The 72,089-nt window shown below is 47.0% G+C and overlaps 1 protein-coding gene across 1 annotated transcript; it reads left to right on the top strand.

The window, feature by feature from the left end:
• Positions 1-28,861: 28,861 nt before the first annotated feature.
• On the top strand, positions 28,862-60,660 carry RPS16 (ribosomal protein S16). Its single transcript, XM_085652985.1, has 6 exons — positions 28,862-28,988; positions 29,089-29,141; positions 31,381-31,482; positions 48,264-48,360; positions 59,487-59,534; positions 60,474-60,660. Exons 2-6 carry the CDS (start codon positions 29,094-29,096, stop codon positions 60,617-60,619), a joined length of 441 nt encoding a protein of 146 aa, XP_085509111.1. The 5' UTR covers positions 28,862-28,988; positions 29,089-29,093; the 3' UTR covers positions 60,620-60,660.
• The last annotated feature ends 11,429 nt before the right edge of the window (positions 60,661-72,089 follow it).

The following is a 72,089-nucleotide window of genomic DNA, read 5'->3' as shown; positions in this document are numbered from 1 at the left end:
CCTCAATTCAGGTACCATGCTGGCTGCAGCACCGTCCGCAATGGTAAAAGGGCATGGATAGCATTTCCCTGCACCAGGTGGCAGGCACCATGCGGTGCCTGCCACCTGGTGCAGGGAACTGCAAGGGGGTAAAATAGGTACCAGCAAGAGCACCCCCCAATCCACCTGGGGGTCCGCAACGGGCCCCCAAATCCAATATCCGTCAGCCTTTCTATGGCGGCATCGCCGTCATGGAAAGGCCTTGAAACCACCCACATCATAATATGGCTGACAGTGCCTGCTAGGCACTGCCATCATATTACTGGCCCAGCTCCACCCGGCCGGCAATCATAACGATTGCTGGCTGGCAGGAAGGCTGCGGACGGACTTTGCGTCTGCCGCGATACCCAATGCCATCATAATATGGCGGGGGTGTTTCTCGTTACAATGGCGTAACGGTCGCCACCACCGGCTCGGCGGTGGCGATCGTTACGCCATCGTAATGAGCCCCTATTTTCCTGGTCTATCCAATCATGGATATACACAGGACAGAGCTTTGATACCGGATCCTTTAGTCAAAGAAGCTTATATGGACTAACTCCAGAAGTAGAATGTGGCATTATGTGGTAATTCCAAAATTGATCTCTCAACGCAATTCTGACTTTGATTTTAGCACTGAGAGCTTATTGTATGGTATCCTTAACAATTCTGTTAACTTTCTCCAATAATCCATTACTTTGTGAACCATATAATGCCACAATGATGTGTTGAATACCTTTAACCGCAAGGTACTCTTTCAGTTCTCTAAAGACAAACTGCACTCCATTATTTGATACCAAAAACTTGGGATACCCTTCAATTACAAACATACTTTCAAGAAAGTCAATAACAGATTTAGGTGCTGATACCGGTCCAGGTCGGAAAGCACTCCGACCGAGCCGGATCTGGAGTGTTTTCCGACCGAGCCGGAGTCCTCCAGTCCGACCAAGCAAGTACGATGCAACCGTATGCTGCCGGACTCGGTTCGGTCGGACTCCAATAGAGTCAATGGGAGCCGGCCGTACGATGCGTACATGGGCTCCCATTGACTGAATGGGTACGTCTCGCACAAGGGTGCTCCCTACAGTGGGTACGCGTCAGTGCCATCCGCACCGCACATGCCTGTGTTATGGGGGACACTTGGGTCTCCGCCTGTGTCCGAGTCGTAGGGCTGTGGGTGACAGGGGGTCCGATGCAGACCCCCAAAGGCAACCACCCGGACTTTTTGCGAGCTGGACACTCCGGCTCGCACTGGCTGTCCGACGCGTGCATCGTACTGGCTCTGTCGTAAATCGCATCCATTGCACGCCATGGTTAGCTTACGACCGAGACGTACGGAGCGGTTCGGACCCAGAAACAACTTGGTCGGTGAATTTCACGTAGCTCGCATCGTACTTGCTCGCTCGTACAGCTGTACGAGTCGGGTGGAAAACACGCGTACGGCTCGCAGTTTTTCCAGCCGGATCGCGTTCGGTGCCCTTCCGACCCGGATCGGAATCGGCCCCTTAGTGTTAGACTGTTAGATCCATGAACAAAATACCCATTTTGAATGATAATACACAAAGACATAATTCTTACCTCCTTGCACACCAGTGATAGACCCGACAAAAAAGGAATGAGCGGAGAGTCTTGTACCACAACACTTTTGTCAGCTTTCCTACATACACTACAAGAACCAATGAATATTTCAACTTAAGAGTCCATGGACGGCCACCAATAATGTTCTCTTAATCTTTTTTTTGTAGATGTTATACCTTGATGCCCTTCATATGCCAATGCAATAATCTTTTTACGCAAACTATATGGAGGTACTAATTTTTCACCTCTCATCACTAAAGCACCTTCAACACTCGACTCACCTTCCACTTTCCAAAAACTTTGCAAATTATTGCACAGAACTTTTTCTCTTGCCCATCCATTGATCTCATGCTTTCTTACCTCAATTAAACCATGTCAGTTTTAGAATCCTGTAACTAATTGTCATCAGAAATCTCCCCACTTGTGATTAAAACTCCACCAATACAATCAACAACACATTCGATATTTTCCTTAATTGGAGCAACACACTCTACATTCCTGCTTTGAAATCGAGATATGAAATCTGCTCTATCATTCTCTTTGCCAGAAATAAGTATTATTTTAACATTAAACTGTTGCAATCTTAACAACAGGCGTACCAATTTGAGAGAAGGTTTTCCCAAGCCTTTATCACTTAACAAATATTGCAAACATTTGTGATCCATGCAAAGCAAAAACTTGCAACCCCAAACATATGTTGAAAAATGTTCAGTAGCCCATACACAAGCTAATGCTTCACATTCAATTATGTTATACTTTAATTCAGCATCTCTTAAACATCTAGACGTAAAAACAATAGTGTTTTCCTTGCCTCTTGCCTTCTGACTTAAAACTGCCCCAATTCCAACTGAACTGGCATCCTCAGTAAATAAACATGACAAACCTTCTTGGAAATGTATAGGTGAAGGTGCATCTATAATCATTTCTTTTCTTTTCAAGAGATTTATTCTGTTCCTCACCCCATTCAAACTTAACCCCTTTTCAAAGCACATTTTTCAGAGGCTCAATCACCACGGAAAATCTTTCCACAAACCTTGAATAATATTTACATAATCACAAAAAGGATTTTATTCATTCCACATTCTCTAGCATGTGTGTCTCACTTATAGCTAATGAAAGTTCACCCGTGGGTTTGATACCTTTAGATGTCAAATAATGCCCTAAGTATTCCACATGTTCATTGATAAGTTTGTACTTTTCTAGTTTCATAGTCATACCATGCTCTCTAAAAACATTTAAAACGTAATCAAGAATTCTATTACGTTCTTCTTTAGTACTAGCACGAATGAGGATATCATCTTGAAAGGCATGAACCCTTTGCATCCCATGAAACATGTTGAACATAAGCTTTTGAAACGCTGATGCGCCAAAGCTAAACCAATGGCATCCTTAAAAATCTGTATGCACCAAATGGTGTAATATATGTGGAAATTTACCTGCAATCCTCTGTTAATTCAATTTGATGATATGCTGATGTTAAGTGGATTGCTGAGAAACAATTTGCATCACCCAACTGAGAAAACATCTCTAGAATCTTGGGAAGGGGATGACAATTAATAATGATATTCTTATTTAGCGACCAGAGATTAGTACATAATCTAATTTCACCATTTTTTGTTTAGCCACTGCGATCAAAGAAACCCACTCTGATGAATCAACAGTTTCAATAACACCATCTCCTTCCAGCTGCTTCAAATAATCATACACCTGTGATCTAATTCTTAATGGACTATTTTGAACTTAGATGTCCATTAGGATGTAGGGCGGAAAAACACCCTGACCGCCATGGAAGCGGAACACAACCGCCCGCCGGCCCCGTGGGAAAACCGGCGGACAAATTAGCATTAACCGCCCAAAAAATACAACCACGGCGGTACTTGTCCCAGAATAACCGCCCATAGTGGGCGGAGATGGCCAAAATCCGTCCGCGGCGGTCGGAATCGCGGCGGAAAAACAACAACCCGCCACAAGTATAGTGGAGACACCGCCCCGGAAATTAGTATATCCCCGACGGTCCCGCGGTACATACCGCCGTCTCTGACCGCCGCGGTCGCACAATGGGATGACTGGGAGAGCCAGCGGAAGAGCTGAAGCACAGCCTCCACGGCGGACGAACCGTCAAAAATATGGAGGACGAAGCCAAAACCCCACAAGAAGGCCAAAAAGTGCACACAGAAAACTAGACATTACTCCCAAATACACAAAACACACCCCAATGACACAACCACATGGCAAAATGAAAAATAAAAATCCCAGGACAACTCACCTGTCAGTAACACCCACATAGCTGTGAATAAAACCAGCCCCTTCACTGACCACAATCCCTTGCAAAACTCCAGGAGAGAAGGGACACATACCCCAGCTGACAGGAGAGGTAAAGGACACAACATCACCAGCCACACTACACACAGCACCACCATCCCCTCCAAACAAGCACAACTAATCCCCCTGCACAACACACACCATACACAGCACAACCACAACAACCACTCACACCCCTGCACCCACAATCACTTTGCACACCACACACCATGGCCACACAGAAAATGCCCAAATTCACTGAGAGTGAGTTAAAGGTCATGGTAGATGAGATAGTCAGAGTGAAACCACAGCTTTTTGGTACCCTGGGCCAACAGACACCATTAGCCACAAGGACACATATGTGGGCTAGGATAGTCCAAAGGGCCAATGCAGTAGTGACCACCCCAAGATCAAAAAAGGAGATCGTGAAGCGGTGGCATAACCTGAAGAGGGTGGTCAAGGAGAGGAGGAGCAATAACCGTGAGCTGGCTCAGAGGACTGGTGGTGGCCCTCCCATTCCACTAAAAACATTCACACAATGGGAGGAGAAGGTGCTTGCCATACTGCATCCAGAGATTCTCACAGGAGTAGCCGGGGGAGTGGAGGCTGGTAAGTACAAACAAATGACTACCGCCACTCTGCTATGTACTGCCTTGCACAACTACAAAGCTACACCACCTAGGACACACACCATCTATCTGCACCCCACACTCACAAAAACATGGCTCACAGATCTAACATTCATCCACTCCGATTCACCACAAACATAGCTAACAAGATAACCATGGGGACATGTGTACAGGCAGACAGCACTACAACAACCACCAGGCCCCCTGGCCCACATCTGAGCAGGATGGATCCCTCCCCCACCCCACCCAGAAGCATTTGTCAGCCATTACACAACCCTCATCAAACTTACAGGTAGGTAGCCATCTTTACAATGAGGGTGTTTGTGTCAGGGAGGGCTGCACTACTACTCCCACCATGCCCCCTGTCCCACAGCCTAACAAGATGGATCCCTCCCCCACCCCACCCAGGAGCAGTTGGAAGCCATTGCAGTATAACAAACAAACTTACAGGTAGGTAGCCATCTTCACAATGAGGGTATCTGGGGGTGAGGGGCCTGCACTACTACTCCCACCATGTCCACTGTCCTACACCTGAGCAGGATGGATCACTTCCCCACCCCACCCCACCCAGAAGCATGTGTCAGCCATTACACAACCCTCATCAAACTTAGAGGTAGGTAGCCATCTTCACAATGAGGGTGTTTGTGTCAGGGAGGGCTGCACTACTACTCCCACCATGCCACCTGTCCCACAGCCTAGCAAGATGGATCCCTCCCCCACCCCACCCAGGAGCAGTTGGAAGCCATTGCAGTACAACAAACAAACTTACAGGTAGGTAGCCATCTTCCCAACGAGGGTGTCTGGGGGTGGGGGACCTGCACTTCTACTCCCAACATTCCCTGTGTCCCACACCTGAGCAGGATGGATCCCTCCCCCACCCCACCCAGGAGCAGTTGGAAGCCATTGCAGTACAACAAACAAACTCACAGGTAGGTAGCCAGTACGTGCACCCACACATTCTCCCCAAATTAAATGGTGCCATATGACAACACCAGCCCTCACATTGCACAAAGAGGCATACCTACCCAATTGCCAAGCACAGTGTGCACACAGGTAAGCCAAGGAAACTGTCACAACCACCAAAGTGTGACACACCAATGCACAAGTAGAAGAAAGCCTGGGCACATTCATGTACAGCAACTACTTACATGTGCATCACCATGGGGCAAGTGCAACAAGGACCATTCTCAAAATATGAAAGCATGTGTGGTGGCACAAATCAAGATATGCACATGACAGGACAAAGGGATGCAGGAGATGACAATTGCCAGTCCATGGCCAGATGTGACGTCTGCTAGGTCAGACAACTAAACCAGGAGTCCACAATTAAACACATGTTGTGCCAGGCCCTAGATGGCAACAAGTCCCAGTAAACCTCAATTGGACATGGTTCGCATGGTATACCCTGACACCTCGAACCATGGACAAGTAATGCTTGTACCACTGTATCATGTCAGGGAGCACAGTAGTGCACACAGTCAACAATGTGATGATATGTCAATTGTGCATTGTACAAAATGTGAATGACACACAGCTAACCCAAAGCTTGCCGGGTGCACTGCAATGATCATTTCCCATCTAACCCACAGGTGACCAAGAACTCACTGCAGAGGACAACACCAGCAACCTGCAGAGCCAGTCTCCACCCCCGGTACAATGACTCTCGGATGTTGACTCCCTGGATTCCGTGGACAATGAGCTCGAGGCCGGCCCATTTGGTTGGCCAGGGAGCAACAGGTCCCAGGACCCCAGTGTCCCCCCACCACATCTGCGACAACAACAACTACACAGCAGACCCCTGCTGTCACGGCCTGTGCAGCCACAGCCACCACCACCACCACTACCAGTGCTGCCGGCAACACCCTCCCTGTCCCAGAGGATGCCCCGCACACACCACCCACGGAGGAGGGCAGGGAGAGGATGCGGGTGCGCACAGTGGTGAGACAACAGGTCCATGGCAGCAGGGCAGGTAGGAGGGGCAGGGTCACTCAGGGACACCAGGAGGCTGGGACCCAGTTCCTGGAACACATCACCAGAGTCCTGGGCGCATACGAACAGGCCCCAGGGACGAACGGGCCGGTAGGACGATCTGTTGCACGAGCTCATCCTGCTGATGAGGTCCATCGACAGACGCATGGGACAAATCGTGGACCTCTTGGGCCAGCAAATGGCGGTACTGAGGGACAGGCATGCGCCCCAGACAACACCTCCGCCTCCCTCTGGTGGGCTGCACACTGACAGTTCACCATCCTCCCCTGCGCCCACAGACAGGGGTGAGTCCTCAGACCCCACTGCCCCTGCAGCAGGGCCCCCCCCTGCCAAATGACAAAGGGGCCGTCCCAAGAAGACCCTGGGAGTATCTGGAGGCAAAGCACCTGCCAGACGCAAGTTACGGAGCCAGCCATGATGGCAACCCTCTCCACCACTACATTGACTCTTTGGACTGTCCTACCCCACACTGCCTCGTTGTGGCATCTGCCTATTGGACTGGGTCACCACAGCAATGTGGTGACTACTCGACCATCTCATCTACCACGAATGTCAACTCACTCTCCCCCAATGGAAATGTACACCCCCCTTTCATCTCACCATAGTAAATAAAATATCCTCACACACATGTTGTGTCTGCCCCGTCTTTATTGCAGGGTGTACAGTCTTCAACATGATCACAATGTACCCGGACCATGGGCTGTATGTAGGCAAGGAGAAGTCGAAGGCACCTAGGGAAACACAACAGAACAACTGTCACTGGTCTGGGTGTGGCATCACAGACATCACACAAACCGTAACACCAGGATAACCCAACATGCACATGTCACAATGGCCCCCAAGTGTCAGCATACACGTCCCGTTGATGTTCCCAAATGACATGCCCTAGAAACATTTCCAACCACCTCTGAGTCTACAGCTGGCTGATGCTACAATTCTCACACGTCTCTTCACGACAACAGCAATCACATTATTATTTTTATTATTATTAATTAATTCTTGATAGAGTGCATGGCTACCCTTAGGCATCCCAGCGCTGGTTGCGCTGTCAGACAATGGGTATGTTGCATATTGTCACCCACCGTCAAGTGAAGTAGCGGGTGATGAGCTGTACACGCAGGTCAACACCTTTCTCCTCTCCACTGTCCTCATCACTGGACACGGCTTGGTTTGCAGGCTGGGGCCTTGGGTCCTCACCATCATCCAGGAGCAGGGGAATCTCCCTGCGAATGTCTAGGTTGTCGAGCATGCAGCATGCAACAACAATCTGACACACCTTCCCGGGCGAGTATGCCAGTGCACCTCCGGTCTTGTCCAGGCACCGGAAACGTGACTTGAGCAGGCCAAAAGTGCGCTCCACCACACGACGTGTCCTCCCATGGGCCTCATTGTAGCGGACTTTAGCCGGGGACCTGGGATTCCGCAGTGGGCTCAGCAACCAGGGATGGTTGGAATATGCAGAGTCACCTATGTATGACAAACACAAATAGACATTGCAATGTCTCAGAGTCTCAGAGGAGCAGGTCACACACACAGCACGCCACATGACTAGGCATACCCACCCGCAATCCATGCACGCTCTGGAAGAAGATTAGCCATCAGCTGGGGCACTATGCTGTTCCTCAGGATGTAGGAGTCGTGGGCCGAGCCTGGGAATTTGGCACACACCTGCGAGATGGTCATATCTGCCAGGCACACCACCTGCACACTGATGGAGTGGTAATGCTTGTGATTGCGGTAAATGTGCTCACTTGCCTGTGGTGGCACAAGAGCGACATGGGTGCAATCAATGGCCCCAACAACATTGGGGATGTGTCCAAGGGGATAGAAGTCTCCCTTCACAGCTGACAATTCAGCACCCCTGGGGAAATGGATGTATCTGTCCTTGTATAGCATGATGGCGGACAGTACATCACGCAGCACCATGCTGAACATCGGTTGTGACATCCCACCAGCTCTGGCCACAGTCTCCTGGAACGATCCTGTTGCAAAAAAATGCAGGACTGCCATCACCTTATAAGTAGGGGTGAAAGCTGTTGGATATGTCCTGCGTGGCTGCAGGTGGGGCTCCAACAGATCACAAAGGGTTTTCAGGGTGGCTCTGTCCAGGGGGCATTTGCGTATTATCGCAACATCCTCCATGTCTTCCAGCACCGTCAAGTGACAAATCAAATTTGGCCTCCTCCTATTGGAGTTGAGAGTGGACACATATCAATACAATACACCAAGAGATGTGCACAGTATATCACATTCAGGATGACATAACAACAACAATGACTGACATCTAGAGTGACTAACAGACCAGCTTACATGGAGGGACACCTTCAGCTACACAAAGGGCACACGTGTCAACTTACACAAGACAAGTACCTCAAACACCTCCTTTGGCTATGTGAATGCACATAGGGATATGGCCACAGTACACATGTGCACGCCTGGGAGTCTAGCATCCAGCATATGTGTAACTAATCAAAACCACTGTCTCTTACCTACCTGCTGTACTGGTCACACCTTGATGCGTCATTACAACCTGGCACACATCCACCACACAATGACCACAGTCGGCGCTGGAATGATGAGTGTGTTCATGAGCAGACATGAGAGGCAATGCTAATTAGATCAACATTCATCGAAACGAGCATTGCTGTGATTGTCACTGGACCTCAACACATTGACATGTGTACACATTGTACAGTCCAGGACTACACTGTCCTGCCTACACCAACATCAAATCCTCAAGTGACATGTGAGTGGGTACAGACAAATGTATGTTACACACACACAAACATGGCATGTGTTGACATCAGTGGAGTAAATTGAACATTGGTATTGTGTGCACAATGATGTGCCATTGAACATGTTGGCACAATGCACTGTTGATGTGTGACAGATGGACATCGCCATTGCATGGCACCCATGTCGCAGTAGCTACCGCCTGGCACCGGCGGTGTGTCACCAGCACCCCCAATCACACCAGTGCAGTAGACATAGGCATGGAGACATGTGGAAATGGCGGGTGGCATGCTCCGCCACTCAAATTGCGGTAGCGCACCCCGGGCCCCAGCGGTGTTACACCGCCATGGAGCTCACCCTAGAGCCAATGGGAAGCCCGATAGCGGTGGCATGATGCAATTTTGAAGATCACGGTAGGCGTGCTCCGCCACCGCGGAGGCAGTCATTGGCTGCATTTGAAAGATGCACCATCGCGGTAGCGCACCCCGGGCACCAGCAGTGTTACACCGCCATGGAGCTCGCCCTACAGCCAATGGGAAGCTCGATAGCGGTGGCATGATGCAATTTTGAAGATCACGGTAGGCGTGCTCCGCCACTGCGGAGGCGGTCATTGGCTGCATTTGAAAGATGCACCATTGTGGTAGCGCACCCCGGGCCCCAGCGGTGTTACACCACCATGGAGCTCGCCCTAGAGCCAATGGGAATCTCGATAGGGGTGGCATGATGCAATTTTGGAGGTCGCGGTAGGCGTGCTCCGCCACCGCGGTGGCGGTCATTGGATGCATTTGAAAGAGGTAGACATGGACCACCAATTGCTGCAGCTTGGCACCTTTGAAACGACCCCAGGGGGCTATATATGTGGGAGTGAGCCTCACATTGCCACTGTTCACAGAGCCTGCTGCCTGAGACCCATCACCGCCTTCTACCTCCAGAGACTGCTGCCTGAGACCCCTCACCTGCTGCTGCCTCCAGGGACTGCTGCCTGAGCCCTATACCTGCTGCTGCCTCCAGGGACTGCTGCCTGACACCCCTCACCTGCTGGGCTTCCAGGGACTGCTGCCTGAGGCCCATCACCTGCTGCTGCCTCCAGGGACTGCTGCCTGAGACCCCTCACCTGCTGCTGCCTCCTGGGACTGCTGCCTGGGGACCCTCGCCACCAAAATCCCCTGCTGTTGTCTCACGTCCACAGTGATGGCAAGGACAGAGAAGATCCGTGCCAGTCCCTTCACGAGCGAGGAGCTGGAGGTCCTGGTGGACGAGGTGCTCACACAGTACCCAAGGCTATATGGTGCCCAAATGCCGTGGTGAGTCTTAAACAGTGTTGTGGTAGGTCAGGGGGGCCACACATGTAGGGGACTGATGCAGTATGTGCTTGGGAGTGTGGGGTAGTGTAATGTACTGCTTGACATGCTCTCTCCAGTGGGAGGGTGTGTGTGCCCAATGCCACAGCTTTCCTTCCCTGTACATGTAAGTATGAGTGACCTGTGTTGTGTTGTCAGCCATACAGTGACACAGAAGGTTGTTCATGCTGTAGTTAGGACAGTGATTGCTTGGCTGGATGGCTGTGTCTGCCCCTGTAGTCCATCTCAGTGTGAGCCCAGCTGGCCTGCACAGTCCCCGTCTACTAAGACAAGGACACATCACTTCACTTACAGAGCATGACATCAGTCTTTTCACATTGCATTCCAGCTGTGGCCCATCTCAGCACTGTAGATTGCACACAACCACCCTTGTGAAGGCCATTTTGTATTTGTGACATCATGTCCCTCAATGTGACATCCATAACACAGTTATCTATTCACAGGGCAGGGACAATGAGGGCAGCACAGTCTTGGACACAGTGGGTCACCCCCCCAACTCAGGTTGATATGTGATGTATGTGTTGCTCAACCCAACAATTGACTGGAGATGTGGGCAGGCAGGTTTCAGTGCTGGCATCCTGCATGTGTGTGAGATGTGCAGGGACTGAGTTCCCCCTCACACCTGCATGCTTTAACATCAGCTTTTCCCATGCAGGGGTCACATGTGGGCTGTACTATAGTCTCTGATTAATCTATCGTTGGATATGTGATTTGGTTGTATCTTGCTGCTATACTGATAGATGTCGTTACATGGCACTGTATACCTGATAATTTCTCCCTCTTGTCTCCCATGCCTGCAGCTCAAGGTACACCAGCGTAAGGTCGTGTGTAGGGCCATTGCAGCAAAGGTGCGAGCCCTGGGGGTCTCAAACCGACGGCGCAACCACTGCCACAGGAGATGGGATGACATCAGCCGGCTGGCAAAGAATGTGGCAGATATGACCCTGGGGCTGCTTCCTCGCACTGGGCGTCTGGCACGGCGCAGTTTGACACCACTAATGGGGCGCATCTTGGCGGTGACACAGCCTGAGCTGGATGCTCGTTTGAAGGAGCATCAGCAGCAAGCCAGGGGTGAGCATTTGGGGAGTCTGACTTCGGATGGGAGTGGCTGCATGTCTACAGAGCCTGTGCCAGCACTGGCCTCTGTGATGTTGGTAGTGTGATGCTGTGGCATGGAAGTGGCTGCTGGCCTGGGTGCCTGTGGCATGCATTTGCCCTACCTGTACTTACAAAGTTGATTTGGAAGCTGTGCCTTCACATTACATTCTGTGTTGTGCTCTTCAGGTTTCTTCTGCAATAGTGTAGTCTTGGGAATCCCATGGGAGGGAACAGCAGTGTGCCCAATCTGACTGTGCGTACATCAATGTGTCCATTGCATGCACCCATATTGGGGAGGGCTAGATATCATACAGCAATGTGCAGAATTCTATTGTCCCCAAGGTACAACATGCTGGGTGGCATGGGCTAATGTCCATTGTGGGCTGTCATGTTGTAGTCTGGGTCTGTGTTGTCCCCTCCTGTTACATCCAGTTCTGTCATCGGCAACAAGTTGTGTGCGCCCATCATGTCCCTAGGTGTGCTCAGAACTAGTTGTGTGTCTGTTTGAACAGAGCCACAAGCAGGGTGTTGTGCTGTGTGGTCATCACATGGCTCACTCATGCCTGAGTTTCCAGTTTCCATGCACTGCTTGATAGACTCAAGCAGTGCATGGAAACTGGAAACTGCACAGGGTGGTGGGTGTGCAACATGTAGATTTGCTCAACTTTTGTCATGCATTGCTTGCATATGTTTGTTCTGTTTTTGCCACTGACCTGACAGCATCCCCTGTAGTTACGCAGGGACAGGAGACGGACACCAGTGGGGCTGAAACTAGCACCACAGCTGCCCAGGAGCCCAGTGACACAGATGTCACCAGCGCATTAGAGGGGGAAAGGAGTCTGCTGGAGGAGTCCCAGCCTGAGACGCAAAGCACCACATCATCCGATGCCAGCGGGGATGCATCCATGTTGGAAGGCACAGGTAACAGGGACTCTGCATCGACTTCCACCACACAGCGGCCATTGCCCACCCTCCCAGCCACTTCCTCTGGTGCTGCCCGTGTCTGCCTCAGTAAGAGGGGAAGAGTGTCCTTCACCCCTGGCACTGCTGCCCCTGCCCCTGTCCCCCCTGCTACCATCAGTGCTGAGTCTGAGGACCTTTTGCGCCAGCTGTGTGTAGGCTAGACAGCTCTCTTAAATGCCTTCATAGACCACGACAAGAAATTGGCCCAGGTGGTTGCCTTCATGGAGGGCATACATTCCAACGTGGGTGGGCTTCACCGGACAGTCCAGGCTTTGTCATCAACAGTGACGTCTGCCCTGTAACAGGCACATTCTCACAGTCCAGCTCCAGTCCCTTTGTCCACCCCCCTGGCAGTTGCCACGTCTGACGATAGTGACCACGGTCCACATACATTAAAGTCACGATATAGCACACGGAGCACACAGCAGCAACAACCCAAGCGGTCCCGTGCGCAGACACCATCCCCAAAGAAGACCAAAGGCACCCCAGAGCGCAGGGAGGAAAGCCCGTCAGGCAACACCAGGGGACAATTAGCAAAGCAGCAGACCTCAGGCACACATGCCTCAGTGGTATCCCCATCCAAGGACTCTCCTGCCCCTAAGGCATCGCGCAAACACAATCGTACAGTGTCTGTGCCCACCAAGGAGGTGGTGCATGCCAAGGGTACACCTGGGAAGGGCTCAAAGGCAGTATCACCAAAAACCTCGACTCCCATTCCAAGCCCAGTGAAGCAGGGGACTGTAGGGGTGACACCTAGTAAACAGGGGAAGGGGGGGCAGAGGCGAAGCAAGGCAAAGCGTTCCGCTGAGTCCAGCACATCACCAGAGGGGCTGCCAGTGCCTGCACCTGCTGCAGCAGTGGTGGTGACTGTGCATGTTGTGCCCACACCACTTCCCATTGATCCAAAGTCAGGCAAGCCATTTAGGATCCCCAAGAAGTGGAAGGGCACCTCTCCACAATCTCCCAGCCACACCGTGACTCCTGTCTGCATGACTCCACCTCCACGTGCCACTACACCACCTGGTCCAAGCAGCCCTCCAGCCTGCCAAGACAATGATCGCTCTACCTCAGCTGTTCTGCTCTCTCTCCCCCATTAAGTGCCCCGACAGTCCCCGAGGCACAGCCAGCTCCCAGTCCACCTGACACCCAAGTCTGAGTGGTAGTCACCCTCACACACCTGTGTCTCACACAGGTGGGCCTGTACTGCACATTGTTGCCCCCGACTGTGTTTCTGACCATGGAAAGGTACAGTCGCAGACATTCCCTGTGCAGCTTCTCATGGACATGCTCTGCACTCTGCCCTGGCCACTGGCCTTGCTGTTATGCCCTTGCCTGTGCAGCTTCTCATGGACATGCTCTGCACTCTGCCCTGGCCACTGGCCTTGCTGTTATGCCCTTGCCTGTGCAGCTTCTCATGGACATACTGTGCACTCTGCCCTGTCCACTGGCCTTGTTGTTCACTGCTGTTTTGCCCTTGCCTGTGCAGCTTATCATGGACATGCTCTGCATTTTGTGCCTTACTCTTCTCATCTCATAGTGCCTATCTGTGCAATTTGTGAATAAAAACAGTTGCTACAGTTGTCTATTTTGTCAGTGTCCTTACTGAATAAAGTTATTTTGCTGTGTGTAAATGGTTTACTGTGCCTCGTGGTCTGTGTGGCCCTTCAACATGGTCAATGTTTGGGCTCACTTGCTCTCTTTTTTCAGGGGTGACAGGGGCTTCAGTTCTTCTTGGCCCAGATACTTGTGGTGGCAATGGTATCAATTTTGATTGTTTAGCAGTAGTCATTTACTTGATTAGTTCATGTTGGCTCTATTGTACACGTCAGGTTGGGGTGCCCTGCCAGCACAGGGTTGGCTTCTGCACAGTATTTCAGGCAGGCTGTCCAGGGTTATCATGTGTGTGTTCTTCCTATATGTGTACCTAGTGGTGTATGTGTGTGGTCATCTTGTGATGGCCAGTCATCCTAGTCCCATGGCTTACTTTACATGTGTGCTGTGGCTGTGTTGTTCTGTGATGGTGCACTTCTTGTGTGTGTTGTGGAATGTTGTCTGTGCATTGTTCTTGAGTGATGAGGTTGTGCACTCCTGTTGTGTTTGTGCTCCCATTGCCTTTCCCCAGTTTAGCTGCACAGGGCATGTTTGTTTTTGTTGTTGTGGCTCTGTGTATGTTTCAGTTGGGTTATGTGTTTGTCTGTTGTATTTGTTTCCACATTTATGGTGACATCCCTGTGTGTGTTGGTGATGTTTGTGGCTGAGCCCAGGGTGTGTGGTTGTTTGTGTGTGTATTGCCTGACAAGTATTGGCAGCCTTCAGTGTGTTTGGCACTGGTATTGTGTGCTGCTGGTGTGAGGGGGTATGTGTGTAGATTCTTACTGGTGTTTGTCAGTCCTGAGGTGTGTAGTGCTGCTGGTGTACTCCTGTGAAGTAGTTGTATGTATGTGTGGCTGGTCCCAGTTTGAGTTCAGGGCCTTGCATTCATCCTTTCATCCTTATTCCTATACACGGTTTGCCTTGCTGTCTCCCTGTGTGGTTGCACTGAGCTGTCTGTGGTTTGATTTCACTGACTGTGCCAGCCATGTGTGCTTTGATGGTGTGAGAGTGTTGTGCTCTGTTCCTTGTGTTGATGTGATGTACACATGCTTGTTGTGTGTCTCCATAGCCTTCCATTTGTGTGCAGCCCACTTTGGTTTCCCTATTTGTTGGGCTCCTTTGCTGTTGACATGTGGGGTGTGTATGTGTGTGTGTGTATCAGTCTGTGATATGTATGTGTGACTGTGCAGGCTGTGTGTCCATTTGGATGTTGCTTCCTTGCATGTATTCATTTGTTGCTTGTTCTCATTGCTTTTTCCCCGATTGTGGTGTAGTGTGTGTTTCCCTGGCCCAGTGCTACTGTGCTGGGTGTTGTGTGTTCATGTGCAGCCACTCCTGCATTGTGTCTCCATGATTGTTGGTTGTGTGGTGCAGGGTATGAATTGCCCTGGCTTGTTGTTGTGCATGGGGTGCACAGGGGGGGCACATGGCATGTGTCTTCATGGGGTGTGCTAGTGTGTGGGTGTGGCCCTGTGGTCTTTGTGCCCTGCGCATGCCTGGCACTGGCCCTGCCTTCTTCATTGTGCATGTATTTGCTTGTGTTCGCCGCTGCGGTGACGTGACCGGGACATTGCTGCATGGTGACAGTAGATGTGTGTCCAGGATGCAGCGGGGTGAATGTGTGACAGGTGGGTGATGTGTGGGTGCCCTTGGGGATGTGTCCCTATCCCCCCTAGAGTGTCTGATGTGGATTTGGAGCCTGTGTCAGGCCGTAGGTTGTGTGTTGTGTTATTGCGTACCTGCGGCGGCTTTCGCGGTGGTCCATGAGTTCCTGGTGATGTAGCAGGTACAGCACTGGAAAGACGTGTAGAGCTGGGTCCAATCAATCGTGTCCGGGTGGTGTGGACCGGGACTCTGGTTTTGCGCTATGCTGTTGAGTGTCCGCCGTCTCTGGTTGGGTGGTGTCTCCGCTGCAGTGCGTCTGCTTGCTTGAGCCATCCTAATTTGTGGATGTCATTCCGCATGGCGGAGGGTCTCCATTGGCTCCCACTGCCGCGGTGGTGGGCGCACTTTGATGGCGGTGCGCGTCGCACCGCGGTGGTCGGGAATTGGCCTATGTTTGACCATACTAATATGGCGGACATGATGTCTGCTGCTAGCGGGCGCAAAAAGGCATTTTTCCGCACCGCCAGAGGAGCGGTGGTCCCACCGCCCTACATCCTAATGGACCCCTTAGTGTCTAACAGGAAAATGATTTTATTCATTTAAAATAATTTTGTGTGTAAATCTTTTAACACCTAACCTAAGCTTTCTTCAAACACATTCATATAAGCATCTAAAATATCCTGCAACTCTTTGTTGTCCCAAGATACTAACAATGTGGGACACAAACGTCTCAACACCATTCTAAAACAACCTTCGTCCTTCCATCTCAAGATATTGTATCCTTTCTTTGCAACATAAACTTGTGTGTGAATTGTTCTCTCCTCATATCCATCATTTTCCCCAAAATATCCAAGCATGTCAATTTTTGTTCCCCCGTATTCCACATGGACTAATATAATTTGGAATTAACATCACATTTGGCCATTCTTCTATAAATTAAATGTCTGAAAAAATAGTAACAGGGAAACTGAATCAGCAGTAAAGCTAATACCTGTTTTCCCTGCAGTGATGTCGCAAACAGGATCACTTTTTTTAGAAATACCCTCTTGCACTGTTAACACACGGCTCAATTTCTCACAACTCTCTTGCCTCTGATCTGACTGAAATTTGCACCCAATTTACTTGTGCATTTCTAGCACCAGTTTTATACATTTTTGCAAAATGTCAAAGCTTTTTACAATTGTTGCAATTTTTATTCCTAGTACAACAATTGCTAGCATTTGGAAGATGGCTGCGAGAGCCACAACTAAAGCAAGTTTTCTATTTAAGTACTACATTCCCACATCCAACATTACTACTTCTAGTTGAAGAAGGCTTTGAAGATTTTATAACAAGAGCAACCACACTCGAAGAAGAATCCATTTCACTTTTATTCAGTTCCTTGGAGGCCACTGTAGAGAGTTCAATCCCTTTTGCAATCTCAATAGTTTCACACAATGTGGGATTCCGGAAACATAAAAGTTGTTCCTGTGTTTTCTTATTTAAATATCTAACAATTATTTGAACCCTGAGATACTGAGCAATAGATCCTTCAAATCCACATGACGAAGATAAAATGCATAGCTCAGTCACATAACTATCGATAGTTTCTTTGCATTGTTGTTTCCGTGTGAAAAATGTTTGCCTTTCCACAACGATAGACTCTTGATTAAAATGATTTCTATTGGGCTCATTAAATGGCAGTGAACCCGCCACCTTGCCGGTGGGTGTTTTTACCGCCATCATGCGGCCATTCTCTGCCCGCCAGATAAGGATGGCGGGTGGACGGAAAGCCTGTCTGCCACGGGTCCGACACAGGAAATCGTTATGATTACCTGTCGGACCCAGAAAGCATATCTACAATGGTGGTGGTGCCTAGCAGGCACCATCTGCCACATTAGGATGCTTCATCCCTGCCAGCCTCGAACCGCCATTCAAATGCTGGCAGAGATTGACTTTGGGGGCCTGTAGCGGGAGTTCTCCAGTTTTGCAATTGGGGGGCACCTGTGGTGCCCCCCAACATTTCCCTGCACCATGTGGCAGGCACCTCGTGGTGCCTGCCACGTAGTGCAGGGAAATGCAAAACTTGCAGTTTTACTATTGCGGCAGATGCTGTAGCCTGCAGCAACCTCCGCAATGGTACACATGCTCAATGCGACCGCCACCATGGCCGTCGCATTGTAATTCCATGTGCGGGACCGCCACCATATAGGTGGCAAGTCCCAATTCCTGTGACGACGGCGGACGATTGTAATGAACCCCTAAGTCTATGAATTGCCTCTGAATATTCATCTAAAGTACCGAATTGACTAATACCAACTTCAGTCTCAGTAAGGTGATCAGAAATATGTAATTCTTCTGCTCCTAGACAACTGTATAGTAGAGCAAACTTTTCATGCTCAAATTTCCTCCCATCAATAGTAATGAGATATCTCTGAAAGCTTCTGTACCACTGCTTACACCCTACATTTGGGTTAGGTCATAAAGACCTAGGCAGCTATGGACCAATGTATTGCACTACCAGTAAGTTCCGTTAAGCATATACAAACGTTGCCCACCTCTATAGATTGGCCACCAAACAATCTAACAATGGAAATTGTACATCAAAGCAGGGAGGCAACACATATATTAAACCTTTTTCAAAAACTTCTTTTTAACAATCAGTCCAATTATAGTTTGGAAGTTCACTCCAGCCAAATTCATTTGGATATTTTCTTTAAACATTTTCTTTATTTACAAGCAACCGACGCGTTTTGCTAACAATCGAACAACAAAAGTGCAACAATGCCACGTTTTCCTTGGCGTGTCCCTGCTGTGTGCTGGCAGCTCACCCAATTCAGTTCAGTGCTGGCTCATTCAGCTGGATCCCAGGTCCCCTCCAATGCCCGGTGGAGTGATGCTGGAAAGCGTTTGTGCTAGGATGCTCAGAGCCTGCATGGCGTCCTCTGCACACACATAAACCAATGTACTGTATCCTTCTCGCTTCAAGTCAGGCTGAATATGAGCTTCCAGCACACAGCAGGGACGCACTGTGGAAAAGCTGGCATTGTTGCAGTTTTGGTGTTCGACTGCAGGAATGTGAAGAGAGGCAAGCAGTACACACAGAAGACACCGGACCCAGGATAAGGAGCAGCATGGCAACAAGCTGGGTGCACTGTCTTGGGGTGCTGGGGGTCTTCATCGGGCAGGTTCTCAGAGCAAGTCCTGATGAAGCTCGATTGTGAGCGAAACGCGCTGGCTACTCGTAAATTAATGTAAATGTTGTACAATCTACATTTGGGTTACCTGGAGTCTACAAAAAACATGGAGGAGTACTAATTCCTTGCATCTTTACTTATACTTCCTTCTTTTGCCAACTTATATACATCTGTCAATAGCAATTAGTACATAAGCTGGCTGTGGTTTCTGTAATATTAATAAAGTAGAAGGTTACCTTAATACTTCTGGCCTCACATCCAGCAATACGTCAAATAACCTTGATACATACATTGTATACCACATTAACATTCCACAACATCACTGTACTGACCTCATCTGCATTATATAACCTTCCATCAGCCTGACAGCTTACTCTTTCTTTGCTGCTTCACAGACAGGTAAGTGACTATCCTTTCCCCTTATCTTTGAGATTGAGTAATTACAATTGCCTTTTTGATGTTCTTTTGTGTATTCTATTGTTTGATGTATAGCGCTGTTTATACTTGTGTTTGCACTTTGCTGTGACATTGTTCCACTATTAATTGTACAGGAGCCGGAAGCCGACTTCGGATTTCTGCGCTCGCTCTGATTCATATGCCCATTGGCCCGTGTTCTGCACTTGATTTTAGGAACGTTAATCCACCGAGTGTGGCGACATGCTGCCCTGCTTCATTCAAGTGGGGAGGGAGAAGGGGAGCAAGGACACGTGGCCATTCACCGCGTTATCCTCTATTTCTACTCAAAGGCCTTCCACACGATGACAGTTTTTTCCAATTCTGGTGCTGGTGACTTGATTGCAATCTGATGAGGCGTGTTTACGCTATCTCGTCTCAGCCCTTTGACTGAGCAGCTCACATTTGACGCCCTGGTCGGTAAAAACTCATCCTGCTGAGTTAGGTTGGTTCACGATATTGCCTGTACCGCTTGTTCTTGTTGTGCCCGTAACTGCTCTTTCTCTGCCCTCCCCCCGCCTCCTGTACTTGCTTTGTGCCCGCTTATTGCCTCTGTTCCCCTCGCTGCCCCCGCGTCTCTGTGCCCGCTTATTGCCTGTTCCCCTCGCTGCCCCGCGTATCTGTGCCCGTTTATTGCCTCTGTTCCCCTCGCTGCCCCGCATCTGTGCCCGGTTTTGCCTCTGTTCCCCTCGCTGCCCCGTATTTCCTTAACCTCCTTGCCTTCTGAATCTTTCGTTGCCCCCTTACTTGTGCCTTTTTGCCTTCTGTACCCTTCGTCGTCGCTCCGCTCCTGCCGCTGCCTCCACTGCGGCCCCGCCCCCTGACTGCCCATCTGCTTCCCCCACCTCCCAGCTGCTCCTCCCTCCCACCTCCCCATATATGCCGGCCGCAGTGCGGCCGTGCCGCTGGCGCGCCTAAAGCAAGACCGTCTGCGCCCGTCCGCGCCTGGACTGCGCCCAGCACCAGAACCCCTGGTCACCGCACCTGCCACAAGGAACGCCGCCACTACGATGCTGGCACCCTGCACGCTCTCAACCCCGGACGGACCCACACCTGCTTCAAGGTCGCCCCGAAACGCACACACGGCCCCTTCACCTGCCGGAACTGCAGCTACACCTGCCTCAGAACCAACCAACCACCGACCAAACAAGACCCCAACCACCTCCAATGCGTACTTCTGAACACCCGCTCCGCATGCAAACACGCCGTCGAGCTCTGGGACCTGCTCGACACAACATCCCCGGACGTCGCCTTCCTGACAGAGACCTGGATGAACGACTCCTCTGCACCCGACATCGCCATAGCCATCCCAAACGGCTACAAGATCACCCGCAGAGACCGCACCAACGGAATCGGAGGAGGAATCGCCATCGTCCACAAGAATAGCATCAGGGTCTCGACTAGCACCGATAACACTCTCAGCACCCCCGAACACATGCATTTCCAGATCCATACAGACCCCAACTCCACGCTTAGAGGCACCCTCGTCTACCGACCCCCCGGACCCCGCCCCCAGTTCAGCGACTCCATCGCCGACTTCATCAGCACGCACGCCCTGATCTCCACCGACTACATCCTCCTCGGAGACCTGAACTGTCACCTTGAGAACAACAACGACAGCAACTCGACAACCCTGATCGATAACCTCGCCAACCTTGGACTGAGGCAAATCTTCACCACGCCCACCCACTCCGCCGGTCACAAGCTCGACCCCATCTTCTCCTCAAGCCCGAACGTCTCCTTCAACCACACCACCGAAGTCCCCTGGACCGACCACCGCTGCATCCACTTCACCTTCCAGAAACCCACCACACACCACCGCACCCAACAGATCCCCCGCTGCTGCTGGAGCAAAATCACCGAAGATCAACTTCACGCAAACCTCGCTCTCAGCCCACCCACCGAACCCTCCAACGCCGACGACGCTGCCCTCAGCCTCAGACGCTGGATCGAGGACTGCACCAACACCCTCGCCCCGCTGAAGATACCCCCCCCACAGAGACACCAGCAAGAGGGCCAGCTGGTTCACCCCAGAACTCCTAGCCTCCAAGCAAGCCTGCCGGAAGCTAGAGAAGAAACAGCACAGCGAGCAGACCCTGGACAGCCTCGCAGCACACAAGGACACCATCCGCAACCACCACCACCTCATCAAGGCTGCCAAGAGGACCTCCTTCAAAGACCGCCTCGACAACAACGCACACGACAGCAAGGAGCTCTTCAACAACGTGAAGGAACTCTCTAACCCCAGCTCCAACACCAACGACATCCCACCATCGCAAGCCCTGTGCGACTCCCTCACCACTTTCTTCCACTGCAAGATAGCAGACATCCACGACAGCTTCAACACCCAGACAGCCCCAACATACAGCAACACAACAGACTCTCCTCACATCATCGACTACGACCCACTGCTAGCCTGGGCCAGCGTGAGCATCGATGGCACCATCAAGACCATGGGCACAATCCACTCCGGCTCTCCGTTAGACCTATTTCCGCACCACGTCTTCAACAAAGCAAGCAGCTCCATCGCACCCCACCTGCGCAACGTCATCAACCTCTCCCTCGAGACCGCGACCTTCCCAGAGAGCTGGAAACATGCCTAGATCAACGCTCTTCTCAAAAAACCCACGGCAGACCCAAGAGACCTCAAGAACTTCCGGCCCATCTCTCTGCTCCCGTTCCCGCCAAGGTCATCGAGAAGATCATCAACAGACAGCTAACCCAATACCTCGAAGAAAACAGAATCCTGGACCCTTCTCAGTCAGGGTTCCACAGCAACCACAGCACTGAGACCGCCCTCATCGCCGCCACCGACGACATCAGGACCCTATTGGACAACGGTGAGACTGCAGATCTCATCTCCTAGACCTCTTCGCCGCCTTCGACACCATCTGCCACCGCACACTACGCGCACGACTCCACGTCACAGGGATCCGAGACAAGGCTCTGGAATGGACCACATCCTTCCTCTCAGGCAGAACCCAGAGCGTCCTCCTCCCCCCATTCCGATCCGAAGCCTCCGACATCATCTGCGGCGTACCCCAGGGCTCCTTCCTCAGCCCGACATTGTTCAACATCTACATGGCCCCGCTTGCACACGTCGCCCGACAGCACGACCTCAACATAATCTCTGCCGACGACACTCAGCTGATCCTCTCCCTCACCAAGGACCCCATCACCGCCAAAACCAACCTCCACGAAGGAATAAAGGCCGTCGTCGACTGGATGAGGGCCAGCCGCCTGAAGCTGAACTCGGACAAGACGGAGGTCCTCATCCTCAGCTCCAACCCCTCAGCCTGGGACGACTCCTGGTGGCCGACGGCACTGGGGACAGCCCCGACACCCACAGAGCACACACGTAACCTGGGAATCATCCTAGACTCAACGCTCTCAATGACCAAGCAAGTCAACGCCATCTCCTCCTCCTGCTTCAACACCCTCCGCATGCTCCGCAAAATCTACAAATGGATCCCAACAGACACAAGAAAGACAGTCACCCAGGCCCTCGTCAGCAGCAGACTCGACTACGGAAACGCCCTCTGCGCGGGAGCCCCGACCAAGCTCATCAAACGACTACAACGCATCCAAAACACCTCGGCACGACTGATCCTCGACATACCACGCCACAGCCACATCAACCCCACCTGAGAAACCTGCACTGGCTCCCCGTCAACAAGAGGATATCCTTCAAGCTCCTCATCCACGCACACAAGGCACTCCACAAGACCGGCCCTGCCTACCTCAACAGTTGACTCTCCTTCTACATTCCCAACCACCAGCTACGATCCGCCGACATTGAACCCCCATGACAAACCCTACCCAAAAACCCCTAAGGGACCCCATGCTGACACCTTTGAAAAACTTGCAAAGTCGATGTCAAAAGACCAGGCTAATAGCACTCCACCTGTCCCCCCTTCGAACCCCAACCCAATGGTGGAAGATACAGACTCTACTTCATCACAGAGTTTAGATCAAGGTGATAAACATGGCCCTAGTAAGCGAAAGCACAAGTCTCACCATATTAAAGTCCAGAAGCAACCCAAGGTACTCACCCTTGAGCTGGATGATATCATACAACCTAGATCTACTGTGTGGCTTCCCCACAAGAGGTAGCTGATGTATGCAATCTAATTTCCGTAAGGGATTTGACAAAGACGTCAGGGTTTGCCTCCTTTTCGAATGCCTCAGAGTTGACTTCCCTGGTAAGGTTACTGTAACCCCTAAAGTGGACCCCACCTTGGTAACCTATCTGAAAAAGTACTCCAAAGATCCGAAGGTCTTGATCACACCTGGTGTAGTTGCCAGGATAAGCTGCTGGATGTCTCTGGTCTAACCAAAATCCTGGAACTGGGCTACCACACCAAAGAGTCGGCAATCCCCATTGACCCTGACGTCTTGGTTAGCTGGGCACATAGGGCTATTTGCCAACTTGGTAATGAAAACTGTGCCATTTCCAGCGAAAGACGCAATTCTGTCCTCCTGAAAATTGACCAAAGCTCACCGAGCTTGTGTCGTCTGATTCAGGCCCTATAGCCCAGAGCCTTTTGTTTGGAACAACCTTCCTGAAGGGGCTGTCGAAGTTTGTTGCAACCTACAGCAACTTGGATAGGGCTGCAGGGTCTCTGAAGAAAGAGTTTAATCCACTTTTGGGCAGGGACGGACGTTTCAGAGGACCTGCGTTCAGCGGAAGCTACCACCAAGGCCCACAACGTGATTTTAACCCAAGGAGGTAAAGGAGAAACCCAAGATTCCGCTTACAATTCCACCTCCCATCCCTTCCATTCTTGAGCGAAAGGGAACCACTGCAGGAGGGGATGTTACAGAGGATCGCATGGATCGTTCCAGGAGTCTGTTTCCACAGGTGATGATTATTCCGCTTTCAGAGATTTTACTGGGGGCAGGACCAGACATTTAATACGAAATTGACGCAAGACCTGTGGGTTCTTGAGCCCATCCAGGGTTACAAGTTAGAGTTTTATAACACACCTGTCAAATCCTCCTTCCCTAGCGCGATGTATTTTCCCAACAAGCGCAAGATTTCCTATCCTCAGAGGAGCAATCCCTTCTGCAAAAAGGCACAATAGAAGTGCTTTTTCCCCACCTGAACTGGTTTCTCAGTTGCACCTTCTTGGTGGAAAAGAAGGGAGGTTCTCACTCGATGTTAAATCTGAGAGATTTCAATGGTTGGGTAGTCTACCGCCATTTCAAGATGGAGGGAAGCCATCTATTGAGAGATATGTTTTAAGGAAATTGGATGGTCCGATTATATCTAAAAGACACTTTCCTAACCATCCCTATTATTCCCCTCATTAATGTTTTCTTCAGTTTCTTTAGCAAGGTCGTTGTTATGAGTTCAAAGTCCTCCCCTTTGTTCTCTCCTCCACCCCTTTGTGCTTCACAATGCTAATGAGACCGGTGGTGGAGTCTCTGCGAGCTTGAGAGGTTCAGCTAATTATATATAATTAGACGACATCGCTATCATGGGCCAGAGTCCTCAGTTGGCACTAACCCATTTAGAGTGGACGATTCGCCTCCTCCAGAATTTAGGTTTCATTATAAATGTGCATAAATCAATCCTGAACCCCTCCCAACGACTAGCGTTCCTATATTTTCAGGTAAATTCCCTTCTATCTCAACTAGTCCTTCCTCCCCAAAACGTCAGGAACATCAAGAAAGAATTGAGGTCAACATTTAGCAGACTGTATCCTTGAGTTTGATAGCTCGCACTGTGGGACTATTGGCCTCATCAATCCAGGCCATTTTCCCAGGTCCCCTCTATTATCGCGCCCTTCAATAGCTAAAAATTCAACACCTCTGCAAGGATCTCAGTTTCTCGAAGCAGCTTGCTCCTTTAGTGGAAGCCCAGCTGGAAATGTCTTGGTGATTGGACCACATGGAAGCCTGAAATGGCAGAGCAATTTTTGGTTCTACTCCAGAGATGCTAATCGAGTCAGATACAAGCCGATGGGGTTGGGAGTCCGCTGTGGTCCACCAGGGGTTGTTGGTCCAAAGCGGAACTGGAGCTTCACATCAATTGCTTGGAACTCCTTGCGGGTTCTCTTGCAATTCGGAGTCTCTCTTTGGAAAAGACAGACTGTTGCATATTGCTTGGTATGGAAAATATCTCTGCAGTACAGTATGTGAACAACTTGGGCAGGAAGAAATCCTGTCTTCTGGCGGAGATAGCCAAAAATATTGGCCATTTTGTCTCCAACATCGAATTCTGATAGTGGCAGAGTATCTCCACGGCCAATGCAATATGACTTCAGATTGGCATTCTCGCCATCTTCTAGACTTCAGCGACTGGAGACTTCACCCAAAATTAGTTCATGTGCTTCACCAACGTTGGGGGCCATGCTTGATAGACCTGTTTGCATCTCGCCTCAATTGTCAACTCACGACTTTTTTCAGTTGGTGTCCGGATCCGGAAGCCCAAGCCACAGGTGCGTTTCTTCAGGACTGGTCTCTCCTCTGGATAAAGACGTTCCCCATTCATGATGATTTCCAGGGTTTTGTTGCAGTTGAGATGCCACAGGGCAGAGCTGCTCTTAGTGACTCCACTCTGGAGACTGCAAGTGTGGTTTCCCATTGTTCTGGAAATGGTCTGTGCCTGTGCAATTCTGATTCCCTTCCGTTGGAACCTCCTTCTGGAACCAGTTGGCCTTCCAAATCCACTGATCCTATCAGAATTCCTCTCGTTGGTGGCTTGGAGGATTTCAGGGAAAGATGGAGACTCCTGGGCCTTTCGCAACAGGCTAATGCTTTTATCTGTCAGGCCTGGTCCTCAGGAACGCACAAGCGATATGCATCAGCATAGAAACGCTGGTGTAATTGGTAACATCATGGACATTTTTCTCTATATTGCTATTTGTATTATGTCAATTATGTTTGGATTTTATATTGCTTCTCTTCCCTGGATCTATTTTTTTTCATTAGCTTGAGATATATGTATGTCCTATTTATGTCCTATTAATATCCCTTGGCAGGTAACACCTTCCTTCCTTTTCCTGAGGGTGGGTTCTTTGCGGTAATTGGTAACATCCACTAGGTGCAGATCCCGTTGGAGCAGATTGTAGCTTAGCATCTGCAGGCATGGCCTACCGATTAGTTAACAATTTTAGCACAGCTATTTCGGCAGGTAATTCCCCTGAATGGGGTAAACTGTCGGCAAGTACCCAGTAGTGTGCAAATTGCTGAGAGGTATTCGTATGGCGAAGCCTCCTCAGCCTAAATATTTTGCTTTATGGGACATTAGCATAGTCTTGAGGTTTTTAGAGTCTTGACCAGACAATAAATACCTGTCATGAAAGCAATTGTCAGCCAAATTGACCATGCTCTTATGCCCGATTTCTTGTAAGCTTGTCTGACGTATGTGCTGGTGGGGACAGTTTTTCCCGCTGGAGTTACCTTTTCGATTTCTAGACAGACTAAATGTAATTCCAGGTAGTATCTTATCCAACTTTTTTCCGGATAACTCAAAACTTTGTGTAGTGCAATGTCTGAAGGCTTATGAGGTGAGTACCCCTAAGTTTGGTTCAGATATGAGTTGTTAATTATTGATTGCTTTGCAAAAGCTTTTTTGTCCAGTGGCCTCTGCCACGCTTGCTCAATGGATGCGATGGCTTCTGAATGAAGCTGGTATAGAGACATCTGTTTTTAGCACCCACTCAAGTAGAGGGGCGATGGCTTCCAAATCATTTGCATAGGGTCTTGTTTGGATGACATACTGAGAGCTGCAGATTGGTCATCTGAGTCTACATTTAAGTCATTTTATATTAAAACAATAGTAGCTGTAGCTTCTGTAATGATGGCTCACCTTTAAACAAGCATCATCGGAGCCTCCGATCCTGTTGTAAAATAAAAACATTTTGCCTTTGTGACAAGAATTTCATTTCTATTAAGGACACCCAGGCGATAAGATTATCCCACCAGTTTATTTGCATACATATGTAATTGAGTGCTGTTTAAAGTGCCTAGATATATTTCCTACCTGTTGATAAAGTGTATGTTGTGAATGACATGATATGATTTAGACCAGTGTTTACGGCTTTTGCTTCCTTGCAGGGAACATGGGTAATTCATATCACGTTGCTCCATATTTCTGGGCATATTCCTTGTTCATATCTTGGTTCTTCATAGGAGGATGGTTTCCCTGCTGTTGCTGACGAAGGCCTTCAGATTCTTAGACCAGAATCATTAAGCTGGGTTCCCGTTGGAGCTGGTTATGCTTCCAATTGGTTACTGATTTTGTCATTTTAGAATCTCTGGACTGTTTTCCATGGACTGGAGTAAAGAAAGAGGAAGCTGTTAGGCTGATGAATGGTTATGTAGGGATGTGCCTCTTTGATTAGACATGTGAATATGATGGGTTCATGGGTTATGTAGTGTTTTTAAAAAATGTAATCTGATTATCTGCTGAAAATAGAGAGTAAAGAGAAGGGTAATCATCGCCTCCATGCCCTTAAAAGAATGGAAAATTCTTGTTGCAAATGCTAGAAAATGTTTTAGCTTACCACACCACGCCTTTAGCTGATATCATTTTTTAGAAAAGAAACATGTTTTCTTGCACAGCACTCCCCCCCCCCCCCCAAAAAAAAAAACACAAAATATATCCATATGTTGACTATGCTCTTGGTTCTCTGCAAATTTGGGGTGAGTACGTTTTGTGGCAAAAAAAATTATGAAGGTTTAAAAATGTAACCTACCCCAAAAATGGACTTGCGATGAGGGGGCCGGTTTTTGGTGTACAGTATCGGATTGCAGTCAGTGTAAATCATAACATAGTTCAAAGGGTGGAAAAAGTCGTTTTCCGTACACCACGGAGGAGAAAGCAGATTGTAGATCATCTTAGCTTGTCTGGGTAAAACCATACTTCTATGTTAGAATCTGATGGCTTTATCTAAACAGAATACAGGCTGTAGCTGCGAAGTAAAAGAGGGACACACGCACGCATCCTTTCTACTATAGAACTAGAGAGAGTTTTCAGTAGCGACTGTCATGGCTGCGAGTTAAACAAGCATGAATACGGAAATTTAGAGGCATCAAATATAAGGTCTATCAGCAACATAATCAACAGAATGCCATAATCAAATATCGTCTTGTATTGGCATACACATAATTAGAACAATAAAACATTTTAAAGTGTGTTTCAAAGAAGTACGTTCAAAAATCTGTATCGACAGGTTTCAAGAGATGAAACTTTTTCCCCGAACCCCCAAGTAAGGCAGTTTGCTTTGAAGAACATAATTAGTGCGGAAACACGAAACAATTTTTCATGAGTCCCTTCGGCAACCTGTCAATCGATGTGTATTATCGGATAATACGAAATATTTTTTTCCATCATGGCCGCCACGTTTGTGAGTTTTTTTCCCGGTCTGTTTACTACGTCCACACTTGTGGGCTTCCGGTGCACGTCTTACCGCACGCTGCCCCTGGTGAGCGACCTCGGAAACCCCGTTCTCTCTTTTCCTGCTCTTGCCGATCACGGAGAGGTAAGAATATTTTTGAGCTCTTTCAGTGCAATTGTTAAAGCTTTTTAGCCGTAACCCGTGACAGCTTTTCCTGACCGTGTTGTTTGTGCCTTTTCTTCAGGAACCATGCCGGCCAAAGGACCACTGCAGTCCGTCCAGGTCTTCGGGCGGAAGGTTAGTGTGGCACGTGCGCGCGCTCTTCCTTCCCGCACCATGACACCTTTCGCAGCGTAGATCCATAGCCGAGTACACATAATAAGATCGCTTGTCTACCCTGGGTTTTTCTCAGCCTTTGTGACTTATTTTCGCAGTATTGGAGGCCGTTCAGCTCCTTTCTCAGTTGGGTTGACAGTTACCTATCTATGTTGCATCCTTTGCATATTTCCCTGTATTAGAAATTGTTGAGTATAGTTTACACTTTCGTGTATTGTCAGAAGAAATGTGTTCTATGCTCTACTTTTTTGTATCGCAACTTAGGCACGCAGCTAGTATTATGGCATTTTAAAACGCAGGCTGTTGTCATTGTATCAAAGCAAAGTATAAAACTAAACCACATGGGACACAAGAAAATGTTGTTACAATTGAAAATTTCACAAATTAGGAATCACAAATCATGGCACCATCCAATTGAGGCTCATCTTACAGAGGAGGACGCCGCTCTGTGCGATCGTTCTTCTCGCCCCACGGACACCAATTGTAGTGTACCCGGCGGGGTGATTAATTCCACATCAATGGGTTATTTCCTGTTGGAAACCTACGTTAGGAACTTAAAAAGTTCAGGGTCTGTAAACTACATGGATTGTGGCTTTACTATGACCAATTGAGACAGCTGCTTGATCAGTACACCGCCAAAATAGTGTACTTATTGTGGTATCAACAGATAATGCTATTTGGTTCATCTACGATTGGAATGTCTTTTGACCGTTGGATGTCTTGACATCGTACCATACTATTTTTTTGCCCTGAAGAAGTCCATGGTTTCCCTGGACGAAAACCGTTGGCTGGTGTTTAATAATATCGAACACAACAATAAAGGAATAATCACTAAAGAAAGTAGTGCTTAAAAAGCAAAGCAGTGGAACAGAGCTGTCAGCAAATCAAAGGGAATGATCCCTGGGAGGGCTGACCCAAAATTGATCAGCTGAGACACCAATAAGAAGTGGCAAAACGGTGACCAAGCCAACCAATTGCCGGCAATGTGCCTGCTCCAAGCCCTCCTCCGTGTTTTTGGAAAGCCCCAATATGCTTTGCAACAGCGCTTGTGCAGTCTAGTAGGCTAGACTTCAGAATGTCATTGTTTACATTTAAATTGCATGATGGAAGTGTATTTTTATTCCTATTTTGCTATAGAAAAAGTACGTTTCTATACTGTAGTAACTTGTACACAGAAACAAATCAAGATTAGTATTTGTCAATTGCAGTGGTACATGTTCTATTCAATCTCTTCTCTCTGTACCTTCAAGACCAAACTAGATACCATCTCTAGGTCTTGCCTGCGACAGTGCTTGCGTTTCCACTTATGAGTGTTGTATATAAAAAGGGGTTTGTAGCCTGCTCCATTGCCTAACATTGTTGTCTTAATTGTTATTCTCATTTGGTACCTTTTAATTGACCAGCGCGTACTGTATTCACTTCCTCTTTTTTCATGCTGGAGCATGAACCAAGCACTGATTGCTTAAGCTTCATTGCAGTCAATTCACTGGTCGTGTTGTGCTTGAGGTACTACTATTATTTTTCCTTCTTCCCTGTCGTCCTTATTGAACCTCTTGCCATGTGTACTAATGCTTTACTATGCCACACACTTCAAAGAAGCCCTTTTCGTCTTTGACGTTAATGATTTTGTGACAACTTCCACTATCCAAATGTAGTTACACTGAGACCTGGGTGCAGCTGCTTTCATTATGATAGATTTTTTTGCCAAATGGCTTTTTTTTAAAGTCTTCACAAGAAGGGAGATTAATTGGTCTTTTCAGTATCACAGTGGCTGTTGTGCCGAGACTTAACAAGCAATGGCAAAGCCAGTGGGTATCATATTTGAGTCCATTGCCTTTTGTTCCTACTGTACAGCATGGGCATTCCTGGCTTGGGTGATAATTTGTAGCCATTCAAAATAGCAGTGTGATATGCCTAAAATTAATTAGACTACAATGCATCCAGGGATAAGTCACTTAAAAAAGCGCACTATCCTTGACTTTGTAATAGCACTTATTAAAATTAGATTTAGCCACATTGCAAACTCTTCATACTGCTGTACAGCGTGGATATAAAACATAGCAAAAGCCTATAGCTCTCACAGGCAAGACCTATTGGCTTTTTCAATGCTTGTTTTTTCGTGCATGGGGTTAAGGTTAGTTATACCTACATTACAATTATTTGCCTTTATAAATGTTCATTGTGTTATATATTTTTACAGAAAACTGCAACTGCTGTTGCTCACTGTAAAAGGGGAAATGGCTTGATAAAAGTTAACGGGAGGCCCCTGGAAATGATTGAGCCTAGAACACTTCAGTACAAGGTAAGAATATTTTTTATTATTTGAGTCTGCAGAATGCGTGCTGTCTTATTTCTACTACTGTTTACATCTCGCCTATGCAACGCATTTGCGGTCTCATCGAGACATGCTGTGTTCAGTACATGCGCTTTCATTCCGCCCCTTGCTTCTGATTTGTTAGTGTGTGCCACCCCCTCACTACCGATTTGTTAAAGTCTGTGTGCTCAGGAAAGCTTGTTTCTCAATGGTTTATTTGCATTCTATTTCCCACCGTCCCCTGTCTTGCTCCTCCCCTGGAGTATTGGCCTATTACGGGTATCCTTCCACAAAAGGGTTTTTCCCTTTTGTGTTTGTGCACTCTTTTAGTTTTTGTTGCAAGTGCGCAAGTTTTCCTGGTGCGGATGCTGCACTTTATCGTTTACAGACGCTCGCTCTCCTCCCTGGTATTTACAAAACATCAGCATTGAAAAGCACTCCACGCGAGCAGCTACATTCCTTATGGAATTGTATTCACTGTCAACTAGAAGTCTGCTTTACGGCTGCCTTGCTCCATGTTGCGGGTGCAATTTTGATGGAAGAAAGCAATGCCGCGGATTCCTCTGATGCAACATTGTCCTCCCCTCCCCCATCCATACCCTTTGTGTTGCTTGTTCTTTTTTTAAAATTCATTTTAAGTGGCTTGTCTGGAATTTGCTAATATGCTTGCCAGGGCTGCATTAACCAGCGTCTCTTTTTAGCCCCGTGGTGAGGATGTCTTAGCTTCTCTGCAGACTCTTTTTTGAAATACAGTTGAAACACGGAAATGCCTTTCCCTCGTCGCTTACAGACCAATATGGTCGACGGAGGCCTTGTGCAAATTACATGTTTTTTTGCTGACTTGAAATATTTATACCCTTTTTAAAAAATATACAAAAAAATACATTCCCTTACCCTTTAAAGCAGCATTACATTAACAACAGATGTTTAACCTAATTAGAAGCCGTTTCACTTACAGGCTGATCCCACAGCTTCGGACTTATTCATTGTTTCAAAGCACTTTTCAAAATGCGTTCTGTGCAACTGCATGCTCAATCTGTGCCTCTTCTATCCACTAACGTGGTATGTTGGTTCATTTACCGCCTTCAAAAAAGAGGTAAAAATACTCCTAATGAACAAATTAACGTCCTAAGACTTGATTCTAGGCTGACATAGTCACTGTTATGATCCTCATATCACTGGCTAACACTTGTGGATTGAAAGAGAATATTACATGTTTATTTCCTCAATACTGACCTAAGGCTCTAACTGTATATAATAATATAATGCTTGGTCGCCCTATGGGATCTTTATAGGTTGTCTACTGGGCACCTATGTTATCTTATACTATTTACCTCTTTTGTAAGTAATGATGAATAACATGCGTGTATACTACTTCATTTTGTATGTCTTTATATCTATATACTGTAAAGCGATCTGATACCCTCGTGGGTCACGTTCGCGCTATATAAAACCTTATAAATAAATAGTATATTGGCTGTGTATTTGGCAGGTCGGTATGGTAGCTTGGCCTTCATTTAGTAACATTCCTGTTTTTATTTCCCTTTAACTCTGCCTTTTTAAACTTAAAGTGTGGGGATCTTTGGAGCACCTCAACCTCATGGAGTGAAAATTAATTTCTTGTTAAACTGATCCTCAGTTTGAAGACAATACGGTTTCTGCAGACTTATTTACTGTTTAACATTAATTAGTTCATTTTAGAAATTTAGTCCTGCAACTGCATGTTTGCAGACTGAAACCGTTTCAAACCACTTTCAAATTTTTCTAAGTGAGATAAAGCCAAGCACCTGTTACATACTTGACTGAACTTTTTTTTTTTTTGCTTCAAAGCTCTTATCAAACCTAAAGTATGGCACTTTTTTGAGGTCCTCCATTTTATTATTTCTCCTCTAAATAGTGCCTCAGTTTGTATTTTAATCTGCATTCCATATTAAGTGTTTTTAAGGAGCCTTTGCATATATTAGCTACTACAATGTCACCATACACATTGTTCCTCCGAAGCAGTCCTTTGCCTACATCTACTGCTCGTACACCAGAATTTGTTTGATCTAAAGGGCTGGAAATCAGCATCCAACAAAGTGGCTACTCCTGCGGGAGCACTCTTTTCCGAATAAGGTCTAACACATTGCTTGTAGCATGCGAATTACCATAATTCACATTTAGACCCATTAAAATAGACACTTAAAATTTAGTCCTCCAATTTTTTTTTTTTTTTAAATGTGAGTAACACCCTCACATTATTTTTGGTGTAAGCAGTTTTGGCCTCATAGAACATCCCTTAAGCAAGACTCCCCCTCCTCCACCCCAACATTGTTGCATTCTCCATTCTCCTGCTGCAGCCCGTGCCTCATACCGTATGGAAAAGATGTTCCGACTTTGGAACTGGGGAACCACTTTCAAGTAATTGCTCGCCCTGTGAATAAAAAAAAAAGTTACATTGTGTAATGTAGCTGGTGAACATGTAAACCGGTACAATATGTGGTTTGATTTTGGATCTTATAAAACTGGGGGGTAAAAGTAAAGTCTGCAGGGCCGTGGAAAATTGTGTCATTACTGTATCTGTGCGGTGCCTTGGTGGGTGGGTGTGTGCGCGGTGCGGTGCCTTGGTCGGTGGGTGGGTGTGTGCGCGGTGCCTGCCTTGGTCGGTGGGTGGGTGGGTGCATGGAGCCTGTCTTGGGTCGGTCGGTGGGTGCGTGCGCGGTGCCTGCCTTGGGTCGGTGCGTGCGCAGTGCCTGTCTTGGGTCGGTGGGTGCGTGCCAGTCGGTGGGTGGGGTTTTGCATTGTTGTCTTTTATTTTTGCGCGGGTGCTTGGGTTGGTTGGTGCGGTGCTTGTCTTGGGTCGGTGGGTGGGTGCATGCGCGGTGCCTGTCTTGGGTTGGTTGGTAGGTGGGTGCGTGCGCGGTGCCTGTCTTGGGTGGGTGCGTGCATGGTGCCTGTCTTGGGTCGGTGGGTGTGCGGGTGCCAGTCGGTGAGTGTGCATGTGCCAGTCAGTGGGTGGGGGTTTTTGCATTGGTGTCTTTTATTTTTGCGCGGGTGCTTGTCTTGGGTTGGTTGGTGCGGTGCTTGTCTTGGGTCGGTGGGTGGTTGTGTGCGGTGCCTGTCTTGGGTAGGTGGGTGCATGCCATGCGGGTCGGGTGGGTGCGTGCAGTGCCTGTCTTCGGTCGGTGGGTGCGTGCGCACGGTGCTTGTCTGCGGGGGTGTGCAACTGCTCAAATTTGCATAGGCATCAAAATGCCAACACTGTGTTAAAGGACTTTTAATGCCTAGAATTATAGGCCCAGTATATCATAGATGATATACCACAAACTTTAATTTCGTTAATGGCTATTGTAATATAATGGATAATGTGCTGCATGGCTAAACACTTATGGTCCCAAAGGCACGACCTATTGGCTATGCCAATGCTTGTTTTATTAAGTTATTGGTGCCTCTGCTAACTGAAAACAGTGATAGGGATCAGGGTATCTAAAATATGCCCACTACCACAGATAGAGTAATCACACAGTTACACGCACATACATTCATCATACGCTAGGGCCCATTTCACTAACACACGCTCAAATACTCTACCAGCAATAAACCTGTGGGAAGGAAACACCTAAACACCCTGCATCGATATCAGGTCGATCAGATCTGGTTTTGTGACTGTCCTAATCAATAACATAATCTACACAATATATACAATAATGATCAAAAATATAAACCCAATAATTGACAAAGAAAATTCAACACCATGTTTAAAATTATATTGCTTTATCTAAAATTAGTCAAAGTAAATCAATCAGAATAAATCATTTCTCATAATTACCTATTCTAACTAAGTGTCAGAACGGGTCAGGACAAGTCTCTCGGTAAAGTCTCTCAAGACGAAGTCCCTCAGCATCGATCCTCAGCAACGCAGATTCACGCGGCAAAGGCAAAATGGCAAGTGGCAAAGCCCTCCCTAAGCTAACATTTTTTATAGTAAAAATTACAATGGAAACACACAAAGTTTGCAATATACACTGAATCACTGAGCAGAGCGAGAAGGAAGAAATGTAACATTGCTACATCTGAAAATCTCCGCTCAGGAAAAGTCACAAGACGAAAACTACGGAACAGGAACCAAGAAACTATTAAAGTATCCGATTTGTTCAACTTCCCTCGGCAGCCAAACCACAGTTCATTGTTCATTTCTAAAACTCCTTTGTTTCCCCAAGGCTACCCTGGATGTTCCATTTCCTTTGGAGATCCTCCAAAACTGCTGCTGTCCTCATGGAAAGTTTTCATACGAGGACCATGGTCAGTCAACTTCAGGACCATTTCCAGCAGGGGTCTCCCTCGTCACGTCTTTCATTTTACAAATCACGGGCAGGCTTCAAAATTCAGCCATCTTAACACAGGCCTCCATAGGCCACAATAGACCATCTTAATTAAAGAGACAAAATAAACGTTACTACAGCATAGTGATTAAACAGTGTTAACCCCACTAATACCCTTATGTGTATGTATTTATCTAGCTTTTGCAACATAAAAAAAACATTAATTCAGACAGCGTTTTGTGCTCAAAATAAACAGCACACAGCAACGTTTAAACATAAACTTGCACGTTATTTTTTTAGAAAAACAGAAACAGCACACGCATGCTAACCCTCGTGTAACTTTCTCTTATGTTAAGACAAACGGATTGATTAATAAAAACACACTTGCACAAGACAAATAATTAATTGTTATTTATTAATAATTAATAAAACGCATAGACGTACTAGAGCTTCAAAAGCCCCTGAATTTTCTAAATGAAAACTCTGCTCCAGCAATCCCCCCTTTGGTGATTTTATCACCAAATAAACTCAAAAAAAAAAAATAGTGAAAATTTAGTCCCATTTTAGGAGAAATCAGAAATGTCTTTTCCCCTTACACAACATTAAACACCAGTCACTCTTTCATCATCTCTCTTTGTCTCTAAATAAACACTCTCCCTCAATTCTTCTAATTCAATCTCTTGTGATTCTCTTCTCGACCTTGTTTTTCTTTTCCTTATTCAATTTCTTTTTCCCTCTCCTGTTTTTACAACACACACACACACTAATCTTAGTATCAGTAGAGCAATAATTATACAAGTTAATGGAAACAATATCCTACCTATAATAGTACTACCTATTTTTGCAATAAAATTCTTAAAAGCTATCATCTTATTAGCTATGTTAGTCCACAAATTCCCAGCTTCAAGTGGTACTAATTCTTCATGCAAATCAGTAATATTTCTGATATAGACCTTCAGGTCTTTACTTTCGTCAGGAATGTAAGTGCAACAATGTTGAACTTTCAATATTCCACAGACTCCACCCTCCTTGGCCAATAGAATATCAAGGGCAAGTCGATTTTGCATAGACATGGCACGTACGGCACTTAATTCCGTATTCACCAAAAGAAACCCTCCTGCGGTATTTGTCGATAAGCGATCAACCACTGTGGACAGTTTCCGAATTCCATAAGCATTTAAAGAAATTCCCACTGCTGGAATCAAAACCCCAAAAATATCACCCACAATTTCAGACCAAGTTTCTCTCTTAAAACGTGTTAATAAGTTAATATCTTCTACATCTGTTATTTTATCTGTATGAAAAATCTTTGGAAAAACTAGGCCCACATAACACGTGCCATACCAATGATCAGGCAACTTGTAATAAGCCTTATTCCCACAAACATAATATACTCCTGGAAAATTGTATCTTCTCCACCTCTGAAACCCCAACCTGTCGCAACGAAGTATGTATCATGGCACTCACTAGTCCCCACAAAATATGTATCATATTGGGATTTCCTTCTTGTAATACAAAGTTTACCCTTCTGCGGTGCATCTAAAGCTAAAGTTGGACTAGCCCCATTTCTCAACTCTTTTCCCATCTCAATGTCCCAAATTGTCTCACTCACTTCATATTTCCCCGCTTTCTCATGCATGTTCACTCTTCTTTCCTCTACCATATCCAGGAAAGCTTTCTCCTCTTCTTTCAAACTGCAAGTTAAATTATTCTTAAAAATGTAATCTAATGTTAATCCTCTTTCTTCAATAAAAATCTCACCAAAAGTGTTAGCTTCTTTAGCTGGATTCAGCTCTTTGTTCATTGGCAAGTGCCCAAAAATACTATCTCTGTTAGACATCTTATAATCTACTTTCCCTAACAAATAAAAAACACTACTTAAAATACTACAGGAAATACCATATGTAGCTGGTAAATGATAAGTAACACCCTCTGAGACGGATGCAGGTAATTGCATACAGACGTAGCAATCCCTTACTTCCATTGTCTTCACATATTCATATAACAGTTTCGAAAAAACATTACTAGAAAAATTATTAATTGACCTATCTTTGTGTATGTAACTACTACTTCTAATTGGAACTACTTTTTGTGAATTCTTTTCTACATTTGTCACATTCTCTGTATGCATCTCAAACTCTACTTTAAAAGTAACTAATAAAACTAAAACACCCCATAGAAGCATTAATAATCCAGTACAGCAGCAGCACATCATACACCACTTCTTAAAAAAGGCACATCTATTTCTATTATCCTCTGTTAGCCATTTTAGTTTAGCCTCTACTACTCCACTACTGTTTGAACTTCTTCAATTCTTCAGCTTTCAGTTTATCCAAATGATCTTTGTTCACTTGATCCAAATGAATCCTTCTTTCACTCAGTTTGGATACTTGTCATTCTTTACTTCAATTTCTTCAACATCAAATTGTATCAGATCTCCAACATCAAAATCCTCAGTACTCGACTCTTCTCCAATGTCAGTCAAGAGTACTTTCAGAATTTCACCAGTATCTTCCTCAACCACTTCTCTCAAGACCACTTCCGGATTATCTCGAGTCACTGTTTCTTCTTTTCCTCCTTCAGACAGTGCCACATAAGACCATTCCGGTGATCTGTACTTTTGGTTGGGTCTTCTTACTCTTTTTATTTCTACTGGTTCATTTGACTCCTTTGATTCTTCTCCTTCAGCTTTTGAACTTTGACTCGAAACTTCATTCACTTGTTCAGCTTTTGATGAATTTGCTCTTATTACTCTGTATCTCAGCCTTTTAACTCGGTTGTTAGGCCAACGATCTCCTTTCACAACCTTTTTCGGCCTTAATTCTTTATTATTCCTTTCTCCAATCCAAGTTCTCTTTCTCAGAACTCGACCCTCTGTTTGTTCATTTTCATCATCCGATTCTGTTTCAATTGCCTTCTGCTTTCGTTTCTTAGCAGTTTTCTTTTCTTCCACAGATTCTTTCACCACTATTTGAGACTTCCCTACTTCTGACCCTCCTCGGGTCTCCGACACGCAATCTTCTTGCTGTCTACTTGTCCCTTCACCTAGCTCCTCATGAATGTTCCCTACACCTCCTCGGGGGTCTTCCGCAATCTGTCCCTCTCTATCTTCTTCTGACCCTGTTTCTTCAAATATAATCTCAAGTGGTTCTTCAATCTCCTCCTCTTCTGATTCAGGAGTAGTCTCTATGTGATTTCTCTTTTCTTTTCTTTTTCCTCCACTGCTACTTGAAACTTCAGGCTCTTTTACAGAATCTGGTCTTCTCTCTGATACTCGCAGTGATTCTCTTGAAGCTCTCTCTGCTTCTTTTCTCACTGATTCCGTATCTTCAGTATCTTCACCATCACTGGAATCTGACTCTTCAAAATACTCTTTACCAGTCCCTTCTTTTGGGTTTGGAACTCTCAGAGTATGGCTTGCATGTACCCAGTGCTTCACTCCAGCACACTTTACTGCAGTCGTCGTAGTCAGAATAACTTGTCTCGGCCTTCCCCACCTTGGAATCAAGCAATTTCTTCTCCTGTGCACCTTAATCCTCACCCAGTCTCCTGGACTCAGATCATGGGCTTGCTTCTTCTCAAGTGTGGTAGCTTCTTCTCCAACCTGGTGAAACACAGAATGAACTGCGTCAGCCAGGCCTTTACAGTAATCCAAAATCATGTCATCAGTTATTGTCACCAACCTATTTACAGGCACGAATGCATGGCGCATAGCACGTCCCATGATTATCTCATGCGGGCTCAAACCTGTAGTTCTATCTGGAGTAGATCTCATAGTCATCAGAACTAGAGGTAACACATCTGGCCATTTCATACCAGTGGCTAAACACATCTTTCCAATCCTATTCTTGATTGTGCCATTGATCTGCTCAACCACACCAGAAGCCTCTGGTCGGTATGCACAATGTAGCTTCTGCTGTATTTTCAATGCTTCACAAATCAAACCCTTAAGCTCATTTTGAAAATGTCTGCCTCTATCAGACTCAACTGTTACTGGAAACCCGTACCTAGGAATCAACTCCCTTAACAGTAACTTTGCCACTGTTAATCCATCATTTCTTCTAGTCGGGTAAGCTTCCACCCACCTTGAAAACAAACAGACTACCACTAGAACATACCTCAGTCTGTTCACTTGGGGCATCTCAATGAAATCAATCTGCATTCTTGTAAAAGGACCTCCTTCTCTGCCTATTGTTCCCAGACTCACCACTGTCTTTTTCCCAGTGTTAAATTGCTGACAAACTAAACACCTCTGACAGATGCTTTCTGCAATTGTCCTGAACTTTGCATTGTACCAGGTCTGTTTGAACGACCTAACCATCGCGTCCCTCCCCAAATGTCCCTGGCCATGATACATCCTTGCCATTGACGACAAGATTGAGTTGGGCATTACTGGTCTGCCATCTCTGTAGACCCAAACATGGTCTGTTCCTCTTGGAGCACATCCTGCCTTAATCCAATCTTGTTTCTCTTCTTCTCCTGCCTCATCTTGTAACTGCTTCACTTCATCCCATGTTTCTAGGACATTAGTAAACATCACAGAAAGAAAAGACATTTCCCCTTCTCTGTCCCTATTAATGGACTGATTTGTCTTGGCGCAGTATTGCGCAACATCATTGGCGTACCTGTTTCCAATCGTTATGAAATCCTCCCCCTGACCATGGGCAGCACACTTTACAACTGCTAACTCCTTAGGCAGCTGTATCGCCTCAAGCAATTTTCCAATCCTTTCAGCATTCTTTATTGGAGTTCCACTCGATGTCAAGAAACCTCTTTGTAGCCAAAGTTGGCCAAAATCATGCACAACTCCAAATCCGTACTGACTATCAGTCATCACAGTCGTCCTCAAATCTTTCCCAATCTCACAAGCTTTTGTCAATGCCACCAATTCAGCAACTTGCGCAGATTTTACTCCTTTCAATGGTGATGCTTCCATGACCTCTGAAACTTTGCACACCGCATATGCTGCACATAGCACACCATCATCATTCCTCAAGCATGATCCATCCACAAACACATGATCACTCTCATTCAAGGGAAGATCCCTTATGTCTGGTCTTGGTTTTGTACAGTACTCAAGCACATCCAAACAATCATGATCATCTTCCATTTTCACACCCACATTTTCAATGTCTGGCAAAAGCGTCGCTGGATTCACATTCACACATCTCTCAAGAGTCACATTTGATGCTCCCAGAATCACTTTTTCATATTTGGTCAAACGACTGTGACATGTACTGAGTTCTGCTTCTTGTCAAAAGAATTGCCACATTGTGAGGTACGAATACCCTTACAGGATATCCCATTATGATTCCCTCACTCTGTTCCAGACTCCTGCATGTTGCAGCCACAGATTTCAGACAACCTGGTAAACCCACAGCTACAGGGTCAAGTGTTGATGAGAAGTACGCAATAGGCCTTCTCAATTGTCCATGTTTCTGGATTAACACTGAAAGTGCACATCCATTTCTCTCACTGCAGTACAGCTCGAATTCTTTTTCATAGTCAGGCATACCCAAAGCTGGAGCCTCACATATTCTATTCTTGAGCTCTTCAAATGCTGCCACTTGTTCTGCATCCAGATCCAATGGATCTGTCATTTCACTTTTTGTCAGTTTAATCAGTGACTTTGCTATCAGCGAAAAATTCATTATCCACTGACGACAATATCCCACCATACCCAGGAACATTCTCACTTCTCTCTGGGTTTTTGGAGCTTTCATTTCTCTGATTATTCTGATCCTGTCAGTAGTCACTTTTCTCAGACCTTTTTCAATATTGTGTCCAAGATAATGCACCTCTTTCTTGCAAAATTGCAATTTGGCTGGAGATACCTTTAACCCTCCATCTGCCAGATGATTCAGTAAAGCTATGGTATCCACTTCACAAGCTTCACGTGTCTTTGATGCCACCAATAGGTCATCAATATATTGTACTAGCACTGAACTCTCAGGCATGATCAGACTTTCCAACGATCTTTTCAATAACTGATTGAATATCGAAGGACTCTCCGTATACCCCTGTGGGATACGACACCATGCTAAAATACGCTGGCCAAACCTAAATGCAAAAATCGGCTGGCTATCATGATGCAATGGAATTGAAAAGAACGCATGACACAAATCAATCACTGTATACCACTCAGCATCATGTGGAATTTGATACAGAATCACTGATGGATTTGGCACAATAGGACAACATGCCACCACAATTTGATTAACTTTTCTCAGATCTTGCACGATCCTAAATTTCCCATTGGGCTTTTTCAGTCCCATTATCGGTGAATTACACGGACTACTCAGTAGTTCTCTCAGAACTCCTTGCTGAATCATTTTCTCAATTATAGGAGTTATCCCTTCAATTATTTCTGGTGTCATTTTGTACTGAGGAATGTTAGGATATGTAATTCCCTCTTTCACTGCAATTTTCACTGGATCTACATTATTCATCAATCCCACATCCTCTCCTGTAAAATCCCAAACTGCTCTTTTCACTGTGTCTCTCAGCTCTTGAGGCAAATCCTCCGGATTAAACACAGCAAATGCACCAATTAACTCACTTTCTTTATTTTCTAGAGTCATTCGGTAGAAAACATCATCATCTGGTGTCTCAAAAGCTATTCCATCTGGTGTACAAAAAATTGTGCAGTTCATCTTACACAATAGGTCCCTGCCTAACAAGTTCACTGGACTCGTGTCACAGACAATAAATCTATGCATGTCTGAACATTTCCCTATCTGTACTCTTACAGGTTCAGTAAGACGTGTTCTGATTTGTGTATTGGCTACACCAACTACTTGGATTGCTTCATCCGAGAGAGGAAGATTTTTAACATCTGTTGACCTGACAGTTGATCTTGTCGCACCTGTGTCTACCAAAAAAGTAACACTCTCCTCATTTATTTTCCCATCCACAAATGGTCCTGCCTGGTCTATTTCTAGAGTTGCACCAAGTATGCACTCTTCCTCCTCTCTTCGGCACCGTCAATAATCACCCTCAGACTCACTCCCTTCACTCTTTAATAAGTACTGTTGTACCTTGTTAGAACGTCTTGGTTTGTTTACCTGTTCATCATTGTAGAATCCTGATTATACTTTTGTACCCCTCTATTCTGCGGCAAGGGCGGTTTTGGCTCTTGACTCTGCTGTCTCACAACTTTCTGTTGTTGTTGGTTATTTCCTTCATTCTGCACCTGTTGATTTAAGGATTTACCCTCATTATTCACTAATGGTGGATTAGGACATTCAGATCTCCAATGTCCCAGTTGGCCACAGTTGTGACACGGAAACTTTTTCTTTGCTTCCTCAAGACTTTCCTTTTCCTGCAAATCTCGATCTATTCCCTGCATTATTTCCTGGATTATTTGCCTGTTCCACCAACTGTGCTTCCTGTCTTTCTGCAACTTTCACTTGTGCCCACATTGCTTTCTCTTTCAGCTTTCTTTGTTTTGCTTCAATTTCATCACTGAAGTATTTTGCATGTCTCAGAATCTCATCTACTTTCTTACTCTGCCAATCCACCGTGTGTTCACGAATTCTCTCACCAATTTCAGGTCTCAAACCATATACAAATCTGTATACAAAGTGACTCAAATCTTTGTCACCCAGGTGTTCATCTCCACTGAATTGTTTAAAAGCCAGTATCAGCCTCTCGTAAAAAGCATGAACTGATTCTTTTGCTTCCTGTTGTGTTCGATCTATCTTAACCCAGTCTGTCTCTTTTGGAGGAACTTTACTCTTCAGGTATACCATCACCTGATCATATTTTCTCATTACTTCTGGATCTGGTGCCCCTGTTCTTGGATCTCTTGGATACTCCTCAGTAGGCCAACTCACAACTATTTTACACTCAGTCCACAAGTCTGCTGGAACAATTATATCAAACAGACTATTCAGGTCAACCCACAGCACTTTTGACAATTTCACAAACCTATCTACCTGCCTATACCACTCGACGGGCTTTTCTCTCAATCGAGGGAAATCATTCGTAAATGATAAAATATCCTGTCTGGTCCATGGAACATGTACATATCCTCCTCCAGGTATTTCTCTCATAGGATAATTATCCACTGGTTTCTCCTTTTCTCTTACTGGAAATGCTGAATAAGTTGTTCTATCTTCAGATTCCTCTCTTTTCTTATACCACCTATCCTTCCACTTTTCTACATCACCCCATCTTCACAATAATGCCACCATTTCTTTAATCTGTCCTGTTCTACCAGAAGCATTCAAATTTTCTATGTCTTTTTCTGTAAAATCCATCCTGTAGGTTTTCTGTAAAGCCTTTACTTTATCAATGTCAACTCCCAGCTCATTTGCTATTGTTCTCAGCCTGTCATGTGTATGTCTTGCTCTCCAGGTAATACTTTTACACAAACATCAGCTCACCATCATGATGACTCTTCAGGATTTCTGTTGGAACTGTTCCTGTCACAAGCTCTTCTAATTCTATACGTAACCTAGCCACATCAATAACTTGTGAATCCTTATCCTTTTTCTGAAGAACTTTCATCCAATCATTCAAATCATCAACTGTTATTTCAGCAGTTTTTCTCACTGGAACCACTCTTTTCAGCGGTTCTAAAATTGGCATCCCTGAACAACTAGGTTCACTAGCATCCAGTAGTTCACTACATGTGTCATGTCTGGTTTGTCTCAGGTCACTTTTCCCTGTTCTTTTATCTGAATCTCCTGAAGGACCAACTGAATTTGTCAAATCATTCCAAACATATGGAATCACCAGTCCATTTTCACCTGTCTTCTGTTTGTCAAACACGGGCATAACCGGACCTATAGTTACAGGCACCGTAACAGCTTCCAGATTCTTCGTTAACTCCCTAATTTTCTCAGTCAGTTCTGTTGTCGTTTTTGCTAATTTTCTGGCATTTTCCTCACTACTTCGATTCTCTCTCCCTGAAAGAACTACTACTTCTTGATTCAGGTGTCACTTTTCCTTTCTCAATAATACAGACTGTATCTCTTATCGGAGAAACAACTGGTGTACTCTCATCTGGTTCTGGTCTATATGGAGGTGGTCTCTTGTAAATCATGTCATTTAAGACCTCATCATCATACTCATTAACTCCAACTGCTCCTTCTTCAATTGTTCTCATAGGATATAATCCCTCTGACATATTAACATCTCGCCATCTTTTCATCCGATCATGATGTGTTTCACGATCATGTCTCCTCCCAAACATATGCCTGAAGTACCCTCCAGATCTTTGCTTTTCTCGCTCATGAACTTCCTCTTCCCATTCCACTAAAGCCTCGAACTGTGTAGGTCTTGGCTTCGGGTCCAGACATACCATCTTTTCCCGTAAATTTCTCAACACGGCCAAATTAAATGAACCATGTTCTGGAAATGCTAGAACACCATCTTCTTTAGTATACCTAACCCAATTCTGCAACCATATACAGGTATGTAATCCATATTTCGCAGCCATGAAGGATGCAGGTGTTTTCGCTGGAGGTAGCAACTCACCCTCTCTCGTTTTAACCTCTTTATCCTTGCTAAACCACTTTTTAACTTTCCCGAAGAATGTTTTTTTCTTTTTCTCTTCTTGGTAATACATTTTAGCGCTTACCAAAACTCCCTACTCTCTCCGTATTATAAATATACAATACGAGCTTCTCAACCAATAGCAGCGCGACTCACACTAACGCACCAATCCTAGCGCGAACCCTATTCTGATCCACTATCCAATCAGAGCGCGGACTTTCTGACGTCAACAGTCGCTGCAGTCGCTTGTCTCCTGTCTTCTGTCACTCGTCTACCCCTCCTTTACAAAATCTTTTCAGTAGACTTCGTGTCAAGATTTCTACAAAATCTATGTTACAACATAAAAACATCTCCATTGTCTGCTTCGCTAACCACAGAATAGTAAAAGAGTCTATTTTTCAAGAGTCAACAAACTTTCATACATCTCATAACTGTTTCCTCTAGGACTTATCCAAAGAGTCTTACAATCAATAAATGTCAATCAATAAATGTATATACATTCACGCACATTCATGCAGGAAAAATATAGTACATGCACACAGAATCCTGCTTCCCGAGAACAGCGCACAATCTGTCCCACTACAGAATTATAACATACATTAACTAAGCAACTTTGCCCAGTTCCTCAAACAAGCTCAGAGAATACCTATTACTTCTCCCGCGATAAGCTTTAACGGAAATCCTTTACGGATCCCTGGGACTTAAGACCAGAGTTTCACAGATAACCTTCACTACGATACACACTCCTTATATACCAGAAATATATTCTAATAGTAACGTACAACAATGTCACTGATTCCGAACCCAGACAATGTGAACGCGCAACTTCAATTGTCACACGTTATTCCTTACAATCCCGTCTTTCCCGAGAGCAGCATATACCTTCCTCTGCCCTACTACGGAACTGCTACCACAGCTTCCAAGTTCCTGAAGCACTACATATAACTCAACATGACGACTTCAACATATAGTATTAGTACATATACCAATATCAACAAAATAAAATCAATAATCAATAAGCTAATGTACAAGCAATCTTATCAGATCAAGACAACCATCAAAACCAATCATCTCTGCTACCAGGAAATTGATAGGGATCAGGGTATCTAAAATATGCCCACTACCACAGATAGAGTAATCACACAGTTACACGCACATACATTCATCATACGCTAGGGCCCATTTCACTAACACACGCTCAAATACTCTACCAGCAATAAACCTGTGGGAAGGAAACACCTAAACACCCTGCATCGATATCAGGTCGATCAGATCTGGTTTTGTGACTGTACTAATCAATAACATAATCTATACAATAATGATCAAAAATATAAACCCAATAATTGACAAAGAAAATTCAACACCATGTTTAAAATTATATTGCTTTATCTAAAATTAGTCAAAGTAAATCAATCAGAATAAATCATTTCTCATAATTACCTATTCTAACTAAGTGTCAGAACGGGTCAGGACAAGTCTCTCGGTAAAGTCTCTCAAGACGAAGTCCCTCAGCATCGATCCTCAGCAACGCAGATTCACGCGGCAAAGGCAAAATGGCAAGTGGCAAAGCCCTCCCTAAGCTAACATTTTTTATAGTAAAAATTACAATGGAAACACGCATAGTTTGCAATATACACTGAATCACTGAGCAGAGCGAGAAGGAAGAAATGTAACATTGCTACATCTGAAAATCTCCGCTCAGGAAAAGTCACAAGACAAACTACGGAACAGGAACCAAGAAACTATTAAAGTATCCGATTTGTTCAACTTCCCTCGGCAGCCAAACCACAGTTCATTGTTCATTTCTAAAACTCCTTTGTTTCCCCAAGGCTACCCTGGATGTTCCATTTCCTTTGGAGATCCTCCAAAACTGCTGCTGTCCTCATGGAAAGTTTTCATACGAGAGGACCATGGTCAGTCAACTTCAGGACCATTTCCAGCAGGGGTCTCCCTCGTCACGTCTTTCATTTTACAAATCACGGGCAGGCTTCAAAATTCAGCCATCTTAAAACAGGCCTCCATAGGCCACAATAGACCATCTTAATTCAAGAGACAAAATAAACGTTACTACAGCATAGTGATTAAACAGTGTTAACTCCACTAATACCCTTATGTGTATGTATTTATCTAGCTTTTGCAACATAAAAAAAACATTAATTCAGACAGCTTTTTGTGCTCAAAATAAACAGCACACAGCAACGTTTAAACATGTAAACTTGCACGTTATTTTTTAGAAAAACAAACAGCACACGCATGCTAACCCTCGTGTAACTTTCTCTTATGTTAAGACAAACGGATTGATTAATAAAAACACACTTGCACAAGACAAATAATTAATTGTTATTTATTAATAATTAATAAAACGCATAGACGTACTAGAGCTTCAAAAGCCCCTGAATTTTCTAAATAAACTCTGCTCAGCACAGCATATGGATGTCTATGTGCAAAAGTTTTAGGACTAGTGAGTTCTCTGTTACAGTAGTTCATTTCTCGTCTAAATTGTAACTTCTTTCTGTTGGTTGAGCCAGGTGGCAAGTTAGTTTATGCCGACTGCTCATTTGTGTTAAGCTTCTAGCGTTTGGGAGGTAGGTGTTGGTATCCTGTAAATGTGTATTATTATTCTGCCCCCGCGGGTTTCTACAGTTATGTTTTAATTAGGAATGTTGAATTTCTCTCTAGAGGTTAAAGCTTGATCTGTTAAATCGGTTACATGCGGAAGCATGAGGTATGGAGTTTGAAGGCATGTGAGAACCTTATTTGTGTCTAAAATTGGGCATTCCTTTGCACAGTAAACGCTTCGAGTTACTATTCTTTAAGGTATTATCTTTAATTTGATAGAATTTCTTTACGGCCTTGTGTTTTATATCAGTTCAATTAAAACTGCAGCAGCTTTGTAAAGTTGATAATATGGACTCGGCATTACTCTCGTGCAAATTAATTAAAGCTTTAAATGGTTTTCCTTTATAGCTTCTTGAGCCGGTTCTTCTCCTAGGCAAAGAGAGATTCGCTGGAGTTGACATCAGAGTCCGTGTAAAGGGTGGCGGTCATGTTGCACAAGTCTACGGTAAGCTTTATAGTTCCTTCTACAAACTGATTGCGCTGTTAATCTTGAGCTTTCAAACTATTCGTGGGAGCATCGAACCTTGAGCCGTTTGATTAAGCTTAGCAACAAGGGAGAGCTGTTTCACCTTTATTTTTAATATTGCATCCTGTCCGGTCCTTATTTGCTGGAAGGAGTGACACATGCTTCAAATTATGTCCATATTTAGCTAAACGAAGCGCATGTAGCACACAATATGAACAAGTGAACATTTGAACCAATCCAGTTCACGATATCTATTGTGTGCATACGATCTTTCTCATATTTTCTGTTCTATTAAAAATAAAAAGCTAATTACCTGTCAACTGCATTTTGCACAATGGAGCACACCACAGCATTTCATTCTCATTCTGAACCGGCTGTAATAAACTGATACATTGCATCACAAAGACCAAAGAAAATGAATGATGCGTCATGTCTGACCTGTTCTATACTGAAGTGCTCCCATCCGGAATTGTAGAGTGTGAAGATATTCAAGCCGATAGCCATGTTTTGAATTTGGATTAGCAGTGACGCCACTGCTTTTATTAACTGCAGCAAAATAGTGTGGAAGTTTGTAGTTATTTTTAATACTCGGAACAATAAATTTTACTTGCGTTGAATGGTTAACTGATATAGCATGTTGTTAGACGGACCGGGAGGGTCGGCCGAGGACAAGGGGAGAGGTCTCCGGGGAGAGCCGTCTCCAGCGATCGTACAGACAAATAACTTCCCCCCCCACAGACAGATACCACACAAGGAGATGAGTTAGCGTTCTTTATAAGCACTTCTTAAGGTACGATGAAAAGGTACAAGGAGGTCTGGACTCAGGGGTCCCCTCGATTCAAGTCTCTCAAGATGGGAAAGGGGGTAGCGGGACAGTCTGGTTACCAGTCTGGTAGTTGAGGTGGTATGGTGGGTAGCTCACAATCCTCGAGCTTAGGTGGTCTAGCTGGTACGGGCCGCGGCAGCGCCAGCAGGTCCCAGTGAAGATGGTCGATACACGGGCCGCGGCAGCGCCAGCAGGTCCCAGAGAAGATGGTCGATGTACGGTCCGCGGCAGCGCCAGCAGGTCCCGGTGAAGATGGTCGTTACAACGGGCCGCGGCAGCGCCAGCAGGTCCCGACGAGGATGAATGTTGCAGAAGGCCGCGGCAGCGCCAGCAGGCAGGACGATAGATCACAAGATAGGGCTACGGCAGCGCCAGTAGTCCGTCAAGGCTGAGTTCTCTCGGTGTCTCTCGACTCCAGGATACAACTGCCTTCCTGCTCCGCAGCTGCTCCAGTTATAGGGCAGGTGCCCTTTGATGTCCGGACCCTCGCACTTGGAGGTCGGAGGGTCCGGGATGAAGGTGTCCAGACACCCAGCGGGGGGTGGAGCCGGTGCCTGGGGGAGCTGGAGGCGATCGTCACCTGGCAGGGGAGAGTCCTTGGCACTTCGTCCTCCCATTGATCTGCCAAGTGATCCGCTCACCTCCTGGGTGGATGGTGGTGCCGGGATGTCGGGGCCGGCCAGGCCCAGGGTTAGGGTCGGGGGGAGGCCACGCGGCCTCGTGGCGCAGGGCCCAAGATGGCGGCTTGACCCGGCCGAGGGAGCCGGTGGTGGCTTGGGCCCGTGCTACAGGGAGGTCCGAGGGCAGGAGTTCCGTCGGGAGACGGGGTGCGGGTGATTCTCGTGGGTCGCGCCTGGGAGGCTGGGGCTTGGGCCCTGTCATGCGGGGGGGGCGCAAGCCCTTCGTGTGGCCTGTCCAACATGCGTCCCCCCCCCAGCTGAAGGCGGGGAGAGTCACCCATCTCCTTGGGGACTCTCTTCGTCGAGGCGGAAGAAGCGGGACAGGCAATCTGCGTTGGCGTGGTCTTGGCCCGGTCGGTGCTCCACGGTGAAGTCCATTCCCTGCAGGGAGATGGACCAGCGCAATAGTTTTGGGTTTTCCCCCGCATCTGCATCAGCCACTGCAGGGGTCTATGGTCGGTCTGTACCCGGAAGTGGGTACCGAAGAGATAGGGCCGGAGCTTTTTGAGGGCCCACACTACTGCGAAGGCCTCCCTCTCGATGGTGCTCCAGCGCTGTTCTCGGCCCAGGAGACGTCGGCTGATGAAGGCCACCGGTTGGTCATGACCCTCGGGGTTCACTTGGGAAAGAACCGCTCCGATGCCGTGGTCGGAGGCGTCTGTCTGTACTACGAATTCCCGACTGTAATCGGGGGCCTGGAGCACAGGGGCGGTGCACAGGGCGGCCTTCAGCTTTTCGAAGGCTGCTTGACAATCGGGGGTCCAGTTAATCCGCTTTGGTTGGTTCTTGGACGTGAGACCCGTGAGGGGCCCCACCATGCTGCCGTAGTCCTTCACGAACCGCCGGTAGTAGCCGGTGAGCCCCAAGAAGGCTCGGACTTCGGTCTGAGTGACGGGGGGCTGCCAGGACTGGATGGCAGCAATCTTAAGTTGCAGTGGGGCCACCAGCCCGCTCCCCACCTGGTGCCCCAGGTAGGTCACGGACCCTTGACCAATTTGGCATTTGCCGGCCTTAATCGTGAGGCCGGCCCGCTGGAGGGCCTGTAGGACCTCCTGGAGGTGGAGGAGGTGGTCGGACCAGTGGCGGCTGTATACAGCGATATCGTCCAGGTAGGCAGCGCTGAACTCTTCGAGCCCCGCCAAGACCTGGTTCACAAGACGTTGAAATGTAGCGGGGGCGTTCTTCATGCCAAAGGGCATGACCTTGAAGTGGTAGTGGCCATCGGGGGTAGAGAAGGCGGATCGTTCTTGAGCTCGGGGTGTGAGACCGATCTGCCAGTAGCCCGCTGTTAGGTCGAAGATACTGAGGTAGCCGGCGGCCCCCAGCCGGTCGATCAATTCATCCGCTCTGGGGATAGGATGAGCGTCGGTCCGGGTGACAGCGTTCAAGCCCCGGTAGTCGACGCAGAATCTCAGTTCCGGTGTGGTGCCGGGGGCAGCGGCTTTGGGGACCAATACAACTGGACTGGCCCAGGGACTGTCCGAGGGCTCGTTGACCCCGATCGTGAGCATTTTGGCCACTTCCTCTTGTATGCAGGCCCGTACCCGATCTGGTACGCGGTAGGCCCGGTGCCGGACAGGGGGACTGTCCCCGGTGTCTACGTCGTGCAGGCACCAAGGGGTGACCCCGGGAGTGAGGGAGAACAGTGAAGCGAACCGCAGCAGGAGGTCCCGGCAGCCCTGGCGTTGCTCTGGGGTGAGGGCATCGGAGAGCCGGACCCCGTCCACGGAACCGTCTTTCTCCTGAGTCCTCAGGAGATCAGGGAGAGGCTCGGAGTCTTCTTCCGCCCCACTGTCTGTAGCCATCAGGAGGCTGAGTTCTGAGCGCACAAAGTGTGGTTTGAGTCTGTTGGTGTGGAGGACCCGAAGGGGGTTCCGGGTGGTCCCCATGTCGACGAGGTAAGTGACGGGGCTTTTGCGCTCGACCACCTTGAAGGGCCCCGTCCACTTATCTTGCAAGGCACATGGTTCGGTGGGGGACATCACCCACACTTGTTGTCCAGGTTCGAACTCGACGGAGGAGGCATTGTGATCATACCATCTCTTCATGTCTTCCTGGCTGGCCTCGAGGTTCGCCTTGGCCATCTCCCTGAAGCGCCGGGTCTGATTACGTAGGGCCAGGAGGTACTTGAAGACGTCTGGAGGGGTCTTTAGGGGGGCCATCTCCCAACCTTCTTTGACTAGGCTGAGGGGCCCTCGCACAGGGTGCCCGTACAGGAGTTCGAAGGGGCTAAACCCGAGGGACTTCTGAGGAACTTCCCGGTAGGCGAAGAGGAGGCACGGGAGTAGTACATCCCACTGGCGACGGAGGGGCTCTTCCAACCCCCCAATCATCCCCTTGAGAGTGCGGTTGAATCGCTCCACTAGTTCGTTCCCTTGGGGGTGATAGGGGGTCGTGAATCGGTAGGTGACCCCGCACTGTTGCGAGAGGGACTTCATGTATTTGGAGATGAAGTTCGTGCCTCGGTCGCTGACGACTTCTCGGGGGAAGCCCACCCGGGAGAAGATCCCCATCAGGGCCCGGCCAACCACCGGAGCTGTTACTGTTCGTAGAGGCACCGCCTCGGGGTAGCGGGTGGCGTGATCCACCAATACTAGGATGAACCTATGTCCTTGTGCCGTGCGGGGGTCCAGGGGCCCCACAATGTCTATCCCTACCCTCTCGAACGGGGTGGTGACCACCGGGAAGGGTTGTAGAGGGGCCTTCAGCTTACGGCCACTCTTCCCGCTGGCCTGGCACGTGGGGCAGGACCGGCAGTGGTTCAGGACGTCGTTCCGCATCTTCGGCCAGAAAAAGTGGGTCACTAGGCGACTGTAAGTTTTGTCTTGTCCCAGGTGTCCAGCCAGGGGGACATCGTGGGCCAGATTGAGCAGGAAGTTTCTGAAGCGGAGAGGTACCACCAGTACTCGACCGGCCCCTAGCTCTGCGATCCTCTGTTCGCTGTATAGCAGGTCGTTCTCCCAGTAGTCCCAGTGAGTTCCGGTGAAGTCCCCTGCGCTCTGGGCGCTGGCTTGTTGGCGGAGTCCCTCGAGGGAGGGGCAGGTCTTTTGCTCCTGGCGGAACTGTTCTTGGTTGGGCCCCCCTTCTTGACGCCACTGAGCCAGGCCGGGGACGTCCTGGAGGTGCGTGTCCCCTTCGGTCGTTGGCTCCGGGGGGTTGGCCTCATCGTTGTCTTCTACTGGGGCGACCGGGGGCGGAGGTGCTGGCCATTCCGGTTCTTCTGGTCGGGGAGCGGCACGGGCTGCCCTGGACCGGGTGGTTACGCAGGCCCAGTCCGGGAGGCCCAGCATCCCCAGGTGCTCTCTTCTCTCGACGGTGGCCCATTGGGAACTCTCAAGGTCATTCCCCAGGAGGCAGTCCACGGGGGCATCATCCCGGACCGTCACTTTCAACAGGCCGGAGACCCCTCCCCATTCGAAGGGGACGCAGGCCATTTGACACAGACTTTCGGAATTGTCAGCTGAGCGGACGGGGCAGAGAATGTTCGGCAGGATCTGCTCGGGTTTCACCAGGTGACAGCGGACGGCCGTCACACTGGTGCCTGTGTCACGTAAGGCCTCGGCCCGATGCCCATTAATGGTCACCCACTGACCGTATTTCCTGGTGTTGGCGGGTAGGGGAGCCCGCGGGACTATGTCTTTTCCCCCTAGGCACGCTAGAACCATGGCGGCCGGTTCCCACTCTTGCTGGGCCGGCTCATACTCTTCTTGTTCCTCTGACAGTCGTTCTTCCCCCAGGGCGGCGGCAGCTACCTGGCGGGGCTTGGGTGTTTGGTTCTGCGGGCAGCTCGGGTCATTGGCGTAATGGCCCACTCGCTGGCATCGGTGGCAGGTGACATTGGCTCGGAACCCTGGACGCATCGGGGGGTTTCCCCGGCCGGCCGGGGGCGGGGTGCTGGCCACGGGTGTTGCCGGGATGGTGTCTCTCCCTCGCCCTCCTCCCCGAGGACGGTGCTGGCCTTGGTTGCTTCGATTCTGCTCGTGCGGTCCTCTCCGGCCCACTCGGGTGCTCTCCCATCGGTCAGCCTCAGCGGCGAGCTGCCGGGGGTCGGTCAATTTACTGTCGAGGAGGTGCTGCCTGAGCTCGACGAAGCAGTTGTTCGACAGGTGTTCCCATACCATGAGGTTAAAGAGTTGTTCGTAGGTCGTTACATGGCTCCCCTTGATCCACCCCTCGAAGGCTCTGCTGAAATAGTTTACGTACTCCACCCAAGTTGTACCCGGGATCCGGGTGCAATCTCTGAACCTCTGGCGGTACATCTCGGGTGTGAGGCCGTAGCGGGTGAGGAGGGCAGCCTTCATGTGGTCGTAGGACGACATTTGGTGATCTGGGAGCTGCAACAGGGCATCACGACCTTCGTTGACGAACCTCCCCCATAGTCCAGCTCCCCAATCACTCCGGTCGATCCAGTGGGAGGTCATGGCGATCTCGTAGGCTTTGAACCACTGCTGTATGTCGTCCTCTCGGACATACTCTCGGACAACATCCTTGGGGATGTGGACTTTTTTCTCGGTTGCCCCGGGGGTGTGCGGTCGCTCAGGCACCCCCGTCTCTTTATTCTGTTTCCGAAGTTCTATTTCCGCCAGTTTGCGTTCGTGTTCGAGTGTTGTTCTTTTTTCCTCAAGCTCTCTCTGTCTCTGTTTTTCTTCTCGCTCCTCTCGGAGCCGCAGATGCTCTAGATTTAGTTTCTGCTCGGCTAACTTTAGTTCACCGTCCATCTTGAGTCGTGCCATTTCCAACTCGTGTAATCTGGTCCTTTCTCTTTCCTGGATCTCCTCCTGCGAGAGGCCCGTTCCCCTCTCCTCGGGAGCCGTGGCGTTCCCCCTCTGGTGCGACACTGTTTTGGTCGGAGGATCCGGTGATCCCAGTTTCTGCCCACGACTCAAGGGCGCGCTTCAAATCCTCTTTGGTACTCAGGCCGGTGGTAGCAATGCCTAGTTCCATGCAGAATTGTTTAAGTTCGCGGTGGTTATACTCTTCCAACTTATCCATTTGGAACTTTTCAGTGGAACCGCTATCTTTAGCTGACATCGTGGTTTTGTCGTGGGGTGAGCTAATCTCTGTACGATTACGCGTTGATTCGGATCGCGCCGCTGGCCACCAATGTTAGACGGACCGGGAGGGTCGGCCGAGGACAAGGGGAGAGGTCTCCGGGGAGAGCCGTCTCCAGCGATCGTACAGACAAATAACTTCCCCCCCCCCCACAGACAGATACCACACAAGGAGATGAGTTAGCGTTCTTTATAAGCACTTCTTAAGGTACGATGAAAAGGTACAAGGAGGTCTGGACTCAGGGGTCCCCTCGATTCAAGTCTCTCAAGATGGGAAAGGGGGTAGCGGGACAGTCTGGTTACCAGTCTGGTAGTTGAGGTGGTATGGTGGGTAGCTCACAATCCTCGAGCTTAGGTGGTCTAGCTGGTACGGGCCGCGGCAGCGCCAGCAGGTCCCAGTGAAGATGGTCGATACACGGGCCGCGGCAGCGCCAGCAGGTCCCAGAGAAGATGGTCGATGTACGGTCCGCGGCAGCGCCAGCAGGTCCCGGTGAAGATGGTCGTTACAACGGGCCGCGGCAGCGCCAGCAGGTCCCGACGAGGATGAATGTTGCAGAAGGCCGCGGCAGCGCCAGCAGGCAGGACGATAGATCACAAGATAGGGCTACGGCAGCGCCAGTAGTCCGTCAAGGCTGAGTTCTCTCGGTGTCTCTCGACTCCAGGATACAACTGCCTTCCTGCTCCGCAGCTGCTCCAGTTATAGGGCAGGTGCCCTTTGATGTCCGGACCCTCGCACTTGGAGGTCGGAGGGTCCGGGATGAAGGTGTCCAGACACCCAGCGGGGGGTGGAGCCGGTGCCTGGGGGAGCTGGAGGCGATCGTCACCTGGCAGGGGAGAGTCCTTGGCACTTCGTCCTCCCATTGATCTGCCAAGTGATCCGCTCACCTCCTGGGTGGATGGTGGTGCCGGGATGTCGGGGCCGGCCGGGCCCAGGGTTAGGGTCGGGGGGAGGCCACGCGGCCTCGTGGCGCAGGGCCCAAGATGGCGGCTTGACCCGGCCGAGGGAGCCGGTGGTGGCTTGGGCCCGTGCTACAGGGAGGTCCGAGGGCAGGAGTTCCGTCGGGAGACGGGGTGCGGGTGATTCTCGTGGGTCGCGCCTGGGAGGCTGGGGCTTGGGCCCTGTCATGCGGGGGGGGCGCAAGCCCTTCGTGTGGCCTGTCCAACACATGTTCTCCCTTTTTTTCACATTCCTGCAAAGGTGGCAGGATCATAATGACCCTCGTGCATTTTAGATGGCCACATGACCTAGTGATGTATTTATTTTAGTGCCCTCATTTACCAAGGCCCTATTTGGGCAATCATTTTAACTGATGCAAAATCGGGTTTTCATTTTGTTGTTTGCTAGCTTGAATTCTTGACCTTGCGTTTAATGATGATGCTTCTGTCTCTTATGACTGTTCCTTGGCCAGCAAGGGATGGAGACTTGTTTAAAATTAAAAAATCTAATGGAATAAGTACCCCCCCAGTCTGGATCCATTGGTAAAACACAGAGCAATTTTTAATTTAAGCACTGTTACCAGTAAATTTGTTTTTTAATTGATATCCCACAATCATTAGAGCACAATTCAGATGGGTGCAAGAATTTTATTTCTCCTCTTTGCACAATCATCCCATTCACTGGCGTACTTCACGCTACCTTCTGTGACAAACCCAGTGGTCCAAATTATGTGATTGCAGGAAGGGAACATGGGAGTGGTTGTTCCTCTTACTGCCTATTACAAGATAAAAGTCTGGATGTCCTTAGTTTTGATTTACACGAGCCAAAAATTCAAAATAACTATATTTCTGCGTTGCTGTTGGCATGCAGTAATCTTTGTAAATTGTTGCTTTTATACCACAAAATGAAAATTTCATTAATGGGCACGCTCTTTTTTTTTTTTTTTTTTTTTTTTTTTACATTATCAGTTCAACAAGACTATTCTAACTGACCTCATTTGAGGGGAATATATTGACTTTCTACTCTTGCTTGAGTTATTGAGATTTTAAATTTTAATCAAATTGTTTTTGTTTCTTAAGAAAATTAAGTTAACGGCTAATTCCAAGAATTAGTTTGTAATAAATTAAATTGGTCATTATGTACTGTAAGGGGTCTTAAATCATCTGTCCAATTCAAAATCTAAAAAAAGGCCACTTGTTAATCTGAACAATCACCCAGAAGAATAGTTGTTAACCTCGTGCGATTAAAACGGTTTGTATTATCCTGCCTCCAATGAAGTGCTTGAATTGCAATGCACGAGGGGCTCAATGATGCACTGAATCACCACACATTAATTTATCTTATGTTCATTTGATACATGGTTAGAAAGGGACACATGGGATATTAACCATATATCGACTGACTCCAGCACTTGGCATGAGGGATCATCGTCAAGTCTCATTAACTGATGCCCTTTGAAAGTTAGGAGTCTTAGTCTGCAGAAGGCTAAACCCATGATCAATCTGGAGGAGGCGGCCAATCTTTTCAGTAGAGCTACTGTAGATCAATGAACACTATCATGGGGACTACTGTCTAATACATGGATTGGGTAATTATACTTAAAGGCTAAGCTACTATGCTGCCCATAGACCCACCCCACCCCCCCTTACGGTAAACGCACCATTTTCGGAACAATGTTTGCCTGGGGGGGTCTCCTAGGGCAAGTTTTATCCGCTAACTAATATTTCTGAACTGCTTGTGAGAAGCAAAGTCTCACTGGGGTTTAAGTTAACTGTTGACTGAAATCGTTTAGACATTCTTTACATTTCTGATATTGACTGGCAATTTAGTCTTAAATGGCTTTGTTCATTCTTGGCCGGACACTTTCAGTGGACCTCCACCGGCCGTTTAAAAAAAAAAAAAAAAAAATGCGTTATCATCCCTCAGTGTGCAGTCTTTCAGGTCTTATTTTTTTATTTTTTAAAATTAAATTTAGAAAATATTTTTATATTTCTAATCTCTAAGCATTCTGTGTACATGGTTTCCTCTTGTCCGATTAGTCTGCTGCTTTGCGGTTATTTGACTAGTTCTTTTAAGCTTTAATCAAATTTGGACCATGGAAACACCTTTAATGCAATCTATATTCAAGGCCATGATTATTTCTCGAAAATATCATTTTTATCAACCTCCCCGTCACTCCTCCTATTTAGCAACCTATTGGAGCAGTTTGCATGTGTATTTGTCAGTTAACAGACTGTTCTCTCTTGTAAAAAGGGAATTGTAAACCTGGTTATCCCAGCCATAATAACACTTTGTTTCTGTGTTCATTTGAATGACTACTTCTGAGCCCGGATACTCTAGGTGCACTTCTGAGGCAAATGTGAATAGCACAATAAAAACTAAGATTGCTCTTAAGTTAAGCACTCTTGAGGAAAGGGGAAGCATGCAGGCTGGAAGAGAGGGAGACTGAAAGGAGGGAGGATGGAATTAAATAGTGGTGTGGAATGGAGGGAGGTTGAAAAAAAGATGGAAAGGAGCAAAGAAAGCAAGTAGAAAAGTAACAGATGGCAAGAGAAAGGAAAGCAAATGAAGGAATGAATGACAGGAAATGAATAACACCGTGCACAAGGAAATCAGGAATAAAAGAAAAGACAATTGTAAAGAAGGAATGAAGCAGAGAATGAGTTAGCTGGACTGAAATAAGGAAAAGAGCAATGAAAAGAAAATGTAGGCAAAAACAAAGCAAAAGAGAACTATGAAGGGTGAAGGAGAACCAAAATGAGGAAATGTAAGAAACTTCAATCAAGGCTTAAATATATTGACTGTTATAAATGTATCTTTGGATGTAGCTTGCCAACTCTCCAAATTTATTGTGGCTGGCTTTAATGAAATTGACATGAAGACTTTTATTTTAATGGTCGTGGATTTCAGAGTGCTTTGATCTGAAGCCTTTTCTCAAGCAGCAGTGCTGCTTGTTTAAGAAAGGTGGTCTGCATGCAGCTCCTGCACTGTAATATTTGCAGCCTCGCAAATCTAGGTGCACGGTGCAGCATGAACTGGGAGGCAACTAAACACTTGACCTCGGTATCTTGTCATTGATCTGTTGGTGATATCTGATCTAGAACAAATGAATGTTGCAGAGATACCGTAGAGAATGTAGTATGATTGCTGCAGTTTAAGGATCCATCTTCTCAATTCAAACTCTGATCGTTTTATAGGGCTTTAATAGTTTGCTCTATAATACTCATCCTTTCAACACACAACTAACTCCAGCCCCACAAGCACCCTGAGACACCGAGTATTTCTGGCTCTGCATATTTAACTGGAGAATGCTCAGTCTCTTGATTATATGAAGCTGAATTGGTTGAAACCCAACACGTTGACACTGAATAATTATTTTAACAATTAGATTGTCAAGTAACTGCCCTTAAAAGTTTATCATGGCTAAGGAGCAGAGACATGTCCCACTCATTCCGCTCATTTTACTGTCTTTACCATTCATTTAGTGGTGGTGGTGACTCCTTTTGCAGTTTTAACTGATTTATTGATATTTTATGGTTTAGCATGCTATTTTGATTTTATTGGCTCGTTTTATGCTATTCTGTAAAAACACTTTATATTTTGCCTTCCAGCTATTCGCCAGTCTATTTCAAAGGCGCTTGTGGCTTACTACCAGAAATGTAAGTCTTTGTGTTAACTGTTTTTGTTTTAAATAGTTTCTTACGTGTGTTAACCATTTAAATTTATTTGTTTTAATATAGTGCATGCACTAGTGCTTCTTGTTACTTTACTGCAAGTTTGATTGTAATTATGAAGTGGGATGTTATGTGGGTAGCAGACTTGCATTAATCAACTGAATCGGTGTCAATGGCATTGAAGTATCTCCAGTTAGTAGTCATTCCCTCTCGTCTCTATAACAGTGTACATTTTATGTGGTGTATTTTGGGGGTGGGAGTGCAGCCTGATCATGTAGTCTTGCCTGTGAGCTCATGGCAGCTGTTTATGGGTGACACCAATGGATGCGGGTGTTTCTGCTCTTGCATATTTCACTGCCCCACATGATTGTAAGCCTGTGGCTTATTTTACGCTACAATTATAGCGTTCTTAATATTGATGTTTTTTTGCCTAGTCCGAACGCATTTCCTCTCAAACTGGATTTCTGGCTTTTGGTCTCTTTATGTCTTCTTACTGAAGAGATCGTGGTGAAAATAAAGCTAGTGTTACAAGGAAAAAGATAGTGGAGATTGGTCTTTTTGCAACATTTCAGATATCCTGAAAGGTGTCAAGGGTAGGTTTTTGCAAGTTAGTGTATGGAAAAAGTATGTAGTAAGTGGGAATTAGAGTGTAATGAAATTGAGTTTGCTCACCCTAGCTGCACTTAAAGGCTGTTTATTGTTACTGTTGTAGCGAGGGGGTGTAAGTGAAGGGCAAGGGTAGGAGAGAGGAATGGTGGAGCAAAGACGCAGAAAGGGTACAAGGGGAAAAAATGGCCTGGGGTGAAGGAGAGGTCTTATTAGAAGAGGACACCATATGCTTCTTATCTCTGTGTTGCGGGGATCCACCAGTCTATTTGATATAACTGTTTTTTGTGTGGTCTTTATATACTCTTCCTATTCCAGATGTTGATGAAGCTTCCAAGAAGGAAATCAAGGATATATTGATCCAGTACGACCGGACCCTACTGGTAGCAGATCCTCGACGTTGCGAGTCGAAGAAATTTGGTGGACCCGGAGCTCGTGCTCGCTACCAGAAATCCTACCGATAAATTTGTTACGTTTCCTTCCAATAAATCTGAAGTGGAAACTATGGTTTATCTTGTGACTTTGTTCATAAAGTGTATTTCCGTATTGCTGCTGTTCTACCACTTCTCCCCATCTCTTTCCCTTACCCCCAACAGGGTGACTAAAAACATTTGATTCCTTACTGGTCAGTCGTTCATGTTGTGCATTAGTGATTTTGAGGTTGGGGAAGGTCTTAGAAACTACTCATTTGATTACAGAAGGGTACCAGCTTTGATAGTGGCTGAGATGTTTATTATTCCAAGCTCCTTTCTAAGACGAGTAAATAAGTGGTGCGACGCAGGCACTTGTGGAATTTTGTGTTAAATGTGTATTTGTTTTCAATAAAGAGGTCTCTTTGAATGGTAGCACCATAAAACCATTCTATTTTATAACTGAAGTACAGTATGGATTGACCTATTATATTGGAATTCTTTTCTTTTATCTGCATGCTTTCGAATAGTACCTGCACCATATGTGAAGACATTTTAGAGTTGAGGTTTTGTCAATTGTTTTGATGTATTCTAACACTAGTCATGTTTTGGAGAAGGGTGCGTTGGTGAAGGGGTAATGGCGTGCATTTGTTTCTCAAGAAGCCTTCATAAATCATTTTTAGGTTTGTCGATCAAGACATTATGCTTGTGTAGTTTAAGCTGTTCAGTACGTTCTGTTTCCCAAGTATTTTATAATCAACATTTAGTATGGAGAGGAGGCAATAAGTGCATAGCTTTTCTGGGAACTTCCCTGCCTTAAGAGTGGTGACCAGCAACTCTCGTCTGTGGGGGAGGGTGAAAGAATCCTGCACTCCCGTGGTTAATTAAAGAGTCGCCAGCGTAGGTGCCACTGATCCATGAAAGGCTTAAAATTTGAGAGGAAGGCCTTTCACGCCCGAGAGTATACACCTTATCAAAGTAGATATGGTGTGTCTAACTTGCTGTAAGGAAGTCGATTGCCCTAACTCATCGTCCTGCTGGGGTGACAGCCTAGGTATTGAAAGAAATTCCAGATTATGGTCCCGTATCCCAATTACTGTATAATTGCTTATATTATTTCAAGAACATGTTAAAGGTTTCTTGTGATCGTTGAAGAGTCCAAGTGGAGTCCCTGACCAGTCAGGATAGACCCTCGCCTATCCATGTTATCCATCTACTTCTGGCCTAGACTGTATTTGTCCCATCAGCATGCTGGGTGGCCATGAACACAGATTGATCTGAGCAACATTGTTGATCGACCAAACCCACATGCTGCTTTTTGGCGTCATTCAAGGGTGTTATGTTTACAGGGGTAGTGGCAGTCTTGCGCCCCAAGGTCGTATGGCCGCCCAAGTGTGTTAAGGTGTTGCTCAAGTATTTTCTTAATCCCTATTGAGGTCTGTAGATAGTGGCCATGCAGTGTCACTTTAAAGGCCTCTCAAACGGTGAGGCAGGAGTTCGTTGAGCCCTCGTTTTCTTCAGAGCAGTGCCCTTTAGATTTCCCTCATGGAGTCGCAAAAAGCTGGGTTTTTCAAGGCATTCCGTTGAAGTCTGATACGGTTTGGGTGCCTTACCTGTCCTAAGAAATGTGAGGCAGTAATGGATTGTGACCCTAGATGGTGTAGCCTATATATTCTGCCATTCCAAGCTCCAGGATTAGGTTATAATGGCACACAATGCAATCCAGGCAAACACGGCCATTTTAACTGATAACATGAATGGTCTTGTACTGTCGGGTGTTAGTGACGCCAGGTATTCCCTTAGGATCAATGTTCCAACCAGTCCCTAAAAGCCCTGGCTATTGAATTTGCAGGTTAATTGGGCAGGATGATGGAAACCGTCTTAAGTGCACATCTAGGACCCCATTGAAATCTTCCCCTGTAAAAAGCAGGGTCATCAGGCCCAGTTGCTAAATGGGGATAGAGGTATAAAATCACATCTGCTGTACGGTTGGAGCCTAAACGCCAACCTCCCAAGTCTACCTTCCACAAGTACACCTCTACCATTTGGGTTTGTAATTTTATTCAAGGTTTCAAATGGGATCTTGGGGCATATTCAAATAAGATTACCTGACCTTGCTATGTGGTGTGAAATCTGTGTTCTTTGTCACCCAGGTGAATCTCCAGAAGCATAGCCTCATGTCTCCCTCTGCGTCAAAAATAGGAACACATCATAAAGAGCTTGAAAAGCGCGCAGCTGCCCCTAAGGGTTTCCCGGCGCTGTTGCGTGGCAGTAGCGGGCGTTGGGGGTGTAAAAGAGGATTTAATCAGGGCTATTAAAAATTAAAGTTTTTACGGAACTGAAGCAGTGACTCGCAGGATCTAAGAGAAAGAGCGTTTCTGAGTTTCGGGCCCAGCACAGAAAAGGAGCACCCTTAAGAGCTCTGAGGAACCTAGGCACAGCAAACACTGCTTTGTCAGTACCCAGATATAGGACATTCCCATAATCCAACCCGCATGTGACCAAGGCTTGTAGCACCGTTCTCTGAGCATCTGGGGTGGATCAGCCAAAGTATTTTCTTAAGCCATTTCAGAATGGAAAAGCAGGAGGGGGTGAGCTTGGAGACCTGTGGTGCCAAGGAGACATATTTGTCAATGAAACCGAGCTTTTTCCATTTATCCACGGGCGGAGGCCCCAGTATGGCGGGCCTGTGGCTGACTCCCCAAAGATCAGGGTTATTTCCCAGGATCAGAACTTCGGTTTTATCGCCATTGAGTTTGATGGCGTTTTTGTTTGTCCAGAGTGCGACCCTAGACAAACCTTTCCTGAGGAGGAGGGGTCTTTACTACGAGCCTTGGATAGTGAGAAATCAATCTGCGAATCATCCGCATATGAGAAGACCGAGACCAGATTCTTCGTTCACATCCATCACGGGGCGTAAGTAAATGTTCAACAGGGGGCTCAGAATGGACCCCTGCGGAATCCCCAAGGGTAACGTTGGGAGTAGTAGAGGTGGTGTTTGTTGAGAAGACCTCAAAGGTTCGCTCCTCTAAGATGGACAGCCGTTTCAAAGTAGTGTTGGCAATGCATAGATTCTCCAAGCTATCCTGAATAGTGAGATTGTGACACATATTTGAATATTGTGGACATTCCAAATTAAGAAAAATTGTGTATCCCCATCATGTGCCCTGACAAGGAGACTGTAAGAATCTTAGAGTCTCCATCCTGTGAATAAACACATCAGTGAGAACAAAGAGTACCACTCATTGAAGAGCCTTGCCCCCTCAACACCCAGAACAGAGACCAACGTTCCCTTCTCAAAAATGAAGCAACTGAACTCCTAAAGCATGACCTGAATTGAAAAAACATTGGGTAGAGAGCTGCTAAATGTTTTTTTGCTAGCAGGAGAGAAACGTGCTGTGACCCAGAAAGTAGATTGGAGCTATAGCTGGCACCGACCGGCTGCAGGAATCTTTTCATGTACTGGGGTAGCCTCTGGTTGGCCCAGTCAGTCGGCTTGCAGATGTTTATTATGGCCTAATCATGAGGATAGTCGGAGGGTGATCAAGAGATGCGGCTAGTTATAGATTGTCCCCACTGTAGCCACACTTTCAAGGACTTGCGCCCAATCAGGCCATGCTGCAAAAGCTATTGTGGGTTAAAACGAGCTAAAAATCCATATTTAGCCTCTATAGCAAACTCACCTGGGTCTTGCCACCTAGGTTCTGACTTAAAAGATGTGGAGGCAAAAAAAAACAGCATTCATTATTTCTGACTTCGATTTTGTTCAATGGGAGGCTAAAAGGGGACTCACCGGAACATGCTGCCTAGGGGGTGGGTGGGGTAATTGCTTTTTTGCTTTGATTGGGAGACCATTTGTTCGGCTATACCATGGACTGCATTCACACTTGGCAACTTCAGACTATATGTATGTCCACCCATGGTTGTAAAGTTAAGAGCAAGAGAGTTGAGCATGGAGGGATAGTAACCATAATGTATATCTAAAATGTCAGTATTTTTAGGTCTCGCGTGGCGTTGCAGTGCTGCTCGCCTTTACGAGATTTATTGTCCACAAGGAGTTTGAGAAGAGAGCTTGAAGCCCCGCCACTCATTTCCATTGGCTGTCACAGTTTATGCTAATCGGTGGCCTGCCATTGGAAATGAGGCTTTTTCACCTCTGATCCGGACTGGGTCGCCTGCTTTGCTGCTGTCGCAAAGCACTTTATTATCTTTATGGGGCCATGTGTTTCTAATCAAACACATGGCCCCATAAAGCCTAAGAGATCAATGCTTGTTTTAGTATGGGAATGTATAAACTCTTCCTGGGAAATAAGATGTCCCTAGCCATGCGCACCCCCCCCCCCCCCCCCATAAAAAAATCCGAGTCCTCGCGTTTCAGGGCCTGCGAGTTCTGTATGTTAAGGTCAACCGCGCTCCGGTATCCTAGATGTCATGGATGTAATTTCTCGCTACTTGCTTTATTATCTTTAATGCCGGACTCCTAGTGTGACCCCTTCTGTGCCTATTTTTCGCAGAGAGATCTGCTAAGGACTGGATCATACCAGCAGAGCACAGCCTTGTGCTCTGTGCCCGGGCCATATATACCACCAGAGTGCCAGCTGTGCCAGGCTGGTCTGTCATGACAATGAATTTACAGACCTCTCAATGCTCCGATTTCATTCTAGCGCTTGCTGTCGCATCTCTGCCGGTTCATAGCACTGTAAAACAACCCGTACAATGCCCCACTTCAATGGTACTCTTTTAAACGACTCCCGAAGGACGAAAGGCCTGCCCAGGATTCGAATCCACTTGACTTACTGAGCTATCGCACCTGTCTGAGCTCCGGTGCGACGCCGCATTCTTGCTTCAATGGACTTTTGCCATATTCCGTTCTCGTGGGAAGGGCGCCTGACCTAGTGCGCTGTTCCTGCCCTGCGGTGGAATCACCTACGAATACCGCAGACTAGTCGCAGCTCAAAGCCAAGGGAAGTTATTAGAAACAGGTTTTAGTGTCCTCTCGCCGCCCTCCGCTCACTCTACGAACGGATCTTTCAGATTCCATCATATATGTGTACACACATATACACTTACACATGTTTACACGTACTTGCACGCACCACATCACAGGTTAGTACCAAATCATGACATTGTGTTCAGTAAGTTTAATGAGAAATACCCATGTTAAGGGAACTATCTAGAATGCTGAACATGACCTGCAGATATTGCTTGTCAAATTAATCACATTCATCAGACCTGCATATTTCTGTATAACTTTTAAAACTGGAAATATTTTATGTATCTACGCCGCCCACATGTATTGCATGCTTGTTTGATTTTATTGTACGAAAGTGTGACATGTGAGTTTCACCATGTTAACGACATACGGAAACCATTCTGCAGTCCTTTGCCATTGTTTAATCAACTATCTACTGTTTAAGCAACTATCCATTTGTGAAATGCAAACAGCCCGATTTTTCCTATTCAAGCGCCCTGCAGAGAACAGCCTTAAAAATCTCTCCAATGTAAGGTGTGTTTTTTAAAATAAACTAAAGGGTGTTTTTATCTGAAATTATATAGTCTTAAATTCACACGTATGTACCTTTCCTTTCTGTTTACCTAAGGCAGCCAAACACATTTTCAAACGAACTGATGAAAATGTATGTTGAAGATTCCAATCTACTCTGTCCTGAATCGCTTGACTGAAGTATAGGATGATATTACACAATATCTGTCGGTCTATTTATTCAGTTCACACGAATAACGTCATACAATTTAAGGGTCATAATTATTTCCAGCGAATTTCTAATTTAAACCAATTGGAAGCCTATTTTGTCAGCGAAATATCGGCAGTAGGGTACAGCAACGTGTATTCTGTTGAAGTTTGGTATAATAAAACATTTTTGTTAGTTTTGGGCTCATTCAGTAATTCACAAGAAACCATCATATTTGCACTCTAATCCAATGTTTTAGCTATATCTATTGTGTGCATTTTTTTTTTTTGTTGGGCGCCACACTCGTGAGTGCTTAACAAATGCGTGCTGTGGAGCTCGACATACTGTGGGCGCTGTTCACCAGACCTGCCTCTTGGCGCTATGTGAAGGCACCCACGTGGAGGTTTCGGTACACCAAAAGAATGAGCCGATGTCAGTCTGTGTCCGAGGATCTTCCAAGCGCAGACCCCCTCCCCCCCTCCTCACCGGAGGTTCGTTCAGTGCAAGCGGAACCCCGCCACCCTCACCTTGTAACTTGCGTTGAAACTTTTTTTTTTGCTGTAGTATTCTCTCTAACTGAGTTAATTACAATATGAGCACCTGCATGTTTAAGGAATCCGTTATTAAATACTACAATGTTAGTATGACTGTTCTACCAGTCTTACGGGAGGAGTACTTTAGCAGCCCTTTTGGCGGGGTTCCCTTGCATGTCGCTGCACTTTCATTTAATACTAAGGGGGCCGATTCCGTTCCGGGCGGAAGGGCACCGAACGCGATCCGGCTGGAAAAACTATGAGCCGTACGTGTGTTTTCTGGCTGAATCGTACAGCTGTACGATGCGAGCTACATGAAATTCACCGACCGAGTCGTTTCCGGGTCTGAACCGCTCTGTACGTCTTAGTCGGAAGCTAACCATGGCGTGCAATGGATGCAATTTATAACTGAGCCAGTACGATGCACGCGTCGGACAGCCTCTGCGAGCCGGCGTGTTTGGCTCGCAAAAGCTCCCGGATTCGGACTTCGGCAGTCCGCGTCGGACCCCCCTAACACCCGCAGACCTACGACTCGGACACAGGGGGAGACCTTTGGGTCTCCCCAACACAGGCATGTACGGTGCGGATGGCACTGATGCGTACCCACAGTAGGGGGGCGCACTTGTTAGACGTAACCATTCAGTCAATGGGACCCCATGTACGCGTTGTACGACCGGCTCCCATTGACTTCTATGGGAGTCCGACCGAAACGAGTCCGACAGCATACATGCGCATTGTACTCGCTCGGCCGGACTGTAGGGGTCCGGCACGGTCGGAAAACACTCCGGATCTGACTCGGTCGGAGTGCTTTCCGACCCAAATCGGAATCTGCCCCTAAGTATGAAATAAACAGGTGATTGGTAATTCTTCATGGGATTTAGAAGCTTGCGCACTGTACCCCCTGCACCCTGTTTCCGTTATTTTTCCCTCGTGTCACGTTTTTTTGTGTGCGCCTCAGGCTGTCTTCTCCCTCCTCTGTCCCTCACTGTCCTGTCTCCTCTGTCCCTCACTGTCCTGTCTCCTCTGTCCCTCACTGTCCTGTGTCTCCTCTGTCCCTCACTGTCCTGTGTCTCCTCTGTCCCTCACTGTCCTGCGTCTCCTCTGTCCCTCACTGTCTTGCGTCTCCTCTGTTCCTCACTGTCTCTTCTCTCCTCTGTCTCTCTTCTCTCTCCTCTGTCCCTCACGGTCTCTCTTCTCCCTCCTCTGTCCCTCACTGTTCTTCTCTGTCCCTCCCTGTCCTTGTTCTCTGTCCCTGTCAACCTTCTCCTCTGTCCCTCACTGTCCTGTCTCCTCTGTCCCTCACTGTCCTGTGTCTCCTCTGTCCCTCACTGTCCTGTGTCTCCTCTGTCCCTCACTGTCCTGTGTCTCCTCTGTCCCTCACTGTCCTGCGTCTCCTCTGTCCCTCACTGTCCTGCGTCTCCTCTGTCCCTCACTGTCCTGCGTCTCCTCTGTCTCTCACTGTCTTGCGTCTCCTCTGTTCCTCACTGTCTCTTCTCTCCTCTGTCTCTCTTCTCTCTCCTCTGTCCCTCACGGTCTCTCTTCTCCCTCCTCTGTCCCTCACTGTTCCTTTCTGTCCCTCCCTGTCCTTGTTCTCTGTCCCTGTCATCCTTCTCCTCTGTCCCTCACTGTCCTTCTCCTCTGTCCCTCACTGTCCTTCTCCTCTGTCCCTCACTGTCCTTCTCCTCTGTCCCTCACTGTCCTTCTCCTCTGTCCCTCACTGTCCTTCTCCTCTGTCCCTCACTGTCCTGTCTCCTCTGTCCCTCACTGTCCTGTGTCTCCTCTGTCCCTCACTGTCCTTCTCCTCTGTCCCTCACTGTCCTTCTCCTCTGTCCCTCACTGTCCTTCTCCTCTGTCCCTCACTGTCCTTCTCCTCTGTCCCTCACTGTCCTTCTCCTCTGTCCCTCACTGTCCTTCTCCTCTGTCCCTCACTGTCCTTCTCCTCTGTCCCTCTCCTCTGTCCCTCACTGTCCTTCACCCTCCTCTGTCCCTCACTGTCCTTCACCCTCCTCTGTCCCTCACCCTCCTCTGTCCCTCACTGACCCTCACCCTCCTCTGTCCCTCACCCTCCTCTGTCCCTCACTGACCCTCACCCTCCTCTGTCCCTCACTGACCTTCACCCTCCTCTGTCCCTCACTGACCTTCACCCTCCTCTGTCCCTCACTGACCTTCACCCTCCTCTGTCCCTCACTGACCTTCACCCTCCTCTGTCCCTCACTGACCTTCACCCTCCTCTGTCCCTCACTGACCTTCACCCTCCTCTGTCCCTCACTGACCTTCACCCTCCTCTGTCCCTCACTGACCTTCACCCTCCTCTGTCCCTCACCCTCCTCTGTCCCTCACTGACCTTCACCCTCCTCTGTCCCTCACTGACCTTCACCCTCCTCTGTCCCTCACTGACCTTCACCCTCCTCTGTCCCTCACTGACCTTCACCCTCCTCTGTCCCTCACTGACCTTCACCCTCCTCTGTCCCTCACTGACCTTCACCCTCCTCTGTCCCTCACTGACCTTCTCCTCTGTCCCTCACTGCCCTTCTCCTCTGTCCCTCACCTACCTTCTCCTCTGCACCTCACGGTCTTCTCTGTCCTTCTCTATTCCTCACTGTCCTTGTTCAGAGGTGTGGCCAGAATGCGCAAACATCCCAATTTTTAGTATTTGTTTGGTATTTCACTGGCCAGTTTAATCAATCAATGGATACACATGATTATTTAAGGTTATAATGAGTTATTGACATTAAAATACATTCACAAAGTGGGATATGCTTCTAATCACAGAATGTCCCAAATACGATAAAATTTGGAAGCACAAGCCATTTGTCGCCGAGCCATGGTGTTTCTGTCATCAGCACTTCTCCCTTTTTCCACAACAGCAGTTCAAGCATGAATGGCAAACTATCCTAGTTTGCAAATATTTACTATATAATTATGACTTCTGCCATATTTTCCTCATAATGCAAAATCTGCTGCATGATCTGACCATTTAGGCTAATAAATAGTTTATAGCTCAAATGTATCAAAAGTTAATAAATAAAATGTGACCGGTGTTACTGCGGAGTGGATGGTTTATTGCAAAGGTTGACTGATCACCTTTCTGGCTGCTGCATTTGTATGTTACACTGGTACTAATAAGGCAAAATCTTTCCAGAGATTGTTAGCACGTGTACACATGTCAAAATAATAAAATATCAGAAAATATACTGCACTACGCTGCAGCCGTGTTTTTTAATGCATAATTTAGTCAACACTGGCATAATTTTGTCCTCCTTTGCTGCATAATTAATTCTAGTGGCCCCACAGCAGGCAGCACATGTTAAAAGTGCTTGTGAATGAAGCAGAGAGACTGTGAAGTTTGCGAACTTAGTTTGGTGTGTGCGCAAATCCTGCATTGCCAATCCCTGGCGAGTTGCAGCTTCTACTTCTGAAACAAGGCCAATGGAGGTACCTATGGGTGAGGCAGACTGGCCTCAAGGGCAGGGCCAGCCTTAGCACTGGTGGTGCCTTGTGCATTAATGTTTGTTATTGCCCCCCAATGAACACCTCTGCCATGGATTCCCTCACTACCACCCTTTAACAGTGCCCCTCAAGTCTCCATAACCACACTCTCTTAGATGCATTTAATTTGATTTACAGCTCCACTCATACCAGTGTAGGGTGTCAGAGCACATTACATCACACACATTACACAGAGACAATCAATATGTGTATAAATCACTGTATAGAAAATGTTACATAAGACTAAGGACTACAAGGTGTAGGAGTCACATGACAACCATACTAGTAGGTCATATAGTTTAATAGTGATAGGTCTGGAGAAACACAAACTCAGGATTTAAAACGTAATACCGTGGTTGGGGGTTCTCTTTAATAATCAGAATTGATTTCTGTCCAAAAGAGCACTTTTTGCAACATTAGGATAATCAAAGACTTGGAGTGGGGGGGGGGGGGGACATAACGCTTTAATTTATACCTTGCAGTTTGTATGCAGCTCTTAGATGAAAGGTAATAGCTCACTGTTCTATGTTAGGATTTTAACTTGTAAACTGCAAGTAACAAAAGGATCTCTCTGACAAAAGCAGTAGCCCACTGACCTATTTACATTATGTGCACTTTGTGATCTGAATGGTACATGTTCTTTGCAGCAGGCACATTAACCCTCTGAGCTACATTTCCATGAGTCAAAACTTCCACTAGACAAAATTCCGATCTCTCTAGGGAGAACATTAAACACCAGTCATCATGACATTTTTATTGTTGCCGAAAATTGCCAGGAAGGAGGCAACAAGTGCTTTTAAAACCTTAATATACTTGCAAACATAATGCCTCCACCCCAAGTCAGCACCCAGTGCGGTTACACCAGTTGCACTGCCCTAGAGCTGGCCCTTCTCAAGGGTCCTGTGACCTCAGTGACAGTCACTGTCGCTCTAGGGTGTGCTGCTTCATAGGCCTGCTTGCAAGACAAGATGAACTTCAGTATGGGTTGTGGTGGACAAGCCTTGAAGGTTAACCCTCTAGGGTCCACCTGCTGGTGCTAAGACACCAGGGCTTCTAAGGTCTTAAGAAGCCTTCTAAGGTCTAGCATGGGATTGTGCTCTCTCAGGAGAGTGGACTGGTTGTTAAGGCTGTCCTGGTTCCCCAGTTCAGAATCTGCCCGGACGCTTCATTTGCCCGATCCTTCCTCGTACTCTGATTCACTCCCAGCTGCCGATTCGGTCACTCACGGACAGATCTGCATTGACATACAAACTTCTCCAGATTGACATTCTATAACCCGGCGCCCGGACTCCTTTATCGCTCCCGGTTCCAGCCTGATATTTATGTTGATTCCTAAATGCAGATTCCCACCCTGGGGCATATACAACGCGCGGAATTGTTTGTGCTTTCATTCCTCGTATACCCTCGATTTCAAGTTTGATTGGACTCCCTGAACCTACTCTAACTACGCTCAGCACTCATTTAAATTATGACCATTGTCCTGATGATGGCCTGAAATCAATCAGGCTGAAACGCTGTCGACCCCTCCCAGCAAAGAACTTTGGCATTGCTGTGGTCAATTTAATTTGTTCATTGTAAAAAAACTACACTGTATATAAATGCCTTTCACCCTTGTGTCAATGCGCCTTTCACCATCACTAGCATGCCCAGTGCTCACTTGAGTGTTTTGGTCATTTGTACTTTTATTGTACTGTAGTGCTGTAATAACTACCTGCAATATAACCCTTTTCCTCATTCCCTTGTGGTCTCCCTTACTTTTTTCTCCCCCCCCTCCCCCCCCACGTGATTTACATCACTGGTTATGTACTTGCT

This window comes from Triturus cristatus, chromosome 4_1 (assembly GCF_964204655.1).
Source record: "Triturus cristatus chromosome 4_1, aTriCri1.1, whole genome shotgun sequence".
NCBI classification, from domain to species: domain Eukaryota; kingdom Metazoa; phylum Chordata; class Amphibia; order Caudata; family Salamandridae; genus Triturus; species Triturus cristatus.
This window is presented reverse-complemented; position numbering and strand designations above follow the sequence as displayed.

Bases quoted from the DNA above. Each gene is read 5' to 3' on its own strand.
- RPS16 (XM_085652985.1), top strand. From the start codon at position 29,094: ATGCCGGCCAAAGGACCACTGCAGTCCGTCCAGGTCTTCGGGCGGAAG. The intron at 48,361-59,486 runs GTAAGCTTTATA...TTTGCCTTCCAG, and splicing joins TCATGTTGCACAAGTCTACG to CTATTCGCCAGTCTATTTCA. The intron at 59,535-60,473 runs GTAAGTCTTTGT...TTCCTATTCCAG, and splicing joins TGTGGCTTACTACCAGAAAT to ATGTTGATGAAGCTTCCAAG.